The sequence below is a fragment of the Nyctibius grandis genome, chromosome Z, assembly GCF_013368605.1.
Source record: "Nyctibius grandis isolate bNycGra1 chromosome Z, bNycGra1.pri, whole genome shotgun sequence".
Classification (NCBI taxonomy): Eukaryota; Metazoa; Chordata; class Aves; order Nyctibiiformes; family Nyctibiidae; genus Nyctibius; species Nyctibius grandis.
Window position 1 is genome coordinate 78,076,891 of NC_090695.1, and position 60,948 is coordinate 78,137,838.

General features: G+C 46.3%; 3 protein-coding genes across 3 annotated transcripts; 1 reads left to right on the plus strand and 2 right to left on the minus strand.

Annotated features, from left to right (window-relative positions):
- Window positions 1-17,564: 17,564 nt before the first annotated feature.
- RHOBTB3 (Rho related BTB domain containing 3) lies at window positions 17,565-45,627 on the minus strand. The gene is made up of 13 exons (XM_068423848.1): window positions 45,548-45,627; window positions 45,163-45,379; window positions 35,775-35,967; window positions 34,069-34,071; window positions 33,275-33,426; window positions 31,166-31,277; window positions 30,008-30,343; window positions 27,810-27,922; window positions 26,054-26,165; window positions 22,733-22,906; window positions 21,388-21,554; window positions 20,413-20,509; window positions 17,565-17,680 (listed from the first exon to the last, which is right to left on the minus strand). Coding segments are annotated over exons 1-13 (1,794 nt in total). The 5' UTR covers window positions 45,550-45,627.
- Window positions 45,628-55,585: 9,958 nt separating this feature from the next.
- On the plus strand, window positions 55,586-57,888 carry LOC137676908 (class II histocompatibility antigen, B-L beta chain-like). Its single transcript, XM_068424025.1, has 6 exons — window positions 55,586-55,676; window positions 56,447-56,716; window positions 56,927-57,208; window positions 57,320-57,426; window positions 57,609-57,632; window positions 57,806-57,888. Exons 1-6 carry the CDS (start codon window positions 55,586-55,588, stop codon window positions 57,812-57,814), a joined length of 783 nt encoding a protein of 260 aa, XP_068280126.1. The 3' UTR covers window positions 57,815-57,888.
- A 1,072-nt stretch (window positions 57,889-58,960) lies between these two features.
- Window positions 58,961-60,683, minus strand: LOC137676517 (RLA class II histocompatibility antigen, DP alpha-1 chain-like). Its single transcript, XM_068423379.1, has 4 exons — window positions 60,611-60,683; window positions 59,682-59,939; window positions 59,222-59,503; window positions 58,961-59,115 (listed from the first exon to the last, which is right to left on the minus strand). The coding sequence occupies exons 1-4, from the start codon at window positions 60,681-60,683 to the stop codon at window positions 58,961-58,963; spliced, it is 768 nt and encodes a 255-aa protein (XP_068279480.1).
- Window positions 60,684-60,948: the final 265 nt, after the last annotated feature.

A 60,948-nucleotide genomic window follows, 5' to 3' on the forward strand; every position in this document is an offset into this window, starting at 1 on the left:
TTCTGCATAAAGCACCCTCCAGCAGCAGTTCTGATGTGCCTGCAGACGTGCGTGGTGTGCCCATGCACGGGAAAATTCCCACAGCAGCCTCACCTGACTTTGCTGCTGGATGGTAGTCCCTCTAAACCCTGCTGTTAGATGTTAAACTTTTTGTCCAGTGGCAATTCTAGCTGCATGAAAGGACTGGAAGCAGCGAGTTCTGCTTGAGAACAGCTTCAAAAGAGCCTGTCATGCAATCTAGGAAATGTCTGCGTTGGCCTTCTCAGATTTAAGGGCGTCCCTTTGCCTGGGTGAGGGTGAGAAAGCGTGAATGTGCAGAACTTAGCACAAGTCAGCTTCCCTTATCTGGGACTTGCTGACGTACGAGATTGCTGCTCTGCCACGAGGTAGTGGACTTCAAACGTGCCAAGAATGAAGCTTTTGGCTTTCCCGTTCCTTTCCAAGCACAGGGGAATGCCCGTGATCGCTTCTCCTTCGGCAACCCCTGGTGCCGTCTCACTGGGGAGTTTCACAGTGGGAAGAGGGTGTCCGGCTTCGTGTGGAGCTGGCGGCGCTGGGACAGGCTCGTGCTGCCTCACCCCGGCTGTACCCAGGAGAGGGGGACTGTGCTCAGGGGAGGCTTTGTCCGGGGCGAGCTGCCAAGGGGCCGTGCTGGCACGGGAGCCCCAAAGCTGGGCTGGGTTCTTCCCCTTAGGCTGTGTCTGCTCAGCAAATCCTGAAGGTTAAACTGCTTATCAAAAAGCAAATACGTTTCAGGCTCTAAAAAAAATAGCAGCTTTAATTCCACAGGTTTTAACTGAACTTTCAGAAAAAAAAAAAAGAAAGGAAAACCAAGCTTTCAGTTGTTTTGTTTAAAAAAGAAAAAGGAGGATGAAAAAAAAAAAAGATGAGAAAATAAAGGTGAGAAGAATTCAGAAGGGTTTGATAGTTTGGGGGTTCTTGTCTCATTGCCAACTTGAAACAGTCTCAACTTTTTTCTGGAGATAGTGCTATTTTAATACCAAGTGCTTAAAGCAGCTCTTCACCCAGTCTGACCTGGCAGCAGCCGCGCTGTGCATTTCCCGCAAATCCATTTCCCGACACGGCGCTGGTGACTCCAGCTCTGACTCTGGCCCGTGCCATCTCAGGGCAGTTCTGCATCTCCAGCCTCCTCACAGGCGGCGCAGCCCCGGGCACTTTCTGTCCCCAGCAGCTCATTGTTCGGAGCGATCACGGTGACAAATGAAACGCCTGTATCGCTCCCCGCCGGCAGCGGGGCTGTAATGAACCCCTCACCAAAAACATGCTGCTCAGGCCCGTCGTCGTGACCCTGCCATGAGCCGTCAGCCAAAGGCGGCGGGTCGCCAGGGCCGGGGTGTGTGTACAGGCTGCAGCGGCTGTTGCCGAGACTGCGCTGCAGGATGCCGACGGTACCGCAGGCTGGGCACACCTCCAGCCCGGACCGTGGCAATGGCGTGTCTGACAGGACACGGACAACATCGAGAATCGCCAGCGGGTCACTTGGGAGAACGGGCAGGAAACAGAGTAGAGAGAAAAGAGGCATTTAGGGTGAGTGCGTGAATGGGTCTGCAGAAGAAGAACCACAACGCGGAACGCAGCCACGTGGAGCAAGCGTGTTTTATTGGGCTGCATCACATCATGTTCTGGACTTCTTTCCAGAGCTACAGAAAGGATGAAGAGATGTTAACATGTCGAAGCACTGATCCACGACAGGAAAAGAAGCTGCGTTTCCCAAAAGGTGCATTTGATCCCGCAGAAGGAGGTCGCAAGGAACGTGCTCCAAGAAGCGCGTGTGTCAGAACGAGGAGGTCGTAGCTCCCGGCCACCTTTCTCCTGAAAGCAGAAACAGCAGACGTGGAGGGCAGAGATCACTGCTGTTAGGAACTGCTTGATTAATGCGATGCTGTCATAGAACAGACTTTGGAGAGCTTTTAAGTAGTGCTTTTACATGTGTATACACACCTGGGTCTTTCACTTCTATGCAGATACACGTCTGTGTCTGCACACATGCACGCGTGTTTGTGCGTACACACACGCTACATATAACACACACCAGCCCAGCCCTCTTGGCTAACAACCGTCTTACCAAACGAGTAAGTTCTGTTCGGTACAGAAAGCCAGGACCTCCGACCCTGTACAGTCACGTACTCAGCCACGCGAGCGCGTGTGTGTTTGACTCAGGCTCCTGTGTGGTCCCATGCTCCTTATCGTGTAGCACACACGGGAGTTGACTTGTGCACAGCCGCACCCGCAAACACGCCCGTGTCTGTTTGTACAGTCACTGCACCCGGGCTTCAGAAGAAGGGGAACAGAAGTTAAACAAAAATATTCTACGTGGCCCAGCGGGTTGCTGAAGGGATGCTTGGCGATGAGAGCAGCGGGCCCCGTCTGCATCTGCCTTCCTCCATGAGCTGCAGCGGAGCAGCCGGGGTTCCCTCCTTGCGCTGGGATTAGCGCAGCGCACACATTGTCGTGTGTCTCGGCTGTCACTCTTAGCGTGGGCCTTGTCCCTCGCGATGTCCCTAAAAGCCCACCCACAGCCCATTGCCACTCCTGCCCCACTCAAAGGCAGCTATGGCCACGTCACGGGTGTCCCTGAACCACTTGCTGGGGCAGGACCCTCCGCCTGCCTCCCTCCTGCGGGGCTGGCTGCCCTGGCGCCTCGTCCTCCTGTTCTGCAAAAAGCCGAGTATCTGAGACTTCCCCAAAGACCCGACTCCCTCCTTGCCCCCGTTCCTGCACCTGCCCTTCGGTGCAGTGAGGACCAGAGACGGTCCAGTGCAGCGGCTGCCTCCTCCTGCCCTTCATCTGCTGTTGCTGCTGCTCAGCTCCTTCAGGGTGTTGCTCTGTTTCTGCTGTGCCTTTCTGCTACCACAGACATGGATTTTAGTCTCATCAGCCCTCTCCTCTAACCTTCTCCTCCCCAAGCGATCTGTCCAAACCGTGAGACTCCCAAAAACAAGCAGCTGCATCAGGAGAGCGTCGTGGCTGAGGGAGGGATGCACCGCTGGGCTCCAAGGCAGAAGGGCAGCACCCGGGAGGTGGGAGCTGGGACGGGCTGCACAGGAGGGATTGGGAACCGTTGCCCAGGACCTAGGTAGGGTGGTGGAAAGGGTGGGCAGGAACCTTCTGAAACTCAGCCAGAGGTGAGCTTTGCCTGGCAGGAACAGCCCCGTTGGGTGACACGGGCTGGGGCTGACCGGCTGCAGAGCAGCTCTGTAAAATGTGGCCGGGGTCTCGGCAGCCAGGGAAGTGAACGGCTGCCGGCAGCGTGCCCTGGCAGCAAGGAGGGCCACCAGCACCCTGGGCTGCGTCCACAGGAGTGCTCCTACGTGGTGGTGCGTGGCGGGAGGGCAAGAGACAGCGGGTGTGTAAGGGAAGAGGTTTTGCCCATTTGGAGAGCGAAACGTTCCCAGAGAGGCTGTGCAGACTCTGTCCTTGAAGGTTTTCCAAGACCTGGCTGGGTCAAGCCCTGAGCAACCTGGTCTGACCCCAGAGCTGACCCTGCTGGGAGCAAGGGCTTCGACGAGAGACCCCGGAGGTCTCCTCCGACCTCACCCATTCTGACGTTCTCCTCTTATTCGCCAGCAATTAGTCCCAGAAGCCCTCTCCAGTGCTCTTGCAACCCAAGGCCCTAAGCTACCTCAGCCTAAACATTGAATAGCTCTTCCCTGCTCTGCTCATCTTCCGTAGGCCGTTTCCCTGGGCAGAAGAGACTGCAGGCACGTATGGGACCTGCACAAACTTCATCCGTCTCCACGTACTCTGTCTGACTGGTTCCCTGCTGCAGCATTTCTCCACGCCTGCGTGCAAGCACCTCAGAAAGTCCTGCTGAGGGTCACCACACTCCCCACTAGCAGAAAAGTGCAGTGGGTTCTTTGCACAGTGTCCAGATGTTTTTTAAAGGCAATTACAAGATAACAAAAGCCCACCTTCTACGAGCAGTCAGGCTGAAACTTCAGAGACTTTGTTTTAGAGCAACAGCCTCCATCTTCTGACATGGGGGGGAAAAAAAGGAAAGAAAGATCTGCGAGCTGAAGCACTTAGTCTAGATCCCAGGCAGAGGCTGGCAACTGGGATGTGTGTTGTCAGGGACTTTGGTCACATTTCTTTCAAGTACACAGGAATAAAATCACCATGTGTGTGTGTACTGCAACTGGGAATCCCAGAAACGAGTTCACACTTTGCTGTTGTGTAACGGCACCCAGCACGGCTCCATCAAGTCTCCAGGACTTACCATTCAGCTACTGCAGGACACCGAGCCGCCGCAGCATTTCGGGGAGCTTCCACTCGATGTTCTCCAGGTCGGATAATCCTCCGAGGCAGTGTCTCCCCATGAACACGTGAGGGACCTGGGCACAGAACACCACCACGGATTGATCAGTAGAGCTGGGCTGCCGAGGGGGAAGAGCGCGGAGAGGATTTGTCTGGGAAGCAGACTTCGGGGTGTGATGGCCCGGTGGCCACCACTACTATCAGTCACTTGGCACAGCACACTGACATTTCTGGCACAACCCCTTCTCCAAGTACCCTTGTTCTGGCCTTTTGTCCTCCCCCTGCTCCACAGCCCTGACCTTCTGCTACTCTCCTGCCTGTGCCGGTCCCTTCTTAGCACGTCCTGCCCTTTCTTTCACTTCCCCCGTTTGGCGTTGGCTGAATTCTTCTCTGCAACAGCAGGTTCAGACCCTGCAGAAGCTCAGCCAGTGTGGCCAGGAGAGAGAGTGCAGAGCCAGATTTCAAAAACGCAGGAAAAAATCCCCCCAGAAGACGAGGAGCAATTACTGCAGCCCAGCTGTGGGACTTCCTGAAGGCACGCGTGTGCACCTCCTGCAGAGGGAAGTGAAAATCACTGTCGGGCTGGGAAAAGCGCCCCGGCTAAAGCCAGGGAAGACAAAACGCAATGCCAGCACGGGCAGAAGTGAAATTGTTGGGGGGGCAACGGCTCGAGGGGCCAGGAGCAGAGACACGGGCAAAAGCAGCACAAAATGCTGAGGGTGAAGCGCAGAGCCGGCAGCTGGGACGGCCCCGTGCCCTGCTCCTGCGCAGCCACGGGCAGGTCGAGCTTTGGGAGGAGGGACCCCCCGTGACCCCCGCCGCCCTCCCTGGGCACCCGTGCGGGCGCACGGCGCTGCCCCGCGCTATCTCCCGTCGCTCGCGCGATGCGCTCCCCGCCCCGGGACCGGCCGGCGACGGCAGCCCGGGGCCACGCTGGCCCACCCACAGCCTTTCGGTTTATCCTCCGCCTTTCCCTGCCGCTCTTCCCCCGGGTCTGTTCACCTCAGCCGGCTCTGCTCCGGCCCCTCCCGGCCCCTTGTCGGCGACTGTCCCCTGAGCCGCCCCTGCTCCCTCCTCCCCCAGCCCCCCTCCCACCCGCACGCTCCCCTTTGCCCGCCCTGCAGCGGGGCGATGGCCGGGCTCGGTCCCCTCCCAGCCGCCTGCCCCGTGCCCCCCCGAGGGCGCAGAGCAGCCGTGCTCCGTGTCCGCGCCCGCAGGGCCCCGCCGCGGCGCGTCCCGGTGCCCCGGGGACCCGCTGCCAGCGCGGGCTGCGGCAGGGAGCCCGCCCGCACCGCGGTGCCTCGGGCGGGCGCGTCCCCGCGGAGGCGTGCGGGGGGAGCCAGCCCAGGCAAAGGCCGGGGCGTTCCCCCGGCTGGGTGGGCGAGGGGGGTCACGCAGCGCTGGTGGGAGCGGGCAAGGAGAGAGCCTGGAAGGGAGCGCGGGGGAGTTTGTTCTTCCTCCTGCGTGGCCAGCCTGGCGAGCAAAGCTTTTCGTTACGGCAAATCCCCCCCACAGCAGCAGCAGCCAAGACAAGCCTTCTTCTGCCACCCTCTCCTCGGCAGCACCCGTTTGTCCCCCCTAATGCCAGCCGTCCCGCTCCCCCGTCCCTCGACTGCTGGGAAATTACCTGCTGCTTTCAGTAACTGACTCTCCCCGACAGCCCTCACGCTGTTCTTCAGCCTGGAAGTGTGCTTCCACTTTCGGTGGCTTTTCTGGCTGCTGATCCTATCAATCCCCTTCTGCTGGGAAATCAGTCTCTGCTTTCCTTAGATTGCTCCATTAACACAGCTGGCCATCCTCTCCCTCTCTCCCTTCTTCCCTCCCAAATTCCCCCGCTGCTGGGAACACACTTCTGCTTTTGGCATAGGTTGCAGTTCCCAGCACTGCTCAACTCTGCCGCTGTGATTCCGGGGATGCTCGGCTGTAGGGCTGCCAGGCGTCCTGGGGTCGCCAGGGACGGCCACCGGCACACGGCAGCGTGTCGCAGAGCTCAGAAACGGCACGGCGGGTAGGGACTAGGAGAGACATAACTGGATCAACAAGGCTTTCCCGAAAGGTCCAGTGCTACAGAGGGCTGGGGCTGAGGGAAGAAACATAGAAGGTATTTATTGGCAATCGGTGTGGAAAAAGGGTACCTGGGTGCTCTCGGAGCCCAAGGGCTGATCTTCAGGGTGCTTGGGTGTTGCGTGCTCTCCCCAGGAAGCTGAGCGAGGTGCCTCGCGTGGGCCTGTGTGACTTACGAGGAGCAGCCAGGCTGTTAATGGGATCATCCGGGTCAGGTTGGACGGGGCTCTGAACAACCTGACCTAGTTGAAGATGTCCCTGCTCATTGCAGGGGCTTGGACTAGCTGACCTTTAAAGGTCCCTTCCAACCCAAACTATTTGATGATTCCGTGATCACGGTGCCAGGCTGGGGCCAGGCGAGGCATCATGCAGGAGATGCAGATTAACGGTCCGACAGCCCCCAGGGAGCAAAGGCCTTAATGGTCTTGCCCGCATCCCCCGCACAAACCACCCACCACAACCGGGGGTGAGGCTGGGCTCCAGCACCTAGCTGGTGACCTGCTCCGTGATGGACCAGCAAAGGCTCAAGGCTGCCTCCCCTGCAGCCATGCAAGACCTCCCTCCTGGGCTGTCTGCCTTGGAGGGGTGGGTGAATCCAGACGTGCCCGTGTGCTGCTGCCCCGTTCCCAAACTCAGGATGGGGACAGGCAGTCAGGCAAGAAATAAGGTCCCCTCTGCCACCACTAAAAGGCTAAAATCGAGCAGGCAGGGTCAGACACAAGGCAGGAACTAGGCTTGACTGCGAGAGCAAAGGCGTTACAGGCGGTACGGGCAGAGGTAGTGCCAGCGCTTTGCCATCACCCCCGCGGGACAGACACAGGGACGCTCTCTCCTCGGGGCCAGCTGGCCATCCCGCTGTCCCGAAAGCAGAAGTCTGGATTGTCCCTGATCTGAGTCCAGCCACATGTCCGGACGCGCACCCGGCACAGGAACCCCCGAAGCCCCGGCAGAGGGGAGAGCGGGTCCTCAGTGTTTCCCTTCTGCTTCACTTCAGGGAAGCTGCTGGGCTTTGTATCACTAAGGTAGATCGGGGAGGGAAAAAAAGGCGCGTTCATTGCGCAGAGCTGTAACTAACAGTGAAGGACGAACTGCCTGCCCTGTGTGACAGCGCTCCTGAGGAAGTCACCTCCTGGAACTCGAGCACAGAATGCTGCTCCCTAAGACAGGTCTCATTATTTAATTAAGCTTCAAAAGGAAACGCTGCTAAGTTTTGTAAGCGTGGCATCTACTTTAGGGCCAGCTGCAAGGATGCAAATCAAAACGCTTCTTCCCTTGGAGTCAGAGGGGAAAGCAGGTGCCAAACCCAGACAAGCTCGCAGCTCCGTGTTCCTGCTCCCTGCAAATGCGTGCTGCCTCGGGCAGCGTCGTGGGAAGATCTATGACGGAGCCTCGGCTCACAGCGCTAGAAACACGAAGGTGCCCCTCTCCGCCAGCCCTTCTTCAGCCAGCGGAGTCACGAACCTGGCCAGCCTTAACGTCAGGCTTTTCCCGGGCTTCTGCATGTCACAGCAGCAAAGGGGTTTAGAGGAGGGGAAACACATCCCAGGAGGTGCCGCGGCTGCGCGGGGCTCTGCGCCCACCCGCTCCCCGCGACCGGGAGCCGGCTGCACGCCCCGGCACGGCAGCGCGGGTCCCTGCGGTGGCGGCAGCCTCAGGAGGAGCAGAGCGATGGAAACAAGGAGCATGTCTGAAAAGGGAAAGGGGTGCAGCATCTCCCCGTGATCCGGCACAGGAAGCATTGGGAACGAGAGCGCGCTTCAGCCTCTGCAACAGCTGGGACAAAGGATCAGCAAATTCCGAACTAAGAGCGCGAGAACTTACGGTTCTTTGCCCTGTTGTTTGCTGCAAGTAATCCTGGGCGTCCTCCAACCCAGTAATATCAAACACCTGCAGGCATCCCGGCACGAAGCTGTATCTCTTGAGCATCTCCACGGCGTTCCTGCAGTAAGGGCAGCCCCTCTTTACGAACAGGGTTACTTTGCCCTCCCTGATTTTGCTCTGCACAAACACATCAGCCATGCTGCATTGCAAGACGAGCAGGAACGCTGCCCTTCACCGGCGCGTTCACAGGCAGATGGGCCAGCAGCAGCCTCAGCCCGAGATATTTATGAGCTGCCCGGTGCCTTCCTCCCTGAAAACTCCTCCCCGCGACGGTGTAATCCTGTCCCCAGACCGTACGCTTTAAAGCAGCAGCACTCTTACTTCCCTTCTGTTCTCACAGAAAACCCACACTGCCGAACCAGGGAGCAGTACAAAAGCAGGAGGACACCGAGCTCTCGGCTGTTATCGCAGCGCAGCACCGCGGTACGAGGTTTGCAGGAGCTGCTCAGGAGCCGACGCGCTGGCTGAGGCTGAGCTCTGCTCTGGCCTCTCTCCCCTCTCGCAGGTTGGCTTGTGCCTGTCCTGCCCCTCACCTCACCTGCTGCAGGATGCTAAAACCGCCGTGGGGGGACAGTACCGGCACCAGGAAACCTGCAGGTGCATTCATTGACATCCATCCCTTCCCCACACAGGCTTCCCATCCCTGAAGTGAAAAAAAAAATACCGTTTTTGTGAACATATTCCTGCCTGCACACCTTCCATAAGGGGAGGGAGTCCCTGCCTACAGTTTCCAAAAGTGCCTAAACGGCTTGTCCGCCGTGCTTCAGTTCCCAGGGGTCTGTGTTTTACCCCAGACATGAACTAAGAGCCAAAAGTGTTCAAAGAACCAGCTCCAGAATTCAAAACAAGTCCAAAAATGTTACTTTAGCGGACCTATGCTGGAAATGTATTTAGGGAGCACATTAATGGCATCAACAGACGTACTCTAAGACACAATTAAGCTGTAATCCTCTCCTTACCTTGCTTTTTGTAATGATCTTGAGACAAACTCTTGGCACAGGGGCTGAAATACCCTCCTTTATTGTGTTGCGGCATAGAAGAATCCTCGCACTTGATTACCGCATCTGCTTATCTTCTAAGGATACAGAATAGTCATCTTTAGGATAATCTCTCTGCTCTCTTTCATGAGCATTGTATTTATTCTATTTAGTAATTTATTTTTTGCTAACTTAGTAGCAAGGGAACATGGTGTGACACCTCTTCTGCCTGTACTGTGTAAGAACTAGGCAAAATGGACAGCACTCATCTTCACTTTTCTAGTTGCATTTATATCCTGAATGGTTTTCAGCCTATTTTAAAAGACTTTTTGCAGCCAGTGCACTTGTGCTGTGTTTGGATATTACATTAAATTCCTTTATTGCTTTGTTTAGTGGAGGAGCGCAACTTTGTCGAGATGCACAGATGGCCTTCCAGTTTGTACCTGAAGCAGCTTGCTGATTACAGGAACTACGTCCACTCTCAGAAGTGCCATTGCGCGGTCATGTGAGAAGACTGAACACATGCAAAGTGCATCTCGACTGGGAAATCTCAGACGGCAATTATGTGGAGTGTAAAAATCATGTCAAGGGCAAAACCAGATACTGATGTCCCCCAGAACACTGCATGCCACGCTCTAGTGCACTTCCTAACGCCCTTTGCTTCGATAATAAACCACTCCGCTTTTTCCCTTAAAGCATTGAGAAATGTATCATGAAGATTTGTTTCAAGCACAAGGATTTCACACTCATGGGGATTAAACGTAGCGCAGGACAATGTCATGGCTGTCATCTCTTCCCCCTTCTATTTTTCTATTGGTTGTTTTATTGGTTTTCGTGGTTATTTTTGTCTGCTAAACTGGCATCTGTTGAAAGCAGATTTTTTGGTGAATCTGTGTGCAATAGGAGCACAGCAGCAGTGCGGGGAAGTGGAGAAGCCAACTTCTAAGTTCTTTAAATATTTTAGAATGCACAAATTTACTGCAGTGCCTGCTGGTTTGCGAAATAAAGGGTAGGCTTAATAACCATGGTAGCTACTATTCATTTTCTACTTTAAGTGAAGTCTGTAGCTCCTTTTAGTGAGACTCTGACAGTCATATGAGTGGATATTTTAGTGCCAGAGGAATGCCTATGCATCACTGTGTTGTCTAGTGCCTCCCAAAAAATCTAAAAATGGAAATATTTTTTCCTCCCAGAAAACAGGAGACGAAAGTCTGTTTTAATAATCTGCAGAAGAACTTTGTTAGTGTGGTCATGTTGTATTTTTCGCCATGAGGAATATTATGCCTAGGATGACCCTTGCAGACACTATTGAGACTATTCTTGACCTAAATCCTTAATTTATAATATGTTGTAATATTAATGATAAGATGAACCCAGCCTTTACATAAGGGTATCTACCTGAGCATACGTACTTTTCTGTAAGGGAAAACTTACCAAGGAAGTAAACCCTTCGTTATCTGAATTCTTGTACTCCTAATTCTGCTTTGCCAGCAGCCTTTAATTTTGGTGTGTAGTCTGAGCTTGGAAAGACAAAGATTATTTGAAGGTTTCCCCACAGCAGACCATCTCAAACGTGCCTGGAGACTGCAGCTGGGAGATGAAGATGGAAAGCAAGTTGCTGGAGCTGCATCTTTTTTTTTTGTTTATAAGAACTGTTTTCATATTTCAATACAGTTTTATAGGTGAATTGTTCTTTTCAAATTCCATGCTAGTGAGAGGGATTATTCGTTTTCCTGTTGATGTTTTGCAGAAGTTGAGAGGGTATTTCCTTTCTTATTTTTAGATGCACAAAAAAATAAAAGCTTGTGACTCAGCTGGCTGCTGCAGGCTCAGAATTCTGAGGTTAGTTCTATGTAAGAATGATAAACCATTTTTGTTCTTAACTTTTCATCTGGAGATCCTAAAGTTCTTAAAAGATGAGACCTACTTATCCACATCTTGCATAGAAGGACTCTGAAATATAGAGCATTACATTGCTTTTCCAAGGTCAGTAAAGAAAACTGAAAATGTTTAAGAAAAAATGAGTAGGAAAGTAATATGTGTTGAAATAAAATGAGAAAAAATATTATTTCCTATCATTATAGTAGAAATTAAAAATGTTGAGCATAAATTAACTGGATAGATATGAATAAAACTTAGAGTTTTTTGAAGCATAAAGTCATGAACAAAAATGAGCACACAGCTGAACTACAGCTTGCCTGGACACCTGATGGCATCCTCGGTCACAGCATGTGCTTCTACCATAAGCCAGGTCAATTGTCAAATGTATGACTTATATGCCTCATACTGACTTTCACTGGTGAGGGATGGCAGTGGTGAGAACAGCGGTGTGAGGTGTGACCAGGTGGACAATGTGCTCAGCCTGGTGGCAGAGGTACAGGAGGAAGTAGAAAGGGTAAGGAGCACCTTGGAGTCTGCGGAACAGAGAGGCTGGTGGAACCATGCTTTGCCCTCCCTGAGACAGCAACAGCCACCAGAAAAAAAAACAAGTTCAAGGGGATCCTGTGTCTTCCTCCTGCCAGGCTGAAGGCAGTAGCTTAAAGGAAAGAAGTGAATGGAGGCAAGTCCATGCTTGGGGCAGCAGGCGAACCCCCTCCTTGCCCACCTCACCTTCCCAGGTGCTTCTGTAGAACCAGAGGCCAGGTACAGGGCTCTGAATGTGGAAGGCCAGTCAATGGATGATGTGGACAATGGTCCGTCTACACCGGAGGTGTTGCCAAGGTCAGAAAGACCTACCCCCACAGAAAAAAAAAAGATGGGTTATAGTTGTAGGTGACTCCCTTCTGAGGGGAACAGAGGGTCCAGTATGCCGGACAGACCCTCCTCTTGGGGAAGTCTGCTGCCTCCGTGGGGCCTGGGGTGAGGACATCACTAGAAAACTTCCTAGCCTGGTATGGCCCTTGGACTATTACCCATTACTGCTCTTATTATTTAAGGGTATTTAAAAGATGTGTAGATGTGGTGCTTAGGGGCATGGTTTAGTAGTGGACTTGGCAGTGCTACGTTAGCAGTTGGACTTTATGATCTTAAAGCTCCTTTCCAACCAAAATGATTCTATGATTCTATGTTTCCATGTGGGTGGCAATGAAGCTGCCACAAGTAGTCCAAGGGCGATCAAAAGAGACTTGAGGGCCTTGAAAGTGTCGGTAAGGGAATCTAGGTCACAGGTAATTTTTTCCTTTATCCTTCCAGTTGTGGGCACTGACACCGGAAGAAACAGACTGACCCAGTCTATTAATATGTGGTCCGTGGCTGGTGTCACTGCCATAATTTTGGGTTTTCCGATAATGGGATGGTCTACACAGCACCAGGCCTGCTGGCATTGGACGGGATTCACCTTCCCCAAAGGGGAAAGAGGGTCTTTGCTCACGAGCTAGTGGGTTTCATTGACAGAGCTTTAAACTAGACTTGAAGGGTGAGGGGGATAATACCTGGCTTGCCTGTGACAAGCTGTGGGACGGGGTGCCAAGGTTAGAGGGATGGGGTGCTAGCGAGGGCCCTCAGCCTGTTGCTCTGAGAAGTGCTGGGTACACTGGAAAATGGGGAACATCATTGCACCCATTTTTAAAAAAGGTAGAAAGGAGGACCCTGGGAACTACCGACCTGTCAGCCTCACCTCTGTGCCTGGGAAGATCATGAAGCAGATCCTCCTAGAAGCTATGCTAAGGCACACGGAGGACAGGGAGGTGATTTGAGACAGCCAGCATGGCTTCACCAAGGGCAAGTCCTGCCTGACCAACCTAGTGGCCTTCTGTGATGGAGTGACTACATCAGTGGACAAGGGAAGAGCCATGGGTGTCACCTCTCTGGACTTCTGAAAGGCCTTTGGCATGGTCCCCCACAACATCTTTCTCTCTAAATTGGAGGGATACGGATTTGACGGATGGTCTGTTTGGTGGATGAGGAATTGGTTGGATGGTTGCATCCAGAGGGTGAAATGTCCAGGTGGAGATGGGTGAGAAGTGGTGTCCCTCAGGGGTCCATATTGGGACCAGTACTGTTTAATGTCTTCATCAATGACGTAGACAGTGTGATCAAGTGCACCCTCAGCAAGTCTGCAGACAACACCAAGCTGAGTGGTGTGGCTGACATGCCTGAGGGAAGGGATGCCATCCAGAGGGACCTGGACAAGCTGGGTAAGTGGGCCCATGTGAACCTCATGAAGTTCAACAAGGCCAAGTGCAAGGTCCTGCACCTGGGTGGGGACAACCCCTGGTATCAGTACAGGCTGGGGGGTGAAGAGATTGAGAGCAGCCAAGAAGGACTTGAGGGTACAGGTGGATGAAAAGCTGACCATGAGCCGGCAATGTGCATTTGCAGCCCAGAAAGCCAACCATATCCTGGGTCGCATCAAAAGCAGCGTGGCCAGCAGGTCAAGGGAGGTGATTCTGCCCTTCTGCTCTGCTCTCGTGAGACCCCACCTGGAGTACTGCGTCCAGCTCTGGGGCCCCCAGCATAAGGACATGGAGCTGTTGGAAAGAGTCCAGAGGAGGGCCACGAAGATGATCAGAGGGCTGGAGCACCTCTCCAGTGAAGAGAGGCTGAGAGAGTTCGGTGTGTTCAGCCTGGAGAAGAGAAGGCTCTGGGGAGACCTTATTGCAGCCTTTCAGTACTTAAAGGGGGCTGATTGATAAGAAAGATGGGGACAGACTTTTTAGTAGGGCCTGCTGCAATGGGACAAGGGGTAATGGTTTTAAACTAAAAGACAGTAGATTTAGACTCGATATAAGGAAGATATTTGTTACACTGAGGGTGGTGAAGCACTGCACAGATTGCCCAGAGGGGTGGTAGATGCCCCATCCCTGGAAACATTCAAGGCCAGGTTGGACGGGGCTCTGAGCAACCCAATCTAGTTGAAGATGTCCCTGCCGATGGCAGGGGGGTTGGAGTAAATGACCTTTAAAGGTCTCTTCCACCCAAACCATTCTATGATTCTATGGTTCTAATAAGCTACAAAAAATATTTCCAGCGTAATGCTCAAAGCTTTTGATGCAGATGGGTAAATAATCACACGAGACTGACTAGAGAAAATTTTTTATTTTGTAACAAAATTTTACATATTCAATCTAAAAACATCAGTCAGGGTATACTGAAAGAAAAACATAGAGGAGTTTCAGCACATGCCTAGTAAAATAGCTTTTCTTCCTTCTAACAGTTTTTTTCAGATCAAATACACCAACACCTAAGGGACGATAGCAGAGGTTTTTTTACCTATCATGTGCAAAACGTTATTAATGCAGAAAGTTTTCTTTGTTAAGTCTCTGTAAAGCTTAGTGCTAGCTTGGGACAACACGTATCAGTACAGCAAGAATTAGATCATGCAATCTATTATTCAAAAAATTGTCTTCTAAAAGTGGATTTTGAGAGTTCGCTCTAATGAAGAACTCGGGAGTCGAAACGCCACTTAAACCCGAGTCTGAAACTGTAATCCCAGTCCCTCTAAGACCTGCCTAAGGGCACCCAAATTTGCCACTGGCCTCCTTCTTTGACCCAACGCTGCCGATGCCCTGGGAGTTCAGGAGATGCTGGGACCAAGTGAAGGCTCACGGCACCAGGGAAGGTGGGGTCTGGATGCCCTTCTGAGCACATCCTAACTCCTGCAGGACAAGACAGCTCTTGTGGCAGCGATGCAACCAGAGAACTAGACCTCTGGGTAACACAGTAAACTCTTTATCAAAGCACGACAAGTCCCTTTTCAAGAGCTCTGGATGTTACTAACAGGGCAACTCTCTGCATCACCTGGAAAACATCTCAAACAGCAAGTTTTCCACACCAACACAGAAGTTTTCCTCTTCAGACATTTTACTTTTTTCAAAACCTCTTGCTTGGATAACTTTTTTTTTCAGATGGTTGCTGATTTTTACTTTATACCATAGCATAAAAGTGAGGGTTTTTAATGCAATAGCAATTTTTACTTTATACCATACAAAGTTACTCATAAATACCAAACTCAGTAGTGCCCTAATTCCTGACTGACTGTGATGGGTATGGTCCTAAACTCCTCCACTACAAAAAATTACCAACAGCAACTCACCAAGCATCATGATCTACTTTCAGTCACGTTTCTGAATGCTAAAGTATCAGTTTTAAAAAATAGCTTTAAGATAAATACTTTCCTACAGAAAATTATCATACAAAATAAAAATAAGAATTTATAGTAAGAATTATTCTAAGAATTTAAATTTATCAGATGGTCTACGTCTGCAAGGACAGCACATCTGCACCTGATACAGGCAGCATGGGAAAACTGTTCTAATGTCTGAATACTAGGATGCACTAATCTCTGAATAAATAATAAGTATTTCTATACTGCCTGGCCTCTCCGTATAAAACCTGTGGTTACCACTGACTAACATACATAATAGCAAAATATTTCTCTTGGTTCGATACAAAGTGTTTGTATTTTGATTAAGCCTATTTTTAAATGCCTACAAAACATTTACAGAAAGTTAAAAATAGTATTTTGTTATTTGTTATTTATACTTAATTTATTGGCTACAGGCTAACTTTAGTAAAAACCTGGGGAGGCTTTCAAAATATTAAAAATTTAGCACTACATGCAACACAGACAAACATTCACACAACTTTTGTATCGGTTTTATACAAGAAGTTATTATGAGGCATATAATCCATACATTTGATAATTGACCTGGCTGCTGGTAGAAGCACATGCTGTGACCGAGGATGCCATCAGGTGTCCAGGCAAGATGTAGTTCTGCTGTGTGCTCATTTTTGTTCATGACTTTATAATTCACAATGTTTTATTCATATCTATCCAGTTAATTTATGCTCAACATTTTTAATTTCTACTATAATGATAGGAAATAACCTGTTTTCACATTTTATTTCAACACATATTAATTTCCCACTCATTTTTTCTTTTTCAGTTTTCTTTACTGACCTTGGAAAAGCAATGTAATGCTCTATATTTCAGAGTCCTTCTACACGAGATGTAGATAAGTAGGTCTCATCTTTTAAGAACTTTAAGATGTCCAGATGGAAACTTAAAAATGAAAATAGTTTATCATTCTTACGTAAAACTAACTCAGAATTTTTAGCCTGCAGCAGCCAGCCGAGTCACAAGCTTTTTTTATTTTTTGTGACCAAAAATAGAACCTCGACCTCTGCAAAACATCAAGAGGAAAAAAATAATATCACTCTGACTCTCACATGGAATTTGAAAAGAACAATTCACCTATAAAACTGTATTGAAATATGAAAACAATTCTCGAAAACAAAAAAAAAAAATTCAGCTCCAGCAATTTGCTTTCCATCTTCATCTCCCAGCTGCAGTCTCCAGGCACGTTTGAGATGGTCTGCTGTGGGGAAACCTTCAAATAATCTTTGTCCTTCCAAGCTCAGACTACACACCAAAATTAAAGGCTGCTGGCAAAGCAGAATTAGAAGTACAAGAATTCGGATACGAAGGGTTTACTTCCTTGGTAAGTTTTCCCTTACAGAAAAGTACGTATGCTCAGGTAGATACCCTTATGTAAAGGCTGGGTTCATCTTGTCATTAATATTACAACATATTATAAATTAAGGATTTAGGTCAAGAATAGTCTCAATAGTGTCTGCAAGGGTCATCCTAGGCATAATATTCCTCATGGCGAAAAATACAATACAACCATACTAACAAAGTTCTTCTGCAGATTATTAAAACAGACTTTCGTCTCCTGTTTTCTGGGAGGAAAAAATATTTCCATTTTTAGATTTTTTGGGAGGCACTAGACAACACAGTGATGCATAGGCATTCCTCTGGCACTAAAATATCCACTCATATGACTGTCAGAGTCTCACTAAAAGGAGCTACAGACTTCACTTAAAGTAGAAAATGAATAGTAGCTACCATGGTTATTAAGCCTACCCTTTATTTCGCAAACCAGCAGGCACTGCAGTAAATTTGTGCATTCTAAAATATTTAAAGAACTTAGAAGTTGGCTTCTCCACTTCCCCGCACTGCTGCTGTGCTCCTATTGCACACAGATTCACCAAAAAATCTGCTTTCAACAGATGCCAGTTTAGCAGACAAAAATAACCACGAAAACCAATAAAACAACCAATAGAAAAATAGAAGGGGGAAGAGATGACAGCCATGACATTGTCCTGCGCTACGTTTAATCCCCATGAGTGTGAAATCCTTGTGCTTGAAACAAATCTTCATGATACATTTCTCAATGCTTTAAGGGAAAAAGCGGAGTGGTTTATTATCGAAGCAAAGGGCGTTAGGAAGTGCACTAGAGCGTGGCATGCAGTGTTCTGGGGGACATCAGTATCTGGTTTTGCCCTTGACATGATTTTTACACTCCACATAATTGCCGTCTGAGATTTCCCAGTCGAGATGCACTTTGCATGTGTTCAGTCTTCTCACATGACCGCGCAATGGCACTTCTGAGAGTGGACGTAGTTCCTGTAATCAGCAAGCTGCTTCAGGTACAAACTGGAAGGCCATCTGTGCATCTCGACAAAGTTGCGCTCCTCCACTAAACAAAGCAATAAAGGAATTTAATGTAATATCCAAACACAGCACAAGTGCACTGGCTGCAAAAAGTCTTTTAAAATAGGCTGAAAACCATTCAGGATATAAATGCAACTAGAAAAGTGAAGATGAGTGCTGTCCATTTTGCCTAGTTCTTACACAGTACAGGCAGAAGAGGTGTCACACCATGTTCCCTTGCTACTAAGTTAGCAAAAAATAAATTACTAAATAGAATAAATACAATGCTCATGAAAGAGAGCAGAGAGATTATCCTAAAGATGACTATTCTGTATCCTTAGAAGATAAGCAGATGCGGTAATCAAGTGCGAGGATTCTTCTATGCCGCAACACAATAAAGGAGGGTATTTCAGCCCCTGTGCCAAGAGTTTGTCTCAAGATCATTACAAAAAGCAGGGTAAGGAGAGCACTAAGAATTCAGCGAGATTTTGGTCTTTTATTGCATGTCTTTTTGTCACTGACGAAATCATGTAACAGCGTTTTTAGCTGTATTACTGAGATGAATTCCCTTTGCCTTTGCAGAAATACACATTTTCATGCCCTACCCCAGATGCTCCCGCATCAGCCTGCAGCAGGCACTGCCCGGCCCTCGCAGGGGCTCCGACCAGGCAGACAGAGGCCGAGGCACAGCAGAGACCTGCAGCTTGGGGAGGGCTGAGCTCGGGGCAATGGCAGCGAGAAAGGGCAGTGGCAGTGCCTTCCCGCTGGCCTTGTGCAGCACGCAGGGCTGCTGCTGAGACTGCAGCGGGTGGAAAGTCACCAGCGAGCCGTTGCCTCGAGCTGCATCGCTCTCCTGAACCCTGAGGTGACGCGGGGTTGTGGTGCTCTGAGTAAGAGAGGCCAGCTACCCATAGCTGCTGCTGCCTGGGAAGCGTGGTCCCGTCGGACGGTGCCTGTGGGTGTGTGCGCCCTGGCAAGCTGGGACGGAACAGTTTCACCCCATCCACCTGTATTTACTTATGTGCTTCTATATCTTTCCTCCGGCTCGCTGAGTGCAACTTCGACACAACAGAGCATGTTAACCCCTCAGTTAACCATGTGGAAGGGATCTGAAGGAAGGAGGAAAGCAAAGGGCAGGCTGCTGGGCGTGTGCACACCAAACCTCAAAGGACACCAGTCTGCTGGCGTGGTACACTTTTCCTTCAAGTCAATCTCCATGTGCTTTCCAAAACAGCCAGCCTAGTCTCAGCCACCCACCAGTGACCTCAGAAATCTGATCTGACAGCCAACAGCTGCAGTACTCTCTGCATCAGCCCTGGATGCTCCACGAGTGGTAGAAGCACGGAGAAGGCTCCAGGTGATGGCACAGCAGCCAGTTACTCGGGTGCCATCAGAGCACGTGCTGATAAGTGATGCTTATCAGAAGCATCATTGTGTAAGTTTCACAACAGTCTCATATGGAGCCTGATATCCATCAGGATAACTGCAACATGGAGACAGAAGCACTATTGTTATTACTTTCCACAGCAGAAAAAAAACATTCAATAAGTCATATTGATAAACTGATATCCCACTGGGGAACTGGAAAATGGGTAAGTAGATGTGCCTAGATTGAGCCCTGCGGTGATCCTAAGCCATCAGGTCTCTGTGCTCTCCCGCCAGAGACAGCTCCCACCTTCACCAAATTGAGAGCATAACCTGCTTCCTGCAGCTTCAGGAGAACCTCAGGGTGGTTGAGACCAAAGGCCTGTCATGACAAAAATGACACAGAGCGTTGTCAAACACACCCTGACACCTGAACCAGCAGAAAGAGGAGCAAAGAAGTCTGCTGTGGACCGAACCCACTGGTGGGTGACACCCCCAGCACGGGTGCCCTGGTCTTTCCTGTTTAATCCAGATCTGGCTATACAAAATGGACATTTCAGAAGATGCGCAGATGGAAGGCAAATTCCAGATCCAAACAAAGCAGGGAGGACCTAGCTGTCCTTTCTTTGCTCATAACAACTACAAAGTCTTCTGTCATCACACACACGCATGAGCCTTGCAAATGAGGAAAGAGGACCTTTAATGCAATTTGGACCAAACAGAGCTTCAGCTCACTGACAAGAAAAATCCCCTTCTGGAATACACTAGCCCCATACCAACGGTCTAAATATGAACCATAGGTCAAAGAGATGTGCCCGTCAAGATCACCTTCATCAGGGTGATGAAAAATCCCACAGGCAATAAGTAAAACTTCCTAGAGTTACGTGTCAGGAAACAAATACACTGTTTGGGAAAATAAGTATCAGTTCCCTAGAAGAACCTGGTTTTATTCACTTGAATGGACATTAGTTATTTGATTTCATGAGATCTGCTGGAGAGTACTGTAAGAATTCTGTTTTCTTCAAAGTAAACTCCAGCCCTTAACGAGCAGGTATTAAAAGTGACTCATTACTTTGGTAGAAATGCACAAATTAGACAAGACTACATACATAAGGTGGAGGGGTTGACATATGATGACCAAACTGCCCTAGTCAATTCAATTATAGGTGGAAACCTGGCCATCAGCACAGGAACCAAAAGACAAGGGGCTGTAGTTGCTGGTGACACTGCTCTTCATGTTGTGTGCTAATCCCACAGTAGGGTGGTGAACCATCCAGCTCAAATAGACTCTATACTGGACTTTCTGTATAGCCTAAAGTCCTAATCATCTTCTCATGCAGAAGTAGTATTTTCCAGTACCTTGCTTCTGATCTAAGCAGAACTGAAAAACATTCCTTGTAATCGATAAATTACCTGAAAGATCTTGAAATTCAGGCTTTTGACTGAAGATGAGGTAGTTAGTGGCAATAAAATGAAGAAGCCAAGTTGAAAGGCAATCAGAATTGTGAAACTGCATGAAGAAAGTAAACACAACACTTAATGCTATCATGTCTAAAACACAACCACACCTCGCATGTCAAAATATTTCAGATTTCCACTGTCAACAGAGCAGTATACTAAATTTACACTTTTGACTGTAGGAGATAACAAAGGAAAACTCATTGACAGAAATATGTAAACAGATGGAGACCCAAGAACTAATGGCAAAACTCACTCCCCCTGTGATGTAACCTAAACCCTCGGGTTCCTTTGGTCATCAGTCTTCGAAATTTTTGTCTTCTACACAGGAGCTTCAGAAAAAGGAAGGTAAGGAGCGTGGCATGTTGGCTTTGTTGTCTTGTCCTTCTCCACAGAATCCTGCTCATGTTAGACAACATCCTGCCTGAGACTTGTCAACAATTCAGTTTTTATCTTCCTCTTTTTCTTTCCAAATCTGTCTTTACTGTCACTTTTTCTCTCTTTTTTCCAGCCTCTAATCTGTTCTTTGCATGCTTTTTATGTATTTCACTCAATATTCTATGAGGTTAGATCTCCTTTGCCTCTTGCGTATAACACAATTTTCTTTTTGACTAGAAGAGGAAGTAGTGCAGCTTCACGTGCCTAAAACACATCTTTTCTGGCAAAAGTTGCAATTAAGCTGAATTACTGCAATGTGTCCTTGATGAAGGAAATTGCACAGATTATGGTATGACTACACATTCTGCAATAAAAGGCTGAAGAAGGCCTTATTTTAGCCAACCTTGTGCCACCAGATATCCCTAATCAACAGACTATATATCAATGTTTGTCCTTGGGAATGGAAATTAAGATCTTAAAAATCTTAACAATTAAACAACCCCCACTAACTGGAGTCAACATATATATTCATGTGATATATACAACACATACCTTAGCTTTTTTGAGCAAGCTAACAATACTGAGACTTGTGGATGCCAGTTCCCTGCTAGGCATGCTCTGAAGCTGCGTGATAATGTAAAGCTCACAAATATGCTGGAGTCTCATTACTTGGTACATCTCTGCACAGATCAAGAGAGACATAGCTTGGAGAATACTGGCTGAAAAACAAGAAAACATGTTACATGTATTTTACCTTTTTGACAAGATGATCAAAGCCACTTTTCACTGAGTCATCTTTTAAACAACTAACAATGAACACAAAATCAAACTGCTGTTGATCGCCGCCTTTTATTTTTCATTATCATGAAAATATATATAAGTTTGCTATATCACTCACTTTTTTCAGATAAACTATTTTATTAAAAGGAAAAGAATGGTTAAGACTTTTTAGAATTAAGTGTAATAAATTGTTGTCAATATCCTGTATCTTGAAGATGCTGAGTCCAACTGCTGCTGGTCTATTCAAAGCCAGTGATCATTAAGAAGAAGATTTAGCTTTCTAGCTTCTCTTTCAGAAAAGAACCTCTATGACACATGTACAAGAAAATATAATGAAAAAGACAAAGAGAAAATGGAGCAACCATACTTTAAAAAAAATATGATACAGTGGTTGCATATTTAAACTGATGGACAAGGAAATGTTAGACAAACTGAAAAGAGAAACATGGAAAACCTAAGAATAATGTAGAATTATTTGAAAAGAAAACAGAAGCAAAAATGCATATCACACCATCGTTCATTCATTATCTCAAAGGAAAATCATCTGTGTTTAAATCATATTTCATATTTAGTATGTAGATTTTCTTCTAATTAAAAAAGACAAATATTAAGACACACAGAATATTCAATTTTTCTTTCCAAATAGTCCAGTTGACATATTTTTTTTCTGGCTTTACATACAAATAAGACACCTATGTATAGAAATAAGGTATTCTTGCAATTTAATCTTGTTTATATTAAACTTAACAAAATATATGCTAAACAAAATGACAATTTTGAAATAAAACCCAGAATTAAGATTAGAAAGCAGTGTTATTTTGGCATAGAAAGAAAATTCCAAATATTGTAATGGACCAGAAATTAAATTTCACAGGATTTTTGAGTCTTGCTATGTAAGCACAAACAGTGATATTTCTTCTGTCACCAGTTGATTTTACTGGAATAAGATTGATTTATTTTTTTATTGCACAATACGAACAAGTTCTCTTTCTTCAGACATTATTTATTAAAATATTGGCATTTTTCAATGAAATAAATGCTGCTACATTGCTCTCTATCAATGCCCCACTGTGGAAAATTTAGTAACAGATATACATGTATTTTAAAATTTTCTTACCTGGGCAGCAGGAGTCGGTATAGAGATACTCTAGAAAGGACAGGAAAGTGTCTTTGGAAACCCCATACACTGGAACCAGAATACTATTTGCTTCTAGGTAATTACCATTAAACATAGCTGCCATTACCTCACAGCGAGCTACCAGAACTGCTCTGTGGGCTGGTACAGTTGCACCTGCAGGATGCAAGAAAAAATATATGATTATTTAAAATACACGGCAATAACTTGATTTGAAAGCTCATATTTTCTGAGAAGGCCTTCATTTCACTGAACATGATTTAAAATAATTTTAGACTGTTTAAAATTAACCGTATACAACTGGTAAGTAATGACACACTCGCCTTATACCAGTCAAGGTATAAGCAAACAAAAAGAAATACCAAATTTATTATGACAACCTGCGCCCAGCAGCAGGTGCTCCAAATAGAGTAAACTGTTATCAGTCAAAAACAGGCTTTCAACTAGTATAAAATCTGAGACTACTGTAGTTACACCAGTTTACACTAACTGAACCTCTGGCCCATTGCATAAATATGCTGTGCTGTGAATTATTATGCAAATGAGCAATTTGTGTTCATCAGCCATCCCATGGGTAATTAATGTCTGTTCCAGAAGTCAAACTCTCCCATAACCACACAAAAGCAGAGAAAGGCAAATTTATCTGAGATGAAATTCCATTAAATCCATTAAGTACGAATTTAACCAGATTAAGCATTTGGCCTAAGTGAATTTCCTGATGGCTGTCTTACAAAAATAATGATGATAATTCTTTCTAGAAATTTTTCCATTTTGTAATATTGGCAAGTGAATCATTTACTTTACTGCAGCATTCGTAAGCCTGAGCTGCCAGCCCTGGCACTCAGACTTCTGCAGAGTCCGGTGGAACTCGACAGCCCTGTGTGCAAGAAAGTGCCAACCAAGTGCCAGACAGGACAGCAACCAAAGACAGAACAAGAACTTACTGTCAGATAGAAATGTTTTACTCAGAATTACAATAAACTGATCAACTGACATGCAAGATAAATATACTGTAAGTACTTATATGGAAGTTACTGTCTTAATTTCCTCCTTAACACAACCCTGCCACCTGCCTAGTTCCTTGAAGACATCTGGCACTTTTCCGTTTTTGTTCTGTTTCTATTCACCTGTGCTTCTATTCCAAATTGTCTAAGCTGTATACAGAATTTATATATTTCTATATAGAAAGAACACTTCAATGGTATTATATATTTATGCATGTAACATGAGCAATACATGATGCAGACATGATGTCAGATACACATGCAGTTTTGTATGTGCGTGTAACTGGTTATTTACCTACTAATTAGGAGATTCAGTCACGTTACGAGTCTCTACACAGATATAATGGGTCCCATTTTCAAAGGTTCCCAAGTACTTTTGTAAGCTAGAAAGCTCAAAGCAGCTCTCAATATTGAAGGAATTAGTTGAAGATTTAAAAATGTATTTGCCTGATCAAGACTAAAGCCTTCAGCTTCTCTTAGTAATTATTTAATTTTAATACAATTACTGTGGCTGATGAGTTAGGGAAACAGGCTTGGAAGATTTATCAAGCATTAGAAAAAATAGTTCACATTTTAGTAGTGGATAAGCGTGCTTTTAAAAAAATACTTGTCAACCCATTCAGCAGTAATTTTTTTTCTGCAAAATATATAGTGGTGGTACAGTTTTATCAACTTCCCACAAAGCCTCTCTCAGGAGTGGGACACTGAGACGAATTTTTCATGTCATTAAACTCAGCACCAGTATTTTGTTCTCATTTTCAAAGATCTTTTTGGTTTTTCTGCATATTAAACAGAACATCTAGAAAGAATCTGCTTGTCCTCATATGCTTATTTTTGAGTGGTTAATGCTTCATATTTGGCTGAGATGTAAAACTGAAAATAATTAAACAATTGTATAATCCTAGAAGACCATTTCTGCATGAAGGGTAGGTGTGGATAAATCCAGAAAATCATTAGCATTTAAAAACTATCTCATTCTTATTCTCACAAAAGCATGTGACACTTTTTTCCCCTTGTATTTTATTTTTAAGGGCGAATGTATTTAATTTCCAGAAAAAAAACATCTGTGACACCCCAGCATATTGGTGTCCCCAAGCACTTTCTTTACAGACACGATGGGAACAAAGGATGGTTTCATCGGTGCGGCTCCTGCCCGTGCCTTTGCCGAGGAGTGCGTGGCATCTCTGTGAGCAGACCTATGTAATGCCATCAACAACCTTTGTAACAAGTCAGCATGGAAAGCTTCTGCTCCCCCAAGTCCTTTTTAACCCTGGCCATGCAGAGGACTAGATAACTACCATCATCTCAACAGACTATTTTTTTTAAAAAAACCAACAATTTAGATGTTTCTTTTCACACTCATAGGGTTAAGCAATAGGCAGCTCTAATCTAGGTGCCTGCAAGGTTGGAGGTTGCTTTCATAAGGAGTCACCTATCATGCAGAAGTTGCAGAGACCTGTGACAGAAACATGGAGATCGGTATAGAAGCATCTCGGGGTGGGAACACTAGAAGGGCAGTAAAATAAAGCAGGTGTTGATGGCACCTCAATCAGCAGATCACCAAAACCCCAGCACACCTATGTGCATTTCCAGGGATGCCCACACTGGGGGAAGAAGGGCAGTGAATAAAGTCTAAGGAGGCACAAAACATAAGTCCCTGTCAGCTTCTGGACAGTAGAGAAAGGCACATCCACTGCCAGCACCCGCCTGAGATGGACAGAGGGAACGTGGTCAGGAGTCAATAACCAGCATCTCTGGTCTTTTCACTCAGGGCGACGAGTGTAGACGTGGCCACCTGAGGCCATACCTCTCTGAGGCTTGATGCTGGGCAGAGCCCTCAGACACGTCCCAGCACTTCTGCAAGTAGGAACGTGAGCAAGATAAATACATTTTGAAATAAAATCACCATCCCCTGTGATGCGACCTCTGGTTTAGCCTTGCTGCCTTGGTGCTATGCCATTGCAGGAGCCGTTCCTGCAGCACATCCCTCATTTTGCTAAGCCTCCGAGGGTGCGTGTGAATCAGAGAGGCACAAAGGCTGCCGCAACAGGCAGAGGGCATTGGCACAGGCTCAGCCGTGATAAACCACGCCGAGAGCGGACACTGCTGTAAAGCATCCACAGGGACAAGCGTTAGTTCTAAGCAAAAACTGCTTTCCATGGTGACAGCAAAGTGTATACATTTTCTTAGTTTTGATGCAACAGAAAATACAGTCACCTCCATTTCCCACTCTCCTGAAGAGAAGATAAATGCCGGAGGTGCAGCAGTGCCCATGTCAACAGGAACAGAGGTACCGTACCTTGTATTTTGAAGATTACATCAGCTAGGACAGGCGTATTAAAGAACAGCCTGAGAGAAGTATTATACAGCCGTTTTATGTGGTGAGATCTGCAGTCCTTTACAGTGTTTAGCTGCAAAATAAATTATTAATAAAACACTGTCATGTATAGTTGCCCACAGAACAAAAGATTACAAGACAACATCTATATGGGGAAACTAAACAACAGCCTTTTGCTTTCTACTTTATGTTCTTTTGCTAACGCTACTCAGCCGTGCCTCTCGCACGCGCAGTCCTCTGCAATCACCTTTATCATTTATTTTCCTATTTCTCACAGTGCAGCAGCTCCAAGGCGTCTCTGTCTCCTACACTCACATCCCAGCTCTCGCCTCGGTACTCTCTGACCTGTGACAGAACTCCCCCATCCATCACCTCTGTGCAGGTTTGACTGCATCAGGAATTTTCTGGACTCCAGACTTTTTCGTATATGCCCCATTTGGACCCAAGGCTGCAGAAACACAAGGTCTGAGGGCTCTGGGGGGAGCATTGATGGGACACACGTCCACCCCGCAGCGCGATGCCACGTACGGATGCAAGGCAGCCACCCGCTGTGTGTTTCTTGATATTGCACTGATATTGCTCCGATATTGCTCCACAGAAGCAGAGGGAGCTCACAGGCTGAAGCACAGACTTCTGTTACAATAATCAAGGCACGCTAGTGTCAAGACCCTCCAAAATCCAGTAGTTCCAGTTAGTTTTTCACTTTTGTTCTTACTTTAAAAAGGGAATGTAAAGCTACCAAAAGGAACAACATCAAAATCATATTGTAGATTGTGACAAATGAAATTCAGATGAGGTTGAATTTATTGTTAAAATCTTATCTAATTTTGCAATTAATTTTAAATTTATTAAGAAAAAAAACACAACTCATTTCTATGCCTTTGGAGGAAAACTTTTACATGTGAAATAAAAATACCCTGAAGGCATAACAAAAACCCAAAAGAAACAACAACAACTCAGGCTTATTATCTTAAAAGTTTTCAGGACTTCCTAAATCCAACCCTATGAATGTTTTAGCTGTGGACACTTAGGACTGGCAAGCCTACTGAGCGATCAGAAGCTTGTAACAGCTAAGAAAAGTTTTGATCTTTTATTACGTTATCTCAAGACACTCTGAGATGATTTCACATTTAAATGGACAGAAATACTTTGTGCAAGTTCTATAGCATCAGGGAATGTATAAGCTCTATCAGCAAATGGCTGTTAAAACTAGTTCGATATTTTAACTTTCTACTAACATAATAATGTGACATAAATTACACTTTACTGTGAAGTCATCTGCTGAATTAAATATATGGAGCTGTAGACAGATTTCCACATCACACTTGTAAGAGAAAACAACTCTCCCCATCTACTGCAGAAACGTAACTTTTGGCATACATTCAGGAAAGCAAAGCTTTCCTGGGCAGCCTCTATTACATGAGAATTAGGAACACATAAGCATTGTTAGACTGTGCAAAGCTGTGAATATGAGTAATCCTTTTAGGATACCTACTTCTCTGCTTTTTACCAATTACAGTAATTCTGCACATCACATCAGCATCTCTGTTTCTGTTTGGTACATGCCTGTGAACAACCCACTGATAAAGTAATAAAAGCTGTGTAAGCCAAAGTAAATTTAAGACAAAGACAGAAAAGGAAATCTTGTCTACAAAACAGTTTCCCCAAGAACTGAAGTAACTAAGACTAACAGTTACCCCAAGAGAGTTAGATGTACCTTCCCTGGAGTTTTCAGGATACATTTAACTTTCTCAAGCACATGTTCAGTTTTTTCTGGATCCTTCAACTTCTTTTTTATATCCTCTTCTAATCGTTCCCACTGGAAAGCACCTGTCACAAGACCAGAATTATAAATCAACAAGGCACAAACCTCAGCAGTCAGAGAAAAGATGGTATCAATGCAGAAACTATATTTTTTGCACATAAATCAACCAGATCTTTGTGCTGAGGAAAGGCAAGATGCAATTCTTGCACAGTAAAACTTCCATGGTACTTTTACAGTGATGCGACCAAATACACACAGTTCAGGGCATCTCCCTTGCTTTCAAAATCAATTTCTGGATTCCTCCCAGTTCAATCACTATATATTGCAGGTAGACATTCAGAAAAAAATCCTGAATATTTCAATATTTATGGAAGTTCTTTAGCTTCTGCTCAAATTGCTGGTTGCATTGCTTTACAGGTGTCTGAACCAGAAAAGCTTCATGCAGGGCTATATTCTGAATATTGGTAGCTAAAAACAGCACAAAGTTTGCACTGGAATTTATTTTTTTGTTTGTTTTCAGAGTCAAAGCTGTGTCTCAATAGCTTTCTTGGAACAAGTAAAAGTGATGGCCAGTGTCAAAAACAACCATAGTTTACCTTTACACATTTTGTTGGAGTAAGACACTATGGGGGTTTTGGTAACTTTCAGTTCTGATCCCCAGGGCCATGGAGCAAGGAAGAGTCAGAGACAGATAAAGCTCAGGGCAAAGCACAAGTCAGCACAGCCCTGAAGGCATTCTGCTGCAGAAAAGGCTGAAATAGCACATACAGCATACGGCGTCTTTAGGTCTATCAGCTCCTGTGCGTACCATATGGATGGTGAGTGTTCGTAACCTCATGGGCATACTGTCATGGTCCTGAAAGGCTGAAAGTGACAACGCTGTCTCATGACCTGATCTCAGCCCATGCCTTAAATGTCTTTGAAAGACCTCCTAACCTCTCAAAGGTACCAAATGGTGCAATGACTTTGGGCAATGCCCTTCAGATTGTGAGCTGTGACTCACAGCAGAGCTTCGTCTACAGCTGTACAAAGTTTCCCACCTTTTTGGTTGACATATGCAAAAGTAAAATCAATACACAGACGGGAGGAGATGCACTTATCTTTCACCTGCTGAAATTCCAGGTTTAATCACATCACCAATAAGTAAAAAATCTATCCATTCACACTGAAAAACTTCTGCACCTGCTGTTTACATTTAACACTGGTTTGGAAAGAACTGAAGGGGATGTTTTCAATGTACAAACTCTTAACTGAAAGCCAGAAGAGTCTCCCTTGTGTCTTCACAAGCCAGTGTTCATGTCTCAGCTCCTAAGGCAGAAATCCTTTTACATGTCAGGCAGGTATCAGTCTACAAAGACTCACTAAGCTTCTTTACAGATGCAGTTCTAACAATATAATTATTTGGGGCTTTTTTTAATTACAGTTAGAATGCATCATTAAAAAGCCTACTAATTCTTTCCACAAATATAAAATATACATTCCTCTTTACTGACAGCTTGCAAAATATTTTATAAAGAATAAATGGGTATCAGGTACTTCCAGAAAAAAAAAAATTCTCTTTCACCTGAGGATTCCTAAATAACATTTTAAAGATAGAAATTTATCAGTGCCATTTTAATAGACAGCTGGGATTAGGTAGGTGAGGTCACTACCTGCACTGAATTGGTAACAAAACACATGCAACATATCAGAGCCCCTGCATCGCAACCAGTTATCAGTCTCTTCAGTAACACCATACCCAGAAGAGAAAGCACCTGAGTTTTCTTAAGTAACCCTCCATTCTTGTCAGTGTGTTTAGAATTTTAAATATTTTAAAAGCCTGAGATCCGAAACAGCTTCAAACTCTAGACTTCTTTGGCAAAGCGTTTGAGTATTATCGATGTTAGCTTGTGGACTTTGTTCAGTAAAATATTGCACTTAATTTTTGTTCATTAGATCTGGGGTGACAACTCATTTAATTTTTATTAAATCTAGGCGAAGGGCTTCTTCCGTATAGACATTGTTCATCATATTCACAAAGGATAACATAGACGTAGCGACACGACAGAACACGATCTGCCAACAGCAAAGGCGTGTTCCTTAGGGTCACGCATGTACTTCTCTGTGAGGCGTCAGCTGTAAGAGGAATAAGTAGCTAGACCGGGGGCTACCTGAATAGATGAAGTGGAGGATGTCTGGGAGACAAGAGCAGAAGATGGAGTCCTTGACCACCACCCTCACCGGGGGGAAGGCAGCCCCGGCCTCCACCGCGAAGAGGCTCTGCGCCGTGCGCACGATGGAGGCGTCGCGGATGTCGGCGGGGCTCTTCACCTCGAACAGCAGCATGAAGAGGTGGCTGACGGAGCAGAGGATGACCTTGTGAGCCTCCACCGCTGTGCTGAAGTCTTCGGGGTAAAACGCCACGTCCGCGCACTGGCAGCAGCAGAGCAGGTTGTGCAGGTCCGCGTCGTAGTGCGAGGCTTCCCCCTTTAAGATCGGCATTTTTTCTGCGAAAGATAACGAGTCAGGCTGTAGAGCTGAAGCAAGTAATAACTGCAGGACAACTCTATTCCCAGAGACCTGATCAAATGAACGGCAATTTTTGAAAAAAAAAAAAAAAAATCTATAAGAAAGTTTCTTATATGCCATTTGAACACGTATAGTAAAATACTCTAAAAATGGAAATACTTAGTGTAGTAAAATAAGAAATATAAGAAATAGCTTAGTAAAAAGTGTCCATCCTTCTATGAAACCTCTTTAGGAGCATTTGAAAGGAACCTTGCCTGTGAACCCCAAACCTAAAGGATCTGAGCTAATTTCTAGTACGTGTGGGAAGAGACAACTACATATTTAGAGGCAAGTACTTGTCAGTACTTATTTCACTGAATAAGTGAATCAGATGCTCAGAAATCATGTGCAGGGAATCACGTGCAGAGGCATACACTTCTCCCTTGTTTTATTTGCAGCAAATAAAAATATTACTTGATGATGCTGTAGAATAATAAAGAATGATGCAATGACTTTCTTTATAATTTGTCTGTAAAGCTCTTATTAATCCATCTTTGCATTATTTCATCAAGTGCACCAGAAAACCACTCCTATTACTTTTGTCTAAAATACATTAGAAGTCCACTGCAATGTTACGTATTGCTTCACAATCCTCCCCAAATCAATTAAACCATCACTAAAAGATGACGTAACAAGAGCAAAATAACCAGAATAGCCAATGATAGATAGCACAGCTCACAGTAATGATTACAAAATGTTAATTGTGCAAAGAACATGACACACATAACGAACGATACTAGAGACCAGACATCAGCGAGCACCTGGCTGTTCAAGCTGTGGTGGCTGAACTCGATGGCACTTCTGTGTCCTTTTCCTTTTCTTCATTTTTTCAGATGACTTCTGATTCAAACTTTGGATCATAAAATATTCCAGCTAAAACACAAAATGTATTTTTAAAAAACCCTAGTTACTTAAGAACAACTTAGACATCAAAATAAGGAGAACAAGGGGGTGCTGCGTGCAGGACAGAGGCTACTGCCGCTATGAAGTGTCATCCAGGAGAGTCCCAACACTCCTTCACCAGGAGAAGGTACCATGTTTAGGTGGAATTAGACTATTTATTGAAATGATGGTGGTTAATTCTCTTGTATTTAACATTCCCAGAAATGACAGGCACAAAGATGGTAGTTTACAGACTCGTAGATGCTAATTACAGAATTACAGAGAATAAGACTTTATAGATAATGATCAGGTGCAAGTGATGGAAATAACAAAACCATATACGAGCTCTTCAGCTTGCAACTAACCACCGCCCGCCATCGTGCAATGCTACCGCGTCCTCTAAAAAAAGTCACGTTGCAGGGTGGTCTTTGTGGGCAAGGCTTGTTTCCCTGGGACAGACTACAAGCATTACCACTGCAATAAAGATGTACCTGAGGAGAAATGATCCATTTTACAGCAAAGAAGAGGCACAAAGGGTGGTTCAGTTAGAGTTAATGTATGTCTTAAACACTTTTTCGCACCCAAGGTACTACCATAGCACATATAGTGCTTTCTAAAGACTAGAAAAATACTCTGGCTGGACCAGATGTTGCGTGTATTCCTCATTTTTAATTGGGAATGAGGGAATCTAATAAAAATTGCCTAACTGTTGTGCAAGATATTCCAAGTTACTATCAAATCCCATGGAAACACACTGTACTTACACACCAGGGACAACAGCAGCGTAGACCATATGAAATTACTATGCTAAAAGAAGTGTATGTTTTATACTTAGTGCCATGGTCTAGTTGACATGGTGATGTCAGGGCAAGGTTGGACTTGATGATCCCAGAGGTCTCTTCCAACCTGACTGATTATGTGATTCTGTGGTTCTGTGCTCAAGCCCAAATGCCACTGGAAAAATAACCAAAGGTTCAAGAAAAGGCTGAGCTTAAAACACCTCATAAAACTGCAAACAACAATATCAGTGTGAGATAATTTTGCGGAGAAGACAAATAAATCTGAAAGATTGTATTTAGAAATTGCTCAGTGGGCTTCCCTGTCTTCAGGAGAGGGGAAAAATAACAAGGTCATTAGAGTTGGGATATTTTAACAAGCTTCTGAGCTTCTGCCTTGTTCAGCTTCACTGCAGCTGACCCCAGGCTCTGCTCAGGATTGCAAACCGTGTCACGACGGCGAACTGAGTGACTGCAAGAATATGCTAAAAAATCAGGGAATTCAACAATCTTACCTGTCTTACTTTACAAATAGAACAGCTGTGAGAGTTTGAGCAATTAAAATTAAAAATATCAGAATATTATGCAATAATTCAGCTCGGAAGGGACGTACAGAGGTCACCCACTCAGGGCACCTGCTCAAAACAAGACCCATCTCCAAAGTGGGATGGGGTTGTCGAGTGTTAAGCTGGGCTTTCATTATCCCATCCCAGCAAGACAAAAGGACAGGAACAGGGGTGGGAAATTCTTGCAGTGTATACTGTGACTTTCCTAAAGCTTCCTAGAAGATAGTTAAAGCCAGAGCAACCGCGGTACTGCCAATTTGCCTAGAATCATAGAACCATAGAATCATAGCATCACAGAATGGTTTGGATTGGAAGGGACCTTAAAGATCACCTAGTTCCAACCCCCCTGCCACAGGCAGGGACACCTTCCACTAGACCAGGTTGCTCAAAGCCCCATCCAACCTGGCCTTGAACACTGCCAGTGACAGGGCATCCACAGCTGCTCTGGGCAGCCTGGGCCAGTGTCTCACCACCCCCACAGGAAAGAATTTCCTCCTGATATCTAACCTAAATCTAGCATTGGCGGGAGATCGCCCTCGGTGGGAGGGCTCGTTGTGTACTTCCACTCGGTTTCCGCATCCCTAACCCCAGTCATGCACCTCCCATGTGTGCCACCCTGCTTTCAGCCCACGGGTTTCTCACTCACCACTCCTCCAAAGTACTTCTGTATGTAGAAGTCATTAAGAGTGTGCAATTCGAGGTAAGTGGCTCCTAGCTCCTTGGCAAGCTGAACTCCCTCGGAGGTGGTGACACAGCTCCTCCTGTCCGAAGTGCACAGCGGGCAGGTGCAAGGCACTCCTGGGGTAAAAAGTCATGCAAAAAAAGCCATTTTTGTCAAATAATCCAGAATATTTCGCTTCCTAAATATTGGTAAAGATGTATTATTTAGAAAAAAAACTAAAAGGGAAATGGAAACAGTAATTTTATAGTAAGAAACCTGTAAGTACTGCAAAAAAAAGAAATTTCTTATTAATCAGTTCAAAATAGCTGCTATACAAACCTCAGCTTACATTTCGTTAGCATTAATTGACATTCAGTTTTGCTGTGGAGGAAACATCAAGCAAGACTTCCAGAAGTGAGGTTTGGCTTAGGGCCTCAGCATCCTTATATGCACAGGTGCTCTATTAGCCTGCAGGTGTTACCATTCATTAATGTCACCCTTAAACTTGTTTAATTATTGTGGCCTATCCATGCAGGAAGCATGCACAGTAACGGAAGGGGAAAATTTCCACTGCAATCCCAGCTGTTACAAGCATGTACATACTGCAGAAGATGATTTCATTACACATATTTTACACAATTTTTTTTTTAAGCTAAAATAGGTATTTTTAAAGATTATGCCAGTTAACTGATGAAAATCTGTTAGCCCCCCTGGCGCAACTTCACTTAATGCCAGTAAAACTGGCTGGCCATGGACGTGCTTTCAAATGTGCCATGCACGTTCTTCATTCATTTCCTCTGCTCAGACCTATGGAAAACATCTAATAACAAGCTTTTCTTTTTATTTCTTTTGGCAGCACCATTTGCTACTACAGAGGATTAAGATCTTAGTAATTTGTATGAGCAAACTGCTGTGTTCACACATACCTCCTAGAAACAAAAGGGCTCTGTGTGTGCACAGCAGTCTGCTCCAGCAGGTCCCAAAGCGAAACCGCAGCTGAAGAGCCTGACTTCTCCCACGGTCACATTATTTAGGGAGGAAGACAGAATAAAAAAGGGGAAAAGAAAAATGACAGTAGTGGAGTCACTCAGATTGGTGCTATCCTGTGCTTAAATAAAAACTGGAAGAAAAGGCATCGGGAAGACAAACATTAGTCTAGTAAGACCTTGCCTTTAGAATGGCACATTCATTACCCCTGTATAAATCAGAGCATAAAAACATTTGATCATTATCAGTGAATTACTAAAGGAAAGAAAATAAAGATTTAACTGTTATAGAGTTCTTTAACAGTCCTTTCTCAATCACTGGGCAAAAAGATACACAACTAGACCCTGGCAAAACTGAGCATTATGTGCACAGAAGACACACTTCACATAGCTTAATATTTCTTTGTACATTATAAATTAAATGTCTACATCTACATCCATCATGTCGCTTACTCATAGCAGGAGGGATGCTCAGAAACACTTGTTTTAGTCAAACTCATAAAGTAAAAGACAACTCGTTGGCTCAAGTTTTGCATTCATTGCTTTAGGAAAAACAAAAAAAAAGTGAAAATCATGTCCCATGACTAAAAAGACCATATGAAAATCAACAAAAGCACAATGCAAAATGTTTGGAAATACGGAATAAAGTTTGTATGTTTGTTCTACTGATATTTGAGGTACTATTTCTGAACTTTATTTCCCTGATGTACACAGAGAGGAGTTACTACATGTCTACCCAAACCACAAACATGCTCTCACCAGCATTGCCCTCGTCGGCTGCTGGACACTTGCAAGTCCACTCGGTCCTTCCACAGTCATGCCACTTGGATTTTTGTGTTGATTAGTCAGCAACAACAACAACTTTGTGCTAGCTAAATACTCAGTGTAAAATCGATCTGCATCGTTGTCATAGCAGACTACTGATCAGCCGGGACAGGGTGTTGTGTGAACACGTAAGTGATACCATAGCTATACCACCGCTACTCTGCCATGACACGTCATCTCTGTTGACACAGCAGCATGTGGCACTTTGTGGTACCCAAACGGCCAGTGCGTCCGTTCATCCGATGACACCATAGAGAATTTTGAGGCTTTTCTCACCCTCTCTCCAGTGGTTGCAAGCTGACGGGCTTACTTTTAATCTCATCTCATAACCTGAGACATGACCAGAGAGAACTCAACCATAGGGTTCAATCTCACGCACTCTGCTTAATCCAAAGCACTAGATCTAGTCCCCATGTGTGATGATTCCACAAGAAGAGTCGTTGCAGAGGTCAAAGCAGGATAGGATGCCTTTCATTGCCAGGGTTAATTAAGCATAATGTTATTGCCAATACACCAGTCTACAGAGCTGTAATACATGCACTTATTACTGTCATCCTGACAGACTAATTGTTTCTGTTAGCGACTTGGAAAAACAACCAGCTTCGACTGAAATTACAGCATATCTAACTTCCAAGTGAGATTTTAACTATTGCTATAGGAGACTGGATACATACCGTTTTTTCTTGCACCAATAGCAGAAATTATTACTGGAACTGAACAGTGGTTTAATGCTTTTTTTATCATTGGGACATAACTATCCTTTAGTTCTTGAAATGAAGTCTTGTCATTGACGGAATATTTAATCACAATAATATCAGCTCCTCCAATGAGACTGCGAGAGGTGTACCAGTCACTGTCAAATATATCCTAAACAGAAGAAACACTGATCAAGAATTTCCTGTCTGTAAATGGAAAGGTGAACTATTCAACATTCTTAAAGCAAAACCTTACAAAAGTCTTGTTAACTGACAACTTAATCTCTTATTTGAAGACGTGCAACAAAGAGCAGAATTCATGCTTCGTAATTTCCTGTCTGGAGAACAAGTTGTTCATTACAATAAACAATAAATATCTTTTATTGATTCAGGAATTTTTTCAGGAAGGAGAAAAAAATAGGGTTTATCTAGGAATACGCTTTGCAGGAAGAAACTTTACTGGCTTAATTACTTAACTTTCAAACGCATTTATTAAGGAAACAAAAGCTGCTTCAGTGGTAGAGGTTTGCAGCAAGTCATACAAAACCATTATTCATCGCAGCATTTCAGGGCGTGGGTTCACAGAACTATGCTATTTACTTCTGAACCTTTAAACACAAATTTCATCAGTTGGGTGTGATTTTTATCTACTTCAACATAGCTTCCGTGTAGTAACAAGTGTTAACGTGTTCAGGATAAGGACTTTAATCACATTACTAAACTTTCTTTTTTGTCTTAACATTCAATTTGTCATTGTTCTGTGCTATAAGTGTAAGATTTACACTCTAAAATGATTTTATATCCCCTTATTTTACCAATGTGCTGTATCCACATGTAATATAGAGTTATTAATTGTGTATTTGTCATGAGAACTGTAATTTCACAGTTTCTGCTTATAAATACCAGTGAAAGCCAGGGCTTTGCACATACGCTCAATTGAAAACTCTTGACAGAAATCTGGAACTGATCCAGAGAACTGAAAATCAACTCAAAAACCTAAAATACTACGACCTCTTGGAACAGCGAAACCTTATTTTGGCCTTTCAGTACTTAAATGGGGCTGATAAGAAAGATGGAGAAAGACTTTTTACCAGGGCCTGTAGTGACAGGACAAGGGGCAACAGTTCGAAACTGAAAAAGGGCAGATGTAGGTTGGATACAAGGAGGAAATTCCTTACAGTGAGAGTGGTGAGACACTGGCAGAGGTTGCCCAGAAAACTTCTGGATGCCCCATCCCTGGAAACGTTCAAGGTCAGGTTGGAGGGGGCTCTGAGGAAGCTGGTCTAATGAAAGATGTCCCTGCCCATGGCAGGGTGTTGGACCAGATGGTCTTTAAAAGTCCCTTCCAACTCAAACCATCCTGTGATTCTGTGATTCTATAACAGTCCTGTACAGCATGAGATAAAGCTAGAAGAACTTGTGATCTTGACCAAGAAAAATGGAAATTAGCAATGATGAAATAAAGATGATGTAGAAAAGAGAAGTAAATGAGCACAGAAGAAGTGACGAAAGGGCAGGACCCATAGTCTGGGTTGGGTGCGTCATTGTGATTTTTTAAGAACAGGTCACAGAAACAAGAACATTACAGACGGGAACCAGAGAAATATATAAAAGATTATTAGTATCAACAAGTGGCTTGCAGTGTCAATGTAATTATTTTTGGTCACTTCAAATGAGTCATTGTTTCAAATCTGTGGTGAGGTAGCTGCAATACTCTCTACTACAAGAGGTAGCGCAAACTTGACAGAAATGCATCAGTCGGCAAATATTTGCCTAGACTGTCATTGCACATCATACCCGATTTAGGTCTTGTCTTTACAAATAATTGAGTCAGGAAATGAACTTAAAGTATAACAGGTATTCCCATTAATTTCTTTAATCGATGTTCTTGTTCTGTAATAAGAAAGCCATAGACAATTAACAAATTATCAAGAATAGCTATCCTATGATTCACCATGTTGGCAAGAGCTTTAAGAGCACTGCTGTTGGTATTTTTTTTTTCAGTCAACTCAGTTAGAGACTATTATAATCGCAGACTAAGGAAAATCTCCACCAGCATTTAAGAGAATCATTTAGGCTGTGGTAACAATATAAAGTTAACACATAAACGCAAGTTTAGCACCTGTAGAAGTAAGACTACCTGCTACAGCGCTTTGAGACAGCCAGCTAGATGGGCATTTGCACAACCTGATCATATAGCCAGGCAAAATTTGAGAATTTTCAAGGGACAGCTTTAATATGTTTTAGCTGATGAATATCTCAACAGAGAATTTTTGGTAGAGTTGTCTACATTTAACACAACAAAGGTTTAGGAGAAAAATACAATACAAACCAAAAAATAATATAGACTATTTAGTTGTTCTACACTGGCAGACAGAAATCATGCCTGTTCCTTTGCAATTTCCTTCTAGCTGCCTGTCTTCATGCTCAGCCCTGGTTTGCACATGCCCATCTCTATGAGCTCGGTGATAGCCAGAAGTATCACCAGCAAGGTCTAGAGCACAGGTGCATAAATACACAAGAACCCTGCCACAGCTTTAATAATAAAGAATGTTTATGGCAATTTCTTACAGAATGTAATTTGTATTTTTCACATGTGGTGATATGCTCATATATGGTTTGTAGCTCCATCCATCTTACAACGGAGCTAAATATCCAGTGCATTATGGCACCATTTCGTGCTACAAAACAGAAAGATTTTGTGAAGATTTCTAAGTTTTTGGTAAATATGAACACAGCCATGCCAAAGGAAAGAACCAACTCTGATTCTTGTGCTTAGCTTCAGTGTAAATCTAGTCTTGACCTATGGCAGAGGACAGGGCTCCTAGATCCCAAAGTGCACTGGCTGCGGCTCCATCCTGATGCCAGCCCCCACCAGCAGCAGAGGACAGGACACCAGGTATGCGATACACACCCAGAGATGCACTCTGCTTTGGCCCCAGCCTTCACCCTGGCTCTCCAAGGAGAGCATCATCCAGTAAAACACCAGCCTGGAATACCCTTCGTGCCCCAACCTCAACCAGCAGCAGCTCTAATGATCTTCTTATTGATGAGAATCTCACAGAGTATGTCCAAGTAGACTTGTGTTTGTCTGCATGTCCATGCTTACGCACGTATCACAACAGTAGCTTACGAGGTCAGTATCATACAGCAAAAAAACATACAGAAGTTTTTTTTCTAATGAATATAATACTAATTAGAAAAGTTGTGGTATTTTGGAAAACAAAACAATGACAAAAAGAAAACATGGCCATTACCCCATATGGTTCCCCTACCCTTTCTGTACTTAGACCAACTTGCCATTTCCATCTCTGCAGGTGTGGGGAAATCTAGCTAAATCCTTTTGGAAAACAGCTGCATGAGTGCCTGAATATACCTCTTTGTTTAACTTTTGGGGGAAAGAAATCCTACGGAGGCGTGGTGCAGGCTGTAAGAGCAAGCTTCCCAGGTGTGCGTGGCTGCACGTTGCAGCAGGTTTGTGGAGGTCTGTGCTCCCATCACTGCCCTGTGCCACCACTGTGTGTCTCTCTTAATCCTATCAAGGAGGATTTTACCAAAGTTTATGAAGTTCTGGTGGGGATGGACCCCCCTCTCCCGGAGTAAGAGCCAGCCCTGGGTACATCAAGGGGTGAAACACGCAGAATGCACCAACCAACGTCTCACAACACCCGATTTCTGTTACTGTTGTGCAGTTTACCTATGTCCTGACATATTTGATTTAACACCCCTGAAAACCCATCCTAGAAGATGGATGGAATGTTTAAAAACACAGAGGAGAAAGACATGTTTCCAGAGGCCCTGTTGCGATTATTTTCATGCTGCATCATGCATGGCATATACTGCTCAGATTGCTGCACTGCACTGGGAAAATCCTCCACAAACGTGTCTGACAACGAAGGGTCATTTGCCCAAGGCATCACTGAGACAGGGCCTCTGGAGCCTCCTTCATTATCACTTTTAGGGAAGATTTTGTGCAAAAATGACAGAGGGAATTTCTTCAGATGAAGAACAACAGCTCAGCTTCCAGGCTCCATCTATGAAATTTATGTAGCAGCTACTCCTCATCACGCTTCCTGCTCTTGGCACCGTCCGTTTCCCAAGACAGCCATTGACAAAAGGGAAAAGTAACTGCATAGCTAAGGTTATTATAATATAACCTTATTAATTATAATTATACTCCTGTCGCTATTCCTCTCAGGACTCATTAGAAAAAAGCTGCATTCTTTCCTTTCATGTCTCCATTATACACATCTCATAATATATTCTTCCCATTAGTAAATCATGCTTCTCAAGCATTAATGTTGAAAATAAAGCCTTCAGAGGCAATGAAGACCCGATTTTCCTCCAAAATCACATGACCCCTCAAGAGGACAATACTTGCTTTGTTAAAAACAATTTATGAATGCCTTTATGGAACGGCAGTGAAATCCACTGTGGCCTTGCAATGCCCACACTCTCTAAAAGCTGCTAGTAAATGCCGCCGTGTTCACCTAGCGCAGCCCTTGATCTGGAGCAGCAGCGATAGCAAATGCTCTTTGGGGGCACAAGGGAGCCTGGCCACCCCCAAGAACCCTTCCCCTGGGACTTCCCCGAGATGCAGGGGGGCTGCACTGGGAATATTAGAAAGTACATCTCTCTCCAGGATTCATTTACAGACCCATTCTCCATTAACAGAGCCTTCTTTCCAGCGGTGCTTTTCACACCACAGACCAGAGCCTTTCCCATTTTTTCAAGGTTTCTCTGCAATTTCTGTTCTCTGCAATTTCTAATCAGTCAGGTCCACAGCAGAACAAATTTTGCAGCTGTACTCTCCATAACTTACTAGACCCCTGAACTTACTCAGCTAAGTAACATGCGGCACAGAAGGAAGTACCTTCTTCAAAAACCAAGGGAATTCAGACCACAACCCTGGAATGCCACTTTTGTTTTTCACTTGAGGCTTTCCAAAACAGCTTTAACTGGTTGAGCTGACCCAGAAACAAAATTAATGAAGGCTAGCATTGTCCTGTGTTGTCCTCTCATAAAATAATTTAATAATATTTGTAAAAAGCAAAAATAAAGAACACAGTAGGGAGAATAATTTCCTAGGATACGATCACTTGTTGTAAACTACCAGCATCAGACAGCCAAGCTTAAAAATGAGAAAGGATGGCATACTAAAAAATGAAAAGTTGCAAGATATGGTCTCGTACTGAAGCAGTAATATGACTGGATTACGAAAAGTAACAAATAAAATTTAAAAGTGTATCAGATTCCTTTCCCTTCAGACACGTTAAGGGTCAGGCAGCCTAGCCAGCACACAGAGCACAAGGATGCTGCTGCAGGGAAAAACCTAAATAACTACACCACGGATAATACCACGGAGATAAGAAAGCTCACAGGGTTCAAGGAGCTGCTACTGCTGGTGCAAAAAGAGGAGACAGAAAACCAAGAAGACAATCACGGAAAGAGATTGTTGAAAGGGAGAATTTGAAAAAAAATAATCCACAGAACACCTTTTCAAAATCGCAGTTAATATATTTGAGCACTAGTGAGTCCCACGAAGGTCTGCAGCTCTGTGCAAGCCTCTGAGCAGGCACTGGAAAGCCCCCAGAGCAGGTACGACACAGCACAGCATCCATCCCTCTGCACGTGCCTAACCCAGCACAAGGCACCCTCCAAACCCCAGCTGCTCTGTTTTCTCCCTTTGCAACATTTCTGCTACTAGGAACAGGATGACCTCAGTGATTCTCCAGAAACTCAGCAGTTTTTATAAACTAGGGGAAAACAAAAAATTTCTGGAGGTGTTGTTCCCTGGGGAAAGGAAAAAACAAACCAATGGATGGCTTGCAGAGGAAAACAATTAAAAAAGGACAGCAAGACCTCCCAGCCCAGGACCAAAACACTCTCATATCCTTATAGTACTGCTCCAAAAAAGAGAGCAAAGAACAAGAGAGGTAACACAGATATGAAGACACTCACAGTGAATTTTCATTCTGCCATTTCTTTTCCAGCATCATAACTAAATTAATCAAAATATGAATTACAGCTCCTATGCTATGCTTCATTCTGAAGCTGAGGAAGATTCACTTGCCATCAGATATTGCAAATTTTGTGCTTTTTAATGACCTTTTTACTTATACGTATGTAGAAGCGTTAAGAAAATTCAGTGTAAAGTGACTGAAGTTGCAAACTACACAGAGCCAATAAAATGGCAACTCAGTCCCCAAGACTGTCAAGTCTGATAGAGTGCTAAATAAAGCAAACTTTTCCAAAGCAAATCTTAAAATTCATCTTGCAAATTACTCCTTGTAAGTTACTGGCTCCCATACTGAGGTTTACCCCCCCAAAAATTAGAAATACTGGGGCATGCTAGTTCAACATGCTTTATGAGAGCACAACTTGAGCACGCATGAGCAACTGATCAGCTATTAAAATTCAGCGTGGATGTTAGCACACATATACATTTTCCCTAGTTCTTTATATCTCCTCTCATCCTGGGTCTGCATTTTATATCAAAATGTTCTCCAGCCACGCAAATCACAAGGATGTCAGCCCACTTGTGTATTTGTCCCCTGCATGTGGGAGATATCAGCATGCAGCTCTGCAGATGTAGTGCAGGACACAGAGGGCCATAGTGATATACCCAGCGATTGTCACACGCAGACCAACGTGGTTTTGGAAACACTGATATTTTGCCCCTAGATTTTGAAAAGTATGCTCCACCACTATCTCTAAAACCCCCTGTCATCTGCATTAATGATAACATCCTCCCCAAAGTAAGCACTTCCATCCTGCACCCTGCAACTGCCATGGGAAAGAAAGCTTCTCACAACATACTGCTGCTGTTTTGCATTGGCAAATACGGATTTATCCTTATAATTTTCTAAGGCAAGCAATATCAAAGAATATAGTACTTGCACAGGCAGTTAAAATATTTACGGAGCCACTGTGTGAAAACAGCAGTTCCATGGCAGGTTGGAAACACCGTTCCCCCATGTCTGTCTGTAGCATTTGATGGGCACTGCCTTGGGTAATCATGCCCAAGAAGCCTTGCTTTCTGTCTCTGCAGTTTGGCAGCCACCTGCAGCCACCTTCAGTCACCCTCAGCTTATAAAATACCGTGCTCTTACGGCACTGCTGCTGACATTTCACTGACCACATGCCCACCAGGACAATGCCAACATGGCAGCATTGACTGCATGGTCCAGACCTTTCATGTTTCTCCATCCCATCACTTCGGCAGCTGCTGGAAAACCTTGCTGCAGCACTTTCAGAGAGACATACAGTACCCAGTAAAATGCCCAATATCATAGTACCATCAGGAAGAGTTCAAACGAAGACATTGAGCTGTTGACTCCTCCTGCAGACTCAAAAAGTTGAGCGATGTCCTGGGCTGACAGGGGCACATGCAGCAGCAGACCAGAACGCTAGCAAACTCACCCTGTACCACAATCTATCTATCTCACAAAACAGTCCTCCCGTGCACTGGGGAGCTCTGCTTGGTAAACTTGCATCCACGCTGCTTTTCCAGGCTGATCGCTGAGGAGGACAAAGAGCGGGTGGTCACCTTTGAGTTTGGAGACTCACTGCTATGAACTTACTCAGTTGCCAGGTCTGTGTCTGGAACTGGCTTGCCTTAATCATACGAATTTAATCTAGATGAGATACAAATTTCAGGTAAAACACAAACCCATTTTTACGTTATGCTCAGATGACAGAAGTGGAAATAATGCAAGGCCCACCATACCAGCACCTCTATGTTTCACTAATGTGCAACAAGAATCTTTTTCCATGAAGAACATGACTTGAGGCAATGTCAGCCAACATTCTGAATTGTCCTGTAGCATTTCCCCAGGCTACCAGAGAAACAGTCCTGAAAGGACTGCCATGACATAGCAAACCTCAGGCATCCAGACTATGGAAAACATTTCTGTTCTGACTAACCCTAGCAAGGAAACAGCTTCTCTCAGAACAAATAACCTCCCGCAGAGTCCAGTCCAGCTATCTGAGATGTCTTCTACTAAGCGAAAAATGCCAATTGTTCCGCATCATTCCCAGCAATAAATCTCTTGCCTTCTTTAGCTGAGAAAAGAAAAAACAAGAGGCCTCAGAAATGTATTGCTCCAGGCAAGAACAAGTTAGCTTTTCAAGGGCAAAAATAGTGAGGTCTCCAGAACTGAAGAACCTTGTTTTGTAGAAGAGCAAATGCAAATAAAACAACATAAAACCCACATGAACAGCGTCTCCAGTCTAGGTCCTTTCTTTGTCCTTCTCCAACTATCCCTGCCTGCCTTCCCACCTCCCTTACTAGCTTGCAGTCTTCTGAAACACCCTTTGAAGTCCTACAGCCTTAATTTATATTCAGGAGCTTTTCCTCATTGCTGCGCTCCAATGGCTCCAGCAAACCACACGTGCAGGTCACATGAGGCTTCAAAGACGAGAAACAGGATCCCCCAGTCCATCTGCACCGGTGTCTGTAAGTGCAGCGGACAAAAAGCTTGAGAAATAGAGAACAGATTGATTGCCCAACTGGACCATTCAGTTTTAAGATTACGAACTTCTGATCATGTATTTCTGGAACTGTCCGGCTCCCTGCAGATTCCAAAAAAAAGTTTCCCTTACAGGATTGCAAAAATCAATCTAAGGCTAGAATTATGGAGCTGAAACTGATTGTTGTTTTAATTTCTAAAAGCTGCTAAGCTTAATTTTTTTTTAAGGCTACTAAGTAGTCATTAAATATGTTTTAATTTAGATTACCAGCATCATTTCTTACATAATCATTGATCTGCTCTCACTCACAACTAAGTTATCTCACTTAATAAACAAAAGTATTGACAACCTGGAACAGTGCCAAAATCCTTTTTTTTTACCTTCAAATAAAGGAAATAAGATGTGATTATTTATTATAACAAAAGTGAAATTACTCCATATACTGTATTTTGGAAGATTCAAATCTTATAATCTGTCATTTTTCAAAGTTGGAAAACTGCCTTTTCATTTTTACAGAAAAAAATAAAAATGCTTTGGTTTATTGTTGGTAAGTATTTGGAGAGAGTATTTATGATGCAGTGTCACAAAAAAGGGGTTCTTTTTTACCTCTGGATTATCTTCAACCACGTTTTCACTCAACAGCACAGTTGAGAATATCCTCTTCCTACAGAGCAGGTGGGCAGCTGCTTGTTAATGAGAAACTTTCTGCTGCGCCTTCAAGACTTTGCAGCATTTGCCTTGGTAACATTTTATATGCTTCTACTATTTGCAATAATTAAAATATAAATAAAATCCCACAAGAATGAAAATAATTTAAAACTAGGATATATTTTAATTTTATTAGAACAGCTAATACTGTTAAGCCCGGTTAAAAAGATTGAGAGCGATCTCTTACCCAGATAGGACAGTCGTGTACCACCAGTCTGACATTTCCGAACACGCAGGCTTGGTACTCCGTAAAAACTGGGTTCCCAACGTGACCGGCAGACAAGCTGCTATCGATCTGGGAAATGAGAGCGCTTGTCCCGAGGTAGCTCCAGATCAGGCTCGGCTGCTGACTGTTCTCAGAAAACCCGTCTCTTTCATTCCCAAAGGCTACAATATTAACCGACCTAAAATAAAAATAATAAAGACAAAGCTGTGCTAACAAAGATGAAGGGCAGGGATAAAAGAAAAAAAAATAAACCCCCCCTTAAACCAAAACTAACGTATTAATCCCCCTGGATCCTCTTCCCTCCCTAGATTTTAGCACCCCCCATAACCAACAGCAAAACACATACATGATCTCAAATCCAACAGCAGGACGAGAGCAAAGCAGAAAAGAAACCTGGAAACGCTGCTTGCATTACAAATCCCCAGGCGGCTTGGCTTTTTATTGTTGGTGTCCGCGCTCAGCCTCGCTGCCCCGACCTCCGGGGCTCTTGCCGCATCCCCTCGCCTGCGGCCGGGCTGGCTGACTCGGTGCCGGCTGCTCGGGGCGAGGGACCGCAGCCGCACGACAGAGCTGCAGCAGCAGCAGTGGCAGCAGCAGCAGTAGCAACAGTGGTAGAGGTAGCAGCAGCAGCAGTAGCAACAGTGGTAGAGGTAGCAGCAGCAGCAGCAGCAGCAGTGGCAGCACTAGCAGCAGTGGTAGCAGTGGCAGCAGCAGCAGCAGCGGCAGCGGTTGCAGCAGCACTGGTGGCCGCGTTGCTCAGCAGCTGTCGGTGAACTCAAGGCACAAGGCGAGCGTCCGCCCGGTCGGTCGGTCGGTCACGGCCATCGCATCCTGACGTCAGTCAGCCGGAGCACGGCACAGGCGATGGGCTGAGCGAGCTGACGTTTCCACGGAGCCAACGCGGTGCAGCCAGGTCAGCACGGAGGCGCTGGAGCAGCGCGGCGCCCGACCCGGCGCGGGGGTGTCGGCAGAGCACGCTCCTGCCGCCCCCCCGCAGGAAAAGGACCAACATCGCGACACCAGCTCGCTGCCACAAGCTCATCTGCACCAGAGGAGAGACCAGCGCAAAGGGACCATCACAGCTGGAGGAGAGAGAAGTGTGAAGATCCTCTGCTAAAGTATTTAAACCTTTCTTTTTAGCTAAATGTTATATATCTTTTCAAAATTGGGCTGTTAATTTAAATGCCATGTCAATTTTTTAGTATTTGTGTGATGTTTAAAGCACTGTTTTCAAAAAGGACAATCTCTAATTATAATAAAATGAACACAAATACCTGGGACCAAATCCATTCTAAAATGGCATGTTCACTATCAGATGCCACTATACATATTAGAGTGAAAAAAAACAGAGTAAAAATATTTTAGGCATGCTAGATGATAAATACACACTCCCTATTATGTGAACACATGCTGCTGTTAATCTCACAGGCAAGAACTCGTTCGACACAATCTTGATATGATTATCAACAGAATAATTACCAGACCTTTGTCTTCAACAGTCCATACTCTGAGAAAGGTCCTATTCCACTATTGGCAAGCATGGGAGATGACAACTGATGTCACTGTCAAAGTTTTATGCCAATACTGGATTCATTGGCTGTGCCATTTTTAAAAATCATAAGCACTAATTTCTGTTGTATGCTAACGAAGTCAGATAGTATTTATGCTTTTATTACAAATTCTACAGGGCCTACTGAAAAAAAAAATATAAAACAAAACAACAGGTAATTTACCAACACTTTTGTTTTCCCACGTTTTATCACATTTCAGCTTCTTCTGCTTTTCAATCTAGCTTTGCTTAGAAAATTAAAAGACAAATGGCAGGTGGAGGTTTTGTGTCCCCATCCTCCTCCCCAAGAAGTTTGAAACCATGTTTCTTAAGTGAGTTTAAAAGAGTAGGCAATCAAAGGAAGCCACTATTTTTTCCCCAGATGATCCTTAGAATGTGATGTATTTTCCTCCACACCCAAATCCTCAGTAGTGTCCACACACTGGGTGTATGAAGTTTGTTTCATGAGAGCCGGCCTACTCAGAGCCATCACACTCTTGCAATCATGTTTATCAGTGTACTTTTTAAACAGCACTGAATATCCCTTGGGATCCTTAAATTTGAACTTGTAGTGGTCTAGATGGTGAAAATGAGGAAACCTTTGAGGGAAAAGTTCTTTACAACACTAGTGAGCATAACCTAGTGTAGCTAAACAAATATACACACATACACACACAAATATAGTCACACATATATACCTACTTATATTTACATACATGTATATATATATATACACGCAGACATGCACACACATAGAGAGGTGTAACACCAAGAAAAACTGGGCTGGTAAATAAGTCAGCCTTAGTGAGAAGTGGTGCAATTAACCCAAACTCCAATTAGCACAGCTTAGTCATTGCTGCGGACCTAGCCCTCCCCAAGGGTGCGAAGGGCAGGGGTACCAACAGAGATGAAGAAAACAGTTGTTTTCCTCTCACTCCTTCCTTGAACCACCTGGGAAACTAATTAGGAGTGCCAGAAGCATCAATTCTGGCAAATTATGCAGATGGTGGATGTGAGATTCATCTCACCTGATGAACAGCACTTAAAGCTTACAGCACTAAAATGCCATACTGCTTTAGTAACACTTCAGCAAGCAGAAGATTTAAAACATTTAAAAGGCAAGCATTAAAATTGGATGAAAATGCCATCTATTCTTCTGTGAAAGTACGTCCATAGCCCCATTTTCTTCTGCATTGCTGAGGGACTGTGTAATACATTTCAAACAAACAAACAAAAAACAGAAAAGGAAACTGTAGGGTAACAAATATCACGAAAGCCATAAAAGATTATTTAACTGAGAGAAGAGGATTATAGAGGATTGCTTGACTGTTCCCTGTTTGGCAATCTGGAAGTTGCACACCCTATGATCAGCAAACAGTTCAGCCAGCAGGCATTTGCCGTTGCTGCTGACAAACAAAGACAAAACTGCAGAAAAGGGAGTCTTTGACAGGGTTCAGAAAACAATGGCATATTTGGCCTTGTCCATTTTACACTGGAACATTATTATTTTGTTTCAAATTATTCCTGTTGAAGCTTTCCAGTGAGTATCTCAGAAAAAGCAATGAAAACAAATATGCAGTCTTTGCTGACAAAAGGGTAAGATACTTCCCACGGCAAGCAGATCACTGCAGCCAAGTCAGGAAGGAGGATGTTTTCCTTGTGGAAGCTGTAGCCTTACTTGCACTGATCTATACACGACTAACTGGCCCATACTTTCAGGACAGTGAGGGGATTTAATGCACTTGGATTCAAAGTTGTCACCAAGCCCACTCGTTAGCTGAGCCTGCACGCCGCACAGAGCTGCTGCTGATGTTACAAGCAGCTTTAGGTGCACGAGAAACTCCGTTGTTCTGGGAGAGGTAAATTTCCAGGCTATTTTTCAAAACCAGAAGATGATTCCAGATAACAGTAATACACTTTGCTGAACAGAGGTGCTTCCTCCTAATGTTGCAAAATACAACCTGTGATAGGCTTGACGCTGTTGATGCTCGTCCACACTAGAGAGAGCTGCTGCAAGATCTGCCTGCAGAGACCTCCCGCACGGACAAAGCACCAGCAAACAAAAGGAGTTTTTCTGTTGTTGTAGCCATCTGCCACATCCAGACCAACAAAAGCCGCCTGTGTGTGGGAAAGTGAGGAATGAATGGCAGGACAGTGTTAACGACCACGTGAGGAATGAATGGCAGGACAGTGTTAACGACCACGTGAGGAATGAATGGCAGGGCAGTGTTAAGGACCACTAATATTTTTCAGTTCAACTATGCAGGGTTGATTTGGCTTGGAAGCACGGGTTTGGGTTTTTTCCCCAAATGAGTACTCGAGGCAATTTCAGAGGTGGCACAGGTGCTCCCATCTAGAGGTTACTTTCTCTCCAGCCCAAGAGATTTCTCTGTTGACTGCTTTCCAGAGGTCACCAGTGGAGACATCAAGGAAAACCAGCACACATCCCAAGGATTTTGTACTGAGTTGTAGAATCACCATCCTTGGAGGCATTCAAGGTTTCACTGGAAAAGTCCTTGTGCAATGTGAGCTCACTAGATGTGCTTGGAGTGGAGGCTGGGTTAGATGACCTCCAGAGGTCCCTTCCAACCTGAATTGTTCCCTGACTCCATAAATCCCTTCCCTCCTGGAAACTGACGGCTAAGCCCTGTCCTTCACTTCCTCTTCTTACACCAGCTTTCAACCCAAAAACCAACCTCTCGTCCAATCTTGTGGCAACTTAGTTTCTTTACAAAGTTTAATAAGCTTTACAAAAAGCTTCTCAAAGGCTTTTTGAAAATGCAAGAGGATTATTATGCCCACACGACCCCCTTTATCGGCATACTTACTGCCCTTCCTCCAAATGCCAGTGATGCTGGACTTCAATTGAGCTTCTCCAACACCTTGCCAAGCAACTATGTTCATCCACGTGTCCTTTGATCTCATTCTCTATCACAGACTGTATCATCTCACCAGGAATGGCAGCCGGCCCCATTGCTTTGGCAGTCCCCAGACCCCGCTAAATCAGTTTTTGAACATACTGGCAGCCTCCAGTGATACACAGACCCCAGATCCAGTTCTGTGGTTGCTTACCTGAATTTCTGAGGAACGCTTTCATAAATGTAGACTACTCATGGCCACTTATTAACATCTACTTTAACTATTTTTTGCTAGTATTACCGTATCAGATCAAGTGATGTAATACCAGCCCAATATTGAATCAAAAGTATGAAGGGAGTGGAAAATGACCTGATGGGAGGAGAAGGAGAAAGAAAAATGTCACTTTCAAAATTTAAACTGGATCCCATTTGTAGCAGAACAGAGCTGTGGGAGTAACTACTGAGTTGTGGAAAGCTGCTAACATGGCGAGGGTGAGCTGTGGATTACCAGAAGCCAGCTCTGCTGCTGCAGAAGTCCAGTGGAAGGATTACCCTCCTTCGGCCATGAGGGAACAAGTTCCCGTATCACAAGGAGGGGACATATCTGCTGCCTATACGCCTCAACCTGCTGCAGAGATCAAGGACTGAAACCTCACTACATGCTGCAGAAGAAGACACCCTGTTCACAGTTGGAAGAATCTCCAACTGTAGATGCACCATACAATTCTCATGTTGTTGTTTAACAAGAGTTATTAATTGCATTAGCACGCAGGTCAAAGGATCAAAAAAGTGTTGTATATGTTATTTCTGCTGTTTTAGAAACCATCACGTCATGTAGAGGAGGGAGATGGAAATTCACAGCACTGTGCTGTTCTTTATTTTCCCAATAGTTTATTGGAATTTTTGTTGTCATTCTGGAGTTCTGTTTTTTTTTTAATTTGAAGTGCACATCTGCACTAAACACCTCACCTCTGAAATCACTGGGGAGGACCAGGACAAATTTGGTAAGTTTTCACATAAAAAGTTTTTAATAAAACCTGACATTTCTGAATGCCAGCTCTCCAAATGGAAAATGAAACCTTGATTTAATCCATAAATCAGTAATGTACTTTTATGCTTTACTTTATCTAAGTTGACTTAAATAAAAGTAACCACAAATTACCTTGTACTTGTTGTCGGTCTAGAGTTTGCACATATATAAACTGACTGATTAGCACTAGATATTTTCTGGCAACTAGCTTTAGTGTCTATTGTTTTATTAATAGTGTTGTAGTTGCAAGAAAAATGAGGCCAAAAGGCCAGACTGGTCAGTATGAAAGATGGTCTGCTCAGAAACAATCAAAATAGATTAGCATTAAGGGCCTAAATTTTTCATATTGCAAAAAAACCCCACTTGCAGAAAAGAGCAAGAAGAGGAATTTTCCTATATTAACAATATACTATTCCTGATACTGCAGAAAAACTAAAAGAATTGCCAAACAGTTTGAAAAAGGAGCTGGCAAGCAACTGCAAAGAGAGTTGGTTGAGCTGGATGAAAAAGTTACATACCAGGTTTGTTTTGCACTTCGTGTCTATGAAGGTCTAGCAAACATTGCAATCAGTAAATTGTCTAAACTTCCTTTTTTACTTCTTGTATTTTCTTTTTCATGGCAGGCACGTTGCTTTTCTGATGGTAGTATATGCATTAAAAATTTCCATCTGCTTCTCTTCTATTAACCTCATAGTAAAATGTCACACTTCATTAATATAAAAGAGTGCAATTTTGTTTAAATTTCATAAAACTTTTTTCCTCCTTTCTTAAAGTTAACTTTTTCTCTACTGAATCGTAAGAAAGAACAAAACTGGTGGTGTTTTCAAAAATTATGTTCACAGCCTGCTAAGGATGAGATCTCACTTCCCAGTTTTAAACTGAAGACAGAAGCAGCATATGACAAATACCATCAACTTTATTATGGCAAAGGCCCTATTTTTGCCTTACTTTCACTTCAGAGGCACTGGATAAGTCTCCAAATAATTAAGATGCTCTGACATTCTTACAATGTAAGTATAAACAGTAAATACTTCTAAAAGGTAACATTTCAGGCACATATTTGACATGTTTTTTTTCTTCTCTGAAAACATTTCTTGCAGGCTTTTTCTGCAAGAGAAGACTTGGCAGCTCTTGGTTTGTTTTTTTTTTTCCTTATATTTGAATCATCAGTAATCTTCACTCAGTTTTCTACAGTGAAGAGTCTTAAATTACATCGTGATTTTCAGTTACGTATTTGGCATCAACTTAAGCTATAGTCTTGAATGTAGATTCATATCTCGAGAAATCTTGCCAGCATTACCTAACAATTCTTTTTCGTCTAACAAAAAAAGGAAAGTAGGGGCATGATGGTTGGAAAAGACCAAGCAGGACAAAACATTTGGGAGCAAGGTAAAACAAAGTAGAAAACAAGTTTTAAAGAACAAAATTGTGTTTTCTCTTTAATGGCAATAGGGTTTTTCTATAAGCTGCTAGGTTTATAGACTTTCCCATGGGTTTTACAAACAGTAGTTTATCCAATAACATCCCTAGAAGACAGTTTTATTCTCTTCTTTGGTTTACTTTTGACAAAAATGTGTTCTGCTGGGACAAAATATTCTGGTTTTACACTTAATTTCCCCTCTGAAAGCCAATGCTCAGTAAAGTCTGTGTGCAATGATTTATGCAGCTTGTGCTTATTAACAAAAGTCTTCTTCAGTGAGTGCAAAACAGAATAATATACAGCATCACGACTAAACCAAAAATGACTCATGCTTTAAGTCCAGGAGCGGAGTTACTTGATGGCTGGACTTACCTCTTATTTCCTACCCATTACATGAAAACATGAAAATTTAAAAGAAAACCCACAAATTTAATTTATTTTAAAAGCTTCAGTCTTTAAGAGTATTTTCCATTCTCTATCAGTCAAAATATTTGTACTAATTTAAAATTGAGCTGTCAGCAAAGTAATGACTTAGTATATAGAAAGATTTTATATGACACATTTCTACAGAATGCAAAATGGGATTTAATTAATTGAGTTTTAATCTTATTTTGGTATAACCGTGGTTTAGTATGTACTTCTCTGCTAGAGAACCTGTTGTTTTAAAACCCAGTCCTTTTACGAGTTTAATTCCTGACCAAGAGAAGCTTGAAACAACCAGTCAGTAAGAGCAACGAATCTGATCATATCGCCCACAAAACTTCTGAGTTCTCAAAAAAATAATTAGTTCAAGCCAGATATATGCCACAGAAGCCTCAGATGGAGTTAGAGTAGGCTCTTCAAAAATCTTACCCACCTTCTTGGAACCCCTGTGTTGTGGTATGGAGCATATATGGTAAATGCCTATCCGTTAGATACATCACAGTATAAACATCTCCTTAGAAGCTCCAGAATTTCTAAACTAAGCAATGATGAGCTTTTCACAAGTGAGTGATGACAAATGAACATTTTATGGTGTTGATGTTTTGAATTCTGCTGGTAGTATTCTGCATCCATCTGAAATTGTGGCTCCCTTAATGTATAGCATACAAGAGGCAGATCGTTCACTTAAATTTACAATTTCATACTTGACCACTGAAGACAGGAATAACTTGGCAACAGTAAAATAACTTTTTTAAGCAGGTAGTGAAGAAAACTTAGAAAATGGAGAGTACAAAATTTTACCTGTGATTAGATAATATTTTTTTCAAGGATGAGTATGAGCTTTTCATTGCTAGCTTCATGAAAACTGCCTCACTCGTTTGGGATGGTAAACCTTCTAGCCCAATTACTGCAGGTGATGGTCATGCACAAGTAAACTTTGAGCACTCCTGGGGAGACAGAGGTCCAGTCCTCTGTTTTATAAATGAAGTTTATAGAAACAGTGCCAGGCACCCAGCTCTTCCACTGCAAGTGGAAAGTGCCTTAGGTTAGCTCCACGCCCATGAGTCTTAGAAATTTTATCAATGTCACCTAATCTTCTTGGTGTTTGAAACACTCCCAATATGTGGGGCAAGGGAAAGGGGGTAGCCAGACCTCAGTCCTTGCTGCTGCAGATGAACTGCAGGAGGGGTTTTAAAATTGGGGATTGCGCCCTGCTGCTGCATTATGGTCTGTATGGAAATTTTGAAACGGACTTTTATGGAGGGTGGATTTTACTGAAGGAGCATCAGAAAGCCAAGGCTTACGTCCTAGCAAATACCAACACCGTTGCTATGGATATACATAGAATGTCTCCATTAACACAACAAGCAAGGGACTTAAATCCAAAGACTTCTCATTTATATTGATCTCTAACCTGATATCAGGCAGACTTTGAAGGCTGATGAAGAATTACTCTCATTCCTAGTGGCCAATCTTTCAATTCTTTGTCTTCTGTCTCATTTCAGTTGCCGTGTACACTCTGATGGTAAGACCACAATTTCTGTTACCGATAAAAGAAATTCCCCCCACTAGCCTGCAGAATCTGGACTCATTATTTAACAGTTTAAGACACTTAAAATAACTGAGGAATGGCATCAGCTTCTGTATGGATCACGCTGTCTTTGTACAGCGTTATCACAGAATCACAGAATCACAGAATCACAGAATGTTAGGGATTGGAAGGGACCTCGAAAGAGGTTATGTGAGGGTTAGGACTGAGGTCAGTTCCGCTTGCGCACACTGTATGACACTCTGCCTTCACAGCAGAGCAGCAGTAATGCACGAGAAAAAAAATCAAACGGACTACTGCAAAGAATGATGGGATAGTAAGAAACTTCAAAAATATCAATTTAAAAGTCATAAACACTGTCAGAAAGTGTTGAGACATAATTAAAACAAGTTCACAGAGTTATTTCTTATTAGAATACTAACTGGCGGGAGGGGGGCTAACAAATCCATCTTTACTTCTGTGACTTTACAAGTAAATAAATACTAGCTTTACTGTGTCAAAATAAACTATCAGATTATTGCATTCATTTTTCCTGATTGCAACCAGCAGAAGTTTCACTTCTCTTGTCTTCCTTTGGGTGATGATCTTCCCATATGGTGAAATTAACTGTGTCAGATATAGGCTATTAAATAACCGCAGCTCCTCAGAAGCTTCTCAGGTAAGTGCTGGTCTAGAATAAAGTCATGCCAAGACAGTGATCCATTTGGAAAAACACTGTTGTTTTACAAAGCAGTTTTTATTGAACACCATGGCTCCCCGAAGGAGATCCTGCAGAACAGTTTATTTGGGTCTCATAGCCAGATCATCACATGGCAGAAAAATAAAATATTTGTGTGTGTCTCCACACCGCACACCCGTGCTCCGAGCCCCCCCCAGCCCTGCTCTACCCCACCAGTCCCCCGTCCCGTTGGTCACCCCCTCGTCTCTCCCCTGTGTGTGGTGCAGGGCTGGGACGTGGGACATGGGGTGGGGTGCAGGGCTCGTGGTGGGGCCACGGGGCGCAGAGGTGGCACGAGGGGCACAGGGCTCAGCCTGGGGGATGGGGATGGAGCAGGGGGGGGGGGGGCACACAACTGGGACACGAGGGCGAGGGCTGGTGGGGGGCGCAGGGTGCCCCCCAGTGCTCAGCCAAGGGGAGGGAGCCCTGACTCTGGGTCAGCTGTTGCCAGGCAGAGCAACAGCACAGAGCACCCTGCAGAGCAGACAGACGATGGGCGCTCAGACAGGGTCCCGCTACCGGACACGGCTTGCGGGGCCCCACATCAGGGCTCTCCCCGGGGCCCAGGGAGCCCTGGGGTCGCTCTCCGGTCCCTACGGCCATGGGCCGGATCCTGCTCCCTGTCCTGGGCAGCAGCGGGGCCGGGCTGCAGCCAGGGGACAAGTGTGGGAGGGAGCCCCGCGGGGCCGGCTCTGCCTGGCGATGGGTGATGCTGCCCAGCCTCGCTACTCACTGGTCCTCGCTGGCACTCCCAGTCCCAGCACTGGGCAGGACCAGGGAGATACCCCGTCTCACTCGGGGGTCTCAGCACCTTTCCAGCCTCTACCGTGAGCAGTGATGGAGACCGGTCGTGTCCTGGGAGCTGCGGCCATGCTGGTGGCACTGGTGGTGCTGGGAGCCTACCCGGCTCATGGCAAGGAGACCTCAGGTGAGCTCAGAGCCACAGCACAGGGCGGTGCTGGGAGGGGGATTAGACCCTAAACAGAGACTGGGATGGAGCTGGGTATTGGGGGTACTGTGGGAGATGGGTAGGACAGGGAGATGAGTGGGAAGTGGGGGTGGGATGGTGTGGAGAGGGGGTCCCATGGCATCCTCCCCAACTCCCCCGGCTCTTGGGCACTGGAGTAGTTCCCTGGTAGTATTTTCCCTCACTACAAGAAAAACACTGAGGTGTTGGAGCGAGTCCAGAGAAGGGCAACGAAGCTGGTGAAGGGTCTGGAGCACAAGGAGAAGGGTCTGGAGAGATTGTGAGGAGCAGCTGAGGGAACCAGGGGTGTTTAGTCTGGAGAAAAGGAGGCTGAGGGGAGACCTTCTCACTCTCTACAAGTGCCTGAAAGGAGGGTGTAGTGAGGTGGGGCAGCTAGCGATAGGACAGGAGAACACAGCCTCAAGCTTCGCCAGGGGAGATTCAGGTTGGACATTAGGAAGAATTTCTTTTCAGAAAGGGTTATTAAACATTGGAATGGGCTGCCCAGGGAGGTGGTGGAGTCACCATCTCTGGATGTGTTTAAGAAAAGACTGGACATGGCACTTAGTGCCATGGTCTAGTTGACATGGTGGTGTCAGGGCAATGGTTGGACTTGATGAGCCCAGAGGGCTCTTCCAACCTGGTCGACTCTCTGATTCTGGGGCTCTGTGGGTGGATGGGGCAGGGGAGCCGCAGTGGGAGCCCTGACCTGCCCCTGTCTGCCCGAGCAGGGTATGTACAGTACCAGTTTAAGGGTGACTGTTACTTCACCAACGGCACCGAGCAGGTGAGGCTGGTGACGAGGTACATCCACAACCGGCAGCAGTTCCTGCACTTCGACAGCAACGTGGGGTACCATGTGGGTGACACCCCCCTGGGTGAGCCCTACGCAAAGTACTTGAACAGCCAGACAGCCATACTGGAGCGGACACGGGCTGAGGTGGACACGTACTGCCGGAACAACTACAGGGTGGATACCCCGTTCACCGTGGAGAGGAGAGGTGAGCGCGTGGCAGAATGTTTCCCTGGGGGCATAGACACACGCCAAGCCCATGGGCTTGCAGGAAGGGCGAGCGTGTCTGTCATGAGGACGCGAGTCCCTTGCACCCTCCCTGGGCACGTCCTGCGTGGGCACCACAGGGACAGTCGTGCAGGGTGGCCCCTGTGCTCTCCCAGCCCCTTCCCAGCTCTCTCTCACTCCCCTCCCCTAGTTCAGCCCGAGGTGGAAATCTACCCCATGCAGTCAGGCTCCCTGCCCCAGACCGACAGGCTGGTTTGTGCCGTGATGGATTTCTACCCCACGGAGATCAAGGTGAAGTGGTTCAAGAACGGGCGGGAGGAGACAGAGCGCGTGGTATCCACGGACGTGATCCAGAATGGAGACTGGACCTACCAGGTGCTGGTGATGCTGGAAACCACCCCCCAGCGCGGGGACACCTACACGTGCCACGTGGAGCACGTCAGCCTGCAGCACCCCGTCACCCAGCACTGGGGTAAGGCCCTGCCCTGCACGGCACCCTGGCGTGGGGGTCCGAGCCCCTGCTCCATGTGGGGAGTGGGACGAGTGCCCCCCCAGCCCTAACCACCTCCCCTCGTCCACGCAGAGCTGCAGGCGGACGGCGCCAGGAGCAAGATGCTGACGGGGGTGGGGGGCTTTGTGCTGGGGCTCATCTTCCTGGTGCTGGGGCTCATCCTCTACGTGCGCAAGAAGGTGAGCGGGCAGGAGAGCAGGTGGGGGGGTCCCTGGGGCTTGGGGGGTCCCTGCGCCTTGGGGTTCCCTGCGCCTTGGGGGGTCCCTGGGGTTTGGGGGGTCCCTGGGGCTTGGGGGGTCTGCTGTGCATGGGATGGGGGCTGCCCCTGCTCTGACGCTGACCTCGTCTCTCTGTGTTTCAGGGCGCCCCGTTCCCCTGGCTGCAGGTAACGTCCGTCTCCCCCCACCCTCCACCACCCTCCCGGGGTGGGCTCGTCTCCCCTCAGGCTCCCCGGGGCAGCGCATCCCTATGCAGTGTGTCCCCCGACAGCACTGGGGCACAGCCCTGGGGACACTCCATCCCCCGTCCCGTTGGTCACCCCCTCTTCTCTCCCCACAGGGCTCCTGAACAACCTCCTGCCCCTGTGAGTCTGCTCCGCCGCTGCCCGGCCTCGGCCCCCCAGCGCTGCCCCATCCCGCAGCCCCACGTCCCTGCGCTGACCCCCGGGGTCACCCCCTCCCTCCCAGCCCAGACCAGCTCCGCTGTCGCTGCTCCTCAGCCCCGGGGTCCCCAGGCCCCTGCGGCAGTGGCCCTCGCCTGCTCTGGCTCTGCCTAATAAAGTGTCCCAGTACCCTCCAGCCCTGGTTGTTTGGGGACAGCGGGGCAGGGCTGGCTCACTCCCTTCTCTGTGCCCACGGGTGCGTGACAGGGCTCCGGGTCCTCATGGGGGACAACATGTGCCTGGTGATGGGGGCTGCTGACCGTGGGGGGACACTGCGAGGGGGGCCGGCACCCCGTCCCATGGCAGGGGGGTGGGCGGCGGAGACTGCGTCCAGCCTCAGCCGCGATGGATGAGGGATGGGGACGGGGATGAGGGGCCGTGAGTCCCCTCTCCTGCTCCAGCTGGTGGCTCTGTGTGTCCCCCGCTGCGCGGTGCCTGAGCCCTGCTGTGGTGGGTGGGAGCAGGGAGCAGGGCCCTGGGCTGGGGCACTCCGTCCAGCCCCAGCGCTGATCACTGCTCCCACCACCCCCTCGTGGGACGCTGCCTGCACCCCAACACGGCACCCACCGCCCCCCGCACCCCACTGCCACTGCTCCGTCCCCCAAACCCCTCCCGCAGCCTCCCCAGTCACCCTGTTCCCCACCACACTCTCGCCAGGATGAGCACGGCGCAGAGAGACCAGTGAGGAATGGCTTCAGCAGGGCCAGGCTTTCCCCAACCACCTTTACTGCTGCTCAGGAGCACCCTAGAGCCCAGGAAGGCAGAGCCCCGGTCAGTGGGGTGCCCACAGGGCATGGCAAAGGGGCACCGGTGGGGCAGAGAGGGGCTGGGGGGGCTCAGGGCACGGGTGTGCGGTGCAGGGCTGGGATGTGAGACATGGGGTGGGGTGCAGGGCTCGTGGTGGGGCCATGGGGCGCAGAGCTGGCACGAGGGGCACAGGGCTCGGCCACGGGGACGGGGATGGAGTGGGAGGGGGGGGCACGCAGCTGGGACACAAGAGCGAGGGCTGGTGGGGGGCGCAGGGCTGCGAGGGCACCCCGGGCTCTGTCCCCTCACAAGGCGCCCCTCTGGTCGTGGTCGCCGTTCATCTTCATGTCCTTGATGATGAGGATGGTGCCCATGATGATGCAGATGACGCCCACGGCCAGGCCCAGGGCGCACACCAGGGTCTCGGTGCTCTCGGAGGCGGGGAGGGGCACCTGGGGCTCTGCGGGGGAGTGAGGGTGGGTGAGAACAGGGCGCTGAGCCCCCCTCGCTGCCTGCAAGGGGAGGGGACCCCAGTGTCTGGGCCCTGTCCCAGTCCCCCTCCTCACCCCAGTGCTTCAGGAGGGCAGTGGGCAGCCCCCAGTGCTCCACGCGGCAGTCGTAGTAGTCCCCCCGCGAGGGGACGAAGGGCAGGTAGGAGAACTTGCGGAACCTGTTGTCGTCCCGTGGGTAGAAAACGGTCTCCAAGACGCCGTCTGTCACCTCCTGCCCGTTCCTGAGCCACGTGATGGTGATGATGGACGGCCAGAACTTGTCTGCGTAGCAGATCAGGACGTTGGGGTCCCCCAGCTCCACTCGGCGTTTGGGGAACACCATCACCTCGGGTGGCTCTGGGGACAATGGGGAGGAGGGAGGAGTTAGTGCTGCCCTCGAGCCTGGGCTCAGCCAAGGGCTGGTTAGAAAAGTCCCTGTTGTGCCTCTCTGCCCACCCAGGGAGACCCCGCATCCCAGCCCGGGGCCGTGCCCATGGGGGTGAAGGCAGCGGCCATGCCGTGGCCGAGTAGTTACCAAAATGGCTCTGAGAGACGTTGGAGTGCTGCGCCAGCACGTTCAGCCACCACTTGCCCGCAGCGCTGTTCTGCAGAGCTCCCTGCGCCTCGAAGCTGGCGAACCTCCCGAACTCGGGCAGGCGCCAGACGGTCTCCTGCTTCTGCAGGTCCACGTGGAACATCTCGTCGGCATTGAACGCCTGCTGGAACTCCCCATCCTCCTGCTGCGACGGCCCAACCCGCTGCTGGAACTCAGCGTGGTGGATCCTGTTCGTGGCTGCCAGGAGACAGCAACGCCCACCGCCGTGGGGCTGCTCCTGTACATCCTCATCACCCTCCAGGGCTCCCAGCAGGGACACCGCAAGGGGGCGGGGAGGCACCCATGGGGACAAGAGCCCACTCTGAGCCTGTCCCCACCACTGCGGGCTCTTGGGGCTGGGAGACACGGAGCCACTGCAGAAGGGAACCCCGGGCCCCCCATCTCCAGGGAGGTTTGTCACCCTGAGGCTGGGGCCAGTGACATCCAGCCAGGCTGTGGGACCCTGGCCTGTCCCCAGACACACTGTGGGGTGGGCTGGCAGGTCCCAGGGCCCGGGGCATCAGCGCTCCTTCCCCACACCCCTTTGGCCACTGGAGCTCTTGCAAAGTGATGCTCCTGGTCACTGGGTGCTGCAGGGACCTGACCCAGAGAGCCGGGGCAGTGGGTGGGTGGACGGGGGGCAGGAGGACCTGGGCAGGGGTCTCCCCTTCCCACAGCCTGCCCTCCTGGGGTGCGCCCGGGGCCCCTCCACACCGAGGGGTTACCCCCCAGCCAGGGAGGGACAGAGCTCCCCGTGCCCTGGGCAGTGCTCGATCCTGCCCTGGTACCAGCCCCCATGGGCCCAGGGCCCCCCACACCCCACCTCTGCCCCCAGACCCATCCCCCACGGCCCCGGTGCCCTCACGCACCTTCCACGGCCCCCACGCCCTGCAGGGTCAGCAGCGCCAGCAGTGCCAGCGGGATGCCTTGTCCTCCGGCCATCGCCTCTCCCGGTACCGGGCAGCAAGAGCAGGACCAGGCGAGGGGCCGGCGTTGCTCTGGGGATGGGGAGCGGAGTGCTGGGGGCCCCGGGCGTGGGGGACAGGGTGCCCCTCCCAGTGCTCAGCCAAGGGGAGGGAGCCCTGACTCTCGGTCAGCTGTTGCCAGGCAGAGCAGCAGCGCTGAGCACCCTGCAGAGCAGACAGGTGATGGGTGCCCAGACAGGGTCCCGCTACCGGACACGGCTTGCGGGGCCCCACATCAGGGC

Excerpts from the sequence above, each read along its gene's own strand:
- LOC137676517 (XM_068423379.1), bottom strand. The coding sequence starts at position 60,683 with ATGGCCGGAGGACAAGGCATCCCGCTGGCACTGCTGGCGCTGCTGACC. Across the intron at positions 59,940-60,610 it reads GGGCGTGGGGGCCGTGGAAG|CCACGAACAGGATCCACCAC; the intron begins GTGCGTGAGGGC and ends GTCTCCTGGCAG. Across the intron at positions 59,116-59,221 it reads TGCCCTCCTGAAGCACTGGG|AGCCCCAGGTGCCCCTCCCC; the intron begins GTGAGGAGGGGG and ends ACTCCCCCGCAG.
- LOC137676908 (XM_068424025.1), top strand. The coding sequence starts at position 55,586 with ATGGAGACCGGTCGTGTCCTGGGAGCTGCGGCCATGCTGGTGGCACTG. Across the intron at positions 56,717-56,926 it reads GTTCACCGTGGAGAGGAGAG|TTCAGCCCGAGGTGGAAATC; the intron begins GTGAGCGCGTGG and ends CCCCTCCCCTAG. Across the intron at positions 57,209-57,319 it reads CCCCGTCACCCAGCACTGGG|AGCTGCAGGCGGACGGCGCC; the intron begins GTAAGGCCCTGC and ends TCGTCCACGCAG.
- RHOBTB3 (XM_068423848.1), bottom strand. Across the intron at positions 31,278-33,274 it reads AGAAGTACTTTGGAGGAGTG|CTGGAATATTTTATGATCCA; the intron begins GTGAGTGAGAAA and ends TTTGTGTTTTAG. Across the intron at positions 26,166-27,809 it reads TCCTGAAAACTCCAGGGAAG|CTAAACACTGTAAAGGACTG; the intron begins GTACATCTAACT and ends TTTATTTTGCAG.